Below are 70,701 nucleotides of genomic sequence, written 5' to 3'. Positions count from 1 at the left end.
CAGCTAGAGTCCTTTCTCTGGCTCAGTGCCCGCCCCCTTTTCCTTGGGAGTTCAGAAGAGCACTGCCCTTCCACAGCAGATGTGGCAGGGAGTCATCCTCATAAAAAAATCCCAGACAGATGTGGAACATAGATGTCTAATTTTCCTTGTTGAACTGGCTTCACTCTTAACATGTTACTACTCTGGGCTGCAGAATATATTACATAGGAAAACCCTCAGGTTATGGAGTAAAGTCTCCAGACTGTTGCATGAAGTCATTAAAGGGACTTTAAAAAGATAGGTGTGATGAGGAAAGAAAGAGGCATAGAGAAGCTCATGAATAAAGTCAGGTAACGGGAGTGCTGTAGCCAGAGGACTAGAGGGGACTGGCATGTCCTGCCACATTCTTCTAGAACCTCAGCAGAGTCCAGCCTAGCCAAAAGACATTCATTCATTCAGGGTGGTCCCACACCATGTTACCTGTTGCTGTGGGGATTTTGTTCTCAGCTTAACATGACCCCAAATTAGAGTAAAGTATTTAAAAACATATATGTATTTTTCTTTGAAAATACCATAGCCTGAACACAGCACTAGGAAGCACACAGTCCACTCAATGAAACACAGGTTCCCTAAGAAGACAAAAGCATGTGTAATGTTGATGCATCATGGGTGGATCTTGCAATCCCACAGGTAGGTGGGAGAGCACTCACATTTTGCCAATAATTTAACTGAGTTCATATAGAAACAAATACACAATTTGTAAATTAAATTGTTTATTTGTCCCAAATATAACTTAAATATCATTAAATATTACTCAAGCAAGTCTATGTTTTAAATTATTAAAAACATCTCTCTTTAGGCATCATAATAAATTACCATTGCACTGCCCACAGGGAAGGTTAGGGGAAAGTACAGAAGATTTCCCTGAGCCTCTCAGCGTAGACATGAAAGCTCAAGGATGCCGAGTTTGAGACTTCTGATCCAAGTGCTTTATGTAGTTCTCAACCCACTTCTCCTTGGGGTCAGCACAGATCTCCTTATCCAGTATGGTCCTGAAGCTGTTGGGAGAGGGCGTGGTTAGGCAAAGTGCTCTGAGGATTCTGTTCAGGGCCTGTGCATGGCCTGCCCATTGTTTCTCAGACCTCTTCCATTCATCCATAGATGGAGAGTCAGGAAAGAAGATTGGGAAAGGTGTAAGAAAGTAGACTCAATGGAAAGCCCTGTTTTTGTTCTCCTAGCTGAATGTCTCCAATCTCCTGGCTGAAGGAATTGGGTACAATCTCTCCAAACAGATGGCAATTTGTGGATTCTCTAATGGACTTAGTTTTCCTAGGTGAAAAAGGACCAGGTGGGTAAGATGCTCTATTTGTTTGACTCATGGTCATGAGTCCAGACTTCTCTCTCTCTTCTCTCTCTCTCTCTCTCTCTCTCTCTCTCTCTCTCTCTCTCTCTCTCTCTCTCTCTCTCTCTCTCTCTCTCTCTCTCTCTCTCTCTTACTCCTCAGAAAGGAAACTAGCATGGAGTACTGGACATGGCCTACTTACATCACAGCTTCCCAGGGACACTGGGTGCTGGTGATTCTCCTGTAGCCCTTCAGCCTCCGCATTTGGATCTTCTTAGTAGCCATTTCATAACAGCAGGTGACCGGGATGAACACTGCATCTGAAAATAATTTTGTAAAGAAGGGAGAGTTAGGAGACATTGCAGGGTACTATCACAAGGGAAGGAGAAGGCTGGGTTGTACCTAAGAGTCATGGCTCCTGAGTTCTGTATCTAGAGCCCAATAACATAATGTTAATAGAATATGTTCTAGCCATTGACTGTGTATGGAAAAAAACTCATCAATTTCTAACACAGGAAAGTAAGATCTAAGAACTTGCTATCACTTGCAGCTGTGGGCTTAGCATCAACCTACTTTTAGGATAAGAAAGCTCTCCAGGATCCACACGTGGCTGCTGTTCTGGAAGTCACTCTGGACCATGACCCCAGCTTTAATTCCTGTTACACCTCTATTGCTTGAGATGTCCTTCTCACCTACAGGGCCACTTCTGGGCCACCTCTACCAGTAAGGCTAGGGCAGTATCTGTAGTGGCTGCATGCAGCATCTTGTCCCAGGGTTGGTGTCGTGAGACATCACAGGGCTTGGCCTCAGAGGTCTGAACACTTTTTTTCTGGCTCTGGCTAGCTGTGACACATTGGCTGCTTGTAACTTCTCCGGTAGTCCCAGTCTCTCCATCTTAAATTTGCAGACCCCACAGCAAGTCTGAGGTGTGCTAAGGGATTGGGAAAGGAAAAGTCTCACCTGGCGCAGTCGACACCTGTAGGCTGATGCTGGCAATCATGAACAGCAGGCACAGAAGCGCTGTGGAGATCTTCATGTTGAGTCAATGGCTTCGGAATGAAAGCGGGGAGCTCAGGAGTTGGTGCCACTGTCTCTGCTCCTCTGGAGGCCCTGTCTGTCTTTTATAAGGAGCAGGGAACTCCTTAGGATCCTACCAAAGGAAGGATGAAGTAAGATCCTCCGGGCTGTGCTGAGTAGGCATCAGACCCCAGGGTGATTTCCTCATAGCCGGAAGGAAGCTGTGCAGTTTCTGTCTACTGCCAGCTTAGACTGTGAAACAGAGGTGGAAAGGTATACAGCTGAGCACAGCAACATGGAGGAAGTGCTGTCACCAGATAAGGGGTTCTCATTTCTATGAAATGGAAAAAAAAACATTTGTGTGGAAGAAAGAACAGGAACTACAAGTCACAGAGGCCTAAAGAGTGGCCAGTGTCTGCCTCTTGGAGGAGACTGGAGACTGGAGATAGGCTAAGTTTTTGCCTTTGATCTTTACCACAGCAGGCCACTGCAACCCTAAAGCAGGTGAGTCCCTCAGAACCCAGTTGGGCTCCAAATAATTATGGAGGAATGACAGGATCCAGAGTTTGCCAATCTCTTTCTTTTCCTCATTCTTCTCTTCATTTCTTTTGTTGCCACATGTTATACATGTTAGGCCTGGCCTTGCAACTGCTAATCATGAACTCTACCACTATGCTACAGCTACATGACCTGACCAGAACTTCTTCCCCTCTGTCCCCCCTCCATCCCTCCCTCCCCCTCCCCCTCCCCCTCCCCTCCCCTCCCCTCCCTCCCTCCCTCCCTCCCTCCCTCCCTCCCTCTCTCTCTCTCTCTTTTGAGATAGGGTTTCCCAACACACCTTGAATTAATTTTGTAGAACTGGCTGACCTTGGACTTGTGATCAACTGTCTTAATCTTCCAAATAGCTGAGTTTATAGAATTGCATCATTATGCTTGGCTCAATGTCTGAAAGTTTCAAAGCTCTAGAGATACTGATTCTGTAGTTGGTGTGATTTTGAGTGGTGGGATTCTGTAATTGGGAGGAGACTCCTATAGTGGGTGTGAGCCTGTAAAGGGTGGATCCCACAGTGGGAGAAAGGTTTAGTGTATGGGTACCTGCAGTGAGGGATTCTGCAGGGAAGGAAGACCATGTAATGGGTTGGATCATGCAATGAGGTAGATCATGTTGTGGAAGGATTCTACAGTGGAGTTCATTCTGCACTTTGTGGAATCTTACAGTGACAAGATCCTGTAGTGTGGGAATCTTGCAGTGGGAGACCCTGCAATGGGTGATAGAATTCAGTGGGTGAGCTCCTTTGGCAGGATTGGATGCTTTTACAGGGAAGAGAATCTGTAGTGGGAGTATCCATGCATTGGGGGGATCCTGCAGTGGGAAGATCTTGCAACAGAGGGAAGTCTGCAGTGGTTCTTCCCAAGGGTATCATTTGGAGAAGCCCATTAGTTCATGAAGAATCTGGAACTTTGGGTCTGTTTGTTAATGGCCTCCCAACTCCTTTCACTACACACAGTGGAGGGGAAGTCATAGGGGAAACAAGGTTGCAAATTGCTGACCTCAACTGTCTCTTAGCACTCATACATCATCATCATTGAATCTTATGTTACAGCGCTTTCGGGCTAGCTCCTTTCACTAAGCAATATTGCATGTAAGGTTCCTCTATGCCTTTTATAGTTTAATAGCTCACTCCCTATTTTTTTTTGAAAATTACTGTTTTCTCATAGCCATGAGGTGTGCCATCCACATGGACTTGCAATCAGTCTCCATGACTTTCTATTTTATGAACAACATTCCATGCTCAATGAACCAGTCCCATCCCCACTTGCTTCTTGACCCTGGGGAACCACCCTGATTTTACCCACCGAATGATCACACCCGTTGCAGTGCCCCCTACAGTAACCATTGTTACTTACCCCTACTGTGATTTCAAATTCTCTATCTCATGTAGACAGACACATAACGTATCTAATTTTTCTTCAACTGCCTTATTCCACTTAGCATCATGTTCTTAACGGACCTTTATGTTGTTGCACATATCACAGTTTCTCTCTCTTAGGCCTCTTAAGATTCCACACTAAGCATATGATGATGTGCATATCTATCCATGAACATCTAACTAGTTTTCATGCTTTAGTTGTAAATAATACTTTGATGTGCATGGGTTGGCAAGTGTCTCACCAAAATCCGTTTTAGATTTCTTTGAGTAAATATCATGTATTTGTTTACTTTAGGAACTACTCTTCCCACAGAGCTGTCCCATTTGACATTCTCTCAGCAACCACACGCAAGGCTCCAATTAGCTCCACATCCTTGAGAAATTTGTTACAATCTTCTGTAGTAAACGTATTATAGGGGAGTAGTCAGTCACTCATCACAGCATTTGTTTCTATTTCTCTAATGTTTGCTGGTTATGATGAACATATTTTCATGGACTTATCAGCTTTGTGTATGTTTTCTGTGAGGAAATGCTTTGCTTACGTTTGAATCAAGTCATTAATTGTTGAGTTGCAGATGTTCTCTATTCTGAAGAAAAATTCATTACGGTAATGCAAGTACTTCTTCCCATTGCCTTTTCACTTTGCTGATACTGCCCTTTGATGCTGAAATCTTTCTAGTTACAACAAAGTCTTACTTGTGTAGTTTTGTTAGTTTTTGTCACCTGTGACTCAAGAGCCATACACAGTAAGTCACTCTTAATTTCAGCATCATGATGATGCTCTCTTCTAAGGGTTTTGTTGTTTTAGATCTCAAGTTAGGTCTTTGATACATTTTGAGTTAAGTTTTCATATAGTGCTGGGAAAGGGCCCAAGTTCATTCTTCTGTGTGAGAATATCCAGTTTTCCCAGAATAATTTCTCAGGAAAGCAATCAAATACTCTTGACATTCTTTTTAAAATCTTTGGACCATATACGCTAGGGTATATTTCTGGGATCTCTGTTTCACTGATCTATGTCTATTGTTATGTCAACATAACACTGTTTTGGTTACCGTGAATTAGTAGCAGATTTTGGGATTCAAAATTATAAGGACTATTTAGGGTCCATTGATAATCTAAGTGAATTTTAGGATTTGGCCCTCTGTTTCTGCTAAACCTGTCACAGGATTTGGGCAGGTATTTGGGTCTGTAGGCTGCTTTAGGAAGTATATACATCATAAATGAACCTATGAATTTTTTTCTTCCCTTACATCCTCTTGATTTTATTTCAGCAGTTTTTCCTGACTTCATTGTACAGTCCTTACACCTTCTTGTCTCTTTCTTAATTCTCTTTTTTGAGGCTATTTGTGAATGTGATTGTTATAAAAAAAATCCCCTTTTAACCACTCATTGCTGTTGGAGAGAAGCGCAGCTGATGATGTGTGCTGCCTTTGGGTCTTGCACACTATTGTTTTCATTGTCAGATCCTAACCTTTCTGTAGGTGACTTTAAAGAAGAATTCTCTGCTTGTTTTTCATAGAACTCCTTTTTCAGACATATGCTTTACAAATAATTTCCTCTAATCTGTGAATTGTCATTTGCTCAACAGCATTTTTTATAGAGTGGAAAATTTGCCTTTCATGAAATCTAATCTATCAGTTGCTTTACTTGTGTGTGCTTTTGATGTTGTATATATAAAGTTAACATCAAGTCCAAGTCATTTCTTTTCTCCCATCTCATCTTGTAGAATTCATTTCTTTGCTGATTAAGAATTTCACACATGCATATAATTTCTTTTGGTCAAATCCACCTCCCTTCCCCTCCCTCCCAATTACCCTGCCACATCCCCCCAACTCTGTTTTCCCAGTTTCATGTGTTCTCTGTCTTTTAAAACCCATGGAGTCCTCAGAATGCTGTGTGACTTGAATTTTAAGCTGTAGAAGGACTTACATCTTTGATTCATTTCACATTAATTTCTGTGATAAGCACAAAGTCTGAGTTTAGATCCATCTTCTTTTTGTGTGTTCACTAAGTCGTTACAGATCCATTTGCTGGAAATTCTCCCTTGAATTGCCTGTGGTTTTCAAAGGTAATTTGTGTGGCTCTATTTCTATCCCATTGATTTATTTTCTATTATATCATCAGTCCCATGGCATCTCGATGACTGTAACTGTGATAAGTCTTGAAGTCAGATTAATGTGAGTCCTCTGACTTTATTTTTCAGTGTTATGTTAACTCCTCTGGGTATATTGCCTCTCTGTGTAAATGTTAGAACTAGTTTGTCGATACCCATCAGAGAACTTAGTGGAGTTTTGATTGAAACCGTGTTGAATGAAGAGGTCATCTGGGGAAGGGCTCAGAGGCTGACAGTATTCAGTCTCCCACCTGTGAACACGGAGATCTCTCCATTGAGTTCTTTCTCCTTTCACAAAGGTGTCAGCTTTTCTCATTTTTATCACACATTTTTCCTATGGTTAAGTTCTATGTACATGACTTTTAGTGGTAGTATAACTTTTAGTGGTACTATAAATGATACAGTGTCATTAATTTTCTGTCCATTACTGATATAGTAGAAGGCTAATGAATCTTACACCATAACCTCATATTTTGTAACCTTTCTATGATCACAATTTCATTAACTATAAGAATGTTGTTTTATACCTATTGTTGATTCTTTGTGACTTTCTGTAATGATCAATCATGTTTTTCTTGAATGCAGCTTAACTTCTGTCGTCCCATAAGTAGTGCACTTTTTGGTTTCTTGTCTGTGTTAATGAGTCAATCAAGACTTCCACTGATGTGACACCAGTCTCAATCCTATGAGAACCTTATCAACAGTGAGTGTGGAGTCAGCTGCAGGTCTTTTGGATGTTCTCTAGGTTGAGAAGCTTCCCTCTGTCCCCAGTGTGTTAAGAAATGTTTTTGGTTTCACAACCCTGGATGGATATGTACTTTTGTGTGTGCTTTTGTTAAAAGCTTTTCAGTGTCTTTTGATAGCATCATGTGACCTTTTGTTCTTCAGCTGATTGATGTGATAGATTGCCATAATCATTTTTAATGTTCTCCAGCTTGTGTTTTGAAACAAGGTCTCTTTGCTGAATCTAAAGCTGTTCATTACAGCTGGTCAGCAAGGACCCAGGATCCATCTGTCTCTACGCTCTTCCTCAAGTGCTGCCGTTACAGACCCATAGCATCATGCCTACCTTCTTTTGTGGGTGCTGGAGACACCAACTCTGTTCCTCATGCTTGGACAGCAAGCACGTGTCCACTCAACTGACTCCCCAGCCTTTCCTACATGGAATAGATTAGACTTCATTGTGGCATATAACTTTTAAACATGTTGGGTTCTGCCTTCTTTGCTGAGGCACTCTGTATTTATGCTCATGGATCTCATGTGTGTTCTTCTGCTGGCCATTGCTTTTCTTCTTCTGGGATTTGTCATCCAGCTTATGCTAGGTTGGGAAGAATAGACAGGTGGCAGTATGGACTCTTCCTGACTGCAGGAATAGCTCTCTATTCAGATCTTCCTGGCCTCAGACAGTGAATTTGAAAATGTTCTCTCTGATTTTATATTTTGGAGCAAGGTGAGCAATGATTTGATAGGTCTCAGTTCTTTCTGGTTTGGAGAATTGTTGCTGTAACTGATATAGGGATGTCTGGTTATCTCTTTTTCCTTATGTGAGCATTGGTAGTGTGTGTTTCAAGAAACTGACTTTTCCCTATGCTTCAAAATTTGGATCAAGAGTTCCTCATACCATGTCTTTATTGCCCATAGTGAGCAGAGGAGAGTAGTAACTAGTACCTTTGCTTTCTTGTGCTTGTACTAGCTGTAAATTTATTTAGTTCTTTGTTGTTGTTCTTTTAAAGGATCAGACACTGGCTTCACTGATTTTCCTATTCTCTACTTTTATGTTTCTTCCTTTTTCTCTGCCTCCTTGGAGTTTTGATTTACTCTTCTTTTTCTGCTTTTGTCAGGCAGAAGCTTACGTGGTTCATTTTAGATCCTTCTCATTTTCTACTTTCATTCAATATTACTTATTTCCTTCTAACACTTTCGCTCTGTTTAACACATTTTGCTATGTTGTATTTTAGTTCTACTTTGTACAAGCTATTTTCAATTTTCTCTTGAGACCTATTGCTGGATTAATGAGTAATTTATAAATATGAAGTTTAATCTCCAAGTATTTGGAGAGTTTCCTTCTTTCTTTTATTGCTCTTTAGTCTAATATTATCATGGTTGGGAAGCATATGTTATGTTGTTTCCTTTATTTTACCAAACATGGATCATCTTGTAAATGTTGCACAGTCATTGAAAAGAATGTGTATTTTGCTTTTAATTTTTATTGAATAAACCTTTTATAAACGTCAGATAGAATCCCATTAAATTCAGATGATCAGTGACACTGTGCAGGTCATCTAGTCCTGATATTGTCCTCCCAGATCTGTGAGCTACTGAGGAGGGTGTACTGAGGTCTCCACCTGTCATATGTTTGGCATCTGTCCTTAATTCTGGAAAATTCTCAGCTGCTAATGCTTCACATGTTTTCCTTCTTCTTTCTCCTTCCTTCCCTTTGACATCCTCACTTTGCATATGCACTTTCAGCATTTGTATTTCAGAGTTCTGGAATATCCCATTTTATTTCCTCTCTGCATCTCAGTTCTGGAGACTTCTATGGGCCCATCCCCATGTTTACTGATTCTTTCCTTGGCTCTGCTACTCTGCTGGAGAGCCCCTAGATGACACTGCTTTTTTCTGTCAGGGTGTTTTGATCCTTAGAACATTTTTTGTTCTTTATTAGTGTTTCTCTATCTCTGCTGACATTTTCTTGTGCAACCTAAGTTCTTACAATGTTGCTAAAAATTATTGTAAATTCTCTCAGTATGATGACTTCAGATTTTCTGATACATCTTTACCAAGTTCCCTGGCTTGGCCCCCTCCACAAGTCTTTGCATTTCTTGCCTTTTGGTATTTTGGGGACACTTTGTTAAAACCAGGCACAGTGTATTGGGTGACAGGAACTGAGGTATGTCAATCTTTAGGGGTTTTGTTTATCTAAGAGTGAGACAGAGTTTCTCTAGAAAGTCTTTATTACAGAAATATCTGCATCTCACTGCTCTTTTAGCAGTAATCCTCTGGCATTGTGGGAAGAATCCCTGTAGATGTGGCTGCAAGGTATGACAGGGTCTCAGTCACGGACTGCTCTTGACATTTCTACTGCAGGTTCAGACCTGGTGTTTCCCATTCCCTGTGTAGATTAAGTTCTGGCAAAACAACTTTCCTTTGGGACTAGTAGTAAACACTAAGCTCTGGCATTTTTTTTACAAATATTTTTTATTGACTGAGAATTTCATATATGCATACAACGTGTTTTAATGAAATCTATCCCCATGTCCTTCCTTTCAATTGCTCCTGTCCTGACTATCATGGTTCCCTCCCAGTTTTCTCTTCTCCTTCGTTTGAACCCATGGATTCCATGTAGTACCATCAGTATATAAATGTGTGTAGGGTCAGCTACTGAACATTAGTAGTCTCTCATGGGCTGCATCCCCAAAGATATCTGACTCTCTGGCAGCTAATTGCTCCTCTGCTGGAGGTTGAACTTCCAGGCAGATTTGGTCTTGTGCATGCTGTCACTGGTAATGTTAATTTACATGTAGTCATCAACTGCCTTTGGCTCTTACTAATTTTCCAGTTCCTCTTCTGCAAGGCTGCCTGAACCTTGGGAATAGGGGTTGTGATATAGATGCCACATTTAGGGCTAAGCACTCCACACTCTTATTTTCTGCACACTATTTATGAGTTTTTTGGTCAGCCATCACCTGCCACAAAAAGAAGCTTCTCTGCAGAGGATTCCGGAAGTGTGTTTATCTATGGGTACAATGAAAAATCTTTAGGGTTAGTTTAATTCTATGTCCACTTAGAAGTGAGTTCACTCCTAGGGCCCATGACTTACCTAGCTTTAGGGTTTTATCCCCATTAACAGTGCCAGGCATAAGTTCTGTCTTGTGGAGCAGATCTTAAATCCAGTCAGAAGGAGGTTGGTTACTCCCATAATGTTCATACCACTACTGCACCTGTGGGGATATCTTGTCAGGCAGTCACTATTGTGGCGTGCGGAGTTCAAAGCTGAGTAAGACTGATGATTGCTTTTCTCCCCTAGCAATATGTGCAGAATCTTCTAGTACATTTTTTGAGGATGGAAGCATTTCTTTTGAAAATATTTCAAAATGGCCATTTCATCTGCCCTTACTGGAGTTATGAGAGAACATATTTTTTTATTTTCATCCTGTAAATCTGGTAGTGTTTCTAGAAATAAATTTATGCACCCTGTGGGGTGTACAGTTCCATTTTCAAGACCCAGCAGTTTGCCAGCTGCAGCTTATTCTCCTTAACTGATATTTTTGTTCCTTTGACTCCTGCTGCTGGCAAGTTGTGGTTCTCTGTGTCCATCTTTTGCTATGGTTGCCTTGAAGCACTCTGGCAGGTCTCAGAATTGCCAGTCTTCAGTTGATTCAGCAATGTTCTTCCTTTATACAGGAATGATCCCTCTATGTCCATGTCCAAGTAGGGAAACTAGAAGTCACAGGAAATCATTTCCTATGTTGCTTTTTCCTTTTGTATATGCTCCTTGGTGGCATGTTGCCACTGTTAACATGTGACTTGTAATTTTCCTACTGCTGGGCTTAAGAATTATTTGTAGGTTTTCAATACAATTCTTATTAGAAATTAGACTGAGCACCACAAACACTTTCTTCCAGTCCATGGAGCTTCCTTTTAACAATGCCTTTCACCAAGCAGAAATTTTCAACACCAATGAAGTTCATTTTACCAAAATTTCCTACCACAATTCTTGATTTTAAATAATTTCTTATCTGAGATCTCATATTGCCTTCTCAGTTGACATGTTGAGACCTCTGAGAAGCCATTAAATATGCTCAGTAATCTTGAACTTAAATGTTCCATAGAGGTCTATATACATAGGTACACTATAGTTAATTATTCATTTTTCCATAGTCAGAATTATATGACTTCCATTTTTACAGTTATAAATAGTACATGTGACAAGGCTGATACAACATTATCATTCATGTCTTCATTTAATTCCACAGCTAAGGGATTAATAAATCAAATGTGTGGATATTGTAAAATCTCTTATTCAGATGATTACATTGTTGGAAAGCTTGCCCTGTCACTAAAATATGAGTCAATTAGTCTTAAAAATGTTGGGCAGCTGTGAAGAAGAAGACTTTTATCTTGTTAAAAGATGAAGTTAACCTATGATAATAGAGGTCAGAATGGTGGTTTCTTTTGTGGGTATGATAGAAGGGAGCCTGGAACGTTCTGCCTCTTGATGTATTAATCTCCTAGCTCTCCAATTAAGTAGAGGCAATAATGATGAGGCTACATCAGCTCTATCAGAAGGATTGCTTGCAATTATGTTTTGACCTGAGTGATGGTGAACTAGTTGCTTATGCATGCGAAATGCATGAAATCATGCCTTCAAAATAGCTGTACCTCTCCATATATAAATTATGATTTCACAGAGACAGCAGGAAAAGCAGATCGTTTTGCATAGATTTTATTTGTCTCCTTTAAAATTCTGATTAATTTGTTATTTATTTATTTATTGTAATTACGTTTATGAGGTTGTGTGTAAAATGTGTGCAGGTGCCAGAGGATACCACAAAAGTCTATTTACTGGATACCCTAGAGCTAGAGTGAGTCCTGGGTACTGAATTCAGATCATATATAACAACATATATATCCTATATAACTGTCCTTGCTCTTAACTGCTAATGCATCTCTCCAGCCTTTTCCACAGGAGTATGACTGATAATTTCTCTAGCCAGAGAAGAATTTGGTATGATGTAGGAGACTATCTTCTAGTCTGTGGGATGCTAGGTGTGTCCTGTGTGTCTGATTCTGTGGAGTTGTGTTGACTTATAGGTCAGATTTGTGCATGCTTTTCACTTAGAAATCATGTCACTATCCCTGCTCGGCGCTGCCATAACCAGACAACATTGATGGGTATGGAAATCATAGCTACAGGGAAAGAAAAAGAGCTAGTGAAATGAAAAAGGTTTCATTATTAAGAAACTTGAGATTAGTCATGATTTAGCCAACAGTTTGACCAGTGTGACCATGAGGAAGTCTTCCCTACTTTGATATAAAGGATAGAATTTTGACAAGTTTATTGATTGACAGAGAGTTCTTAACTATGTGTCAACTTTAGAGTTCAGTATTTGGTGGCCAAAAAGTGCTGCAGAAAAATGAGCAAGCAATGATGAAGTCTTAACTTGAGTTAATGATTAGGATGCTGTGATTGACAGCCATATTCATGCCTGTTGTGAACACAGCATCGGACAATGGTACTGTGCGTATGGTTGCCACTCCTGGATTGAGTAGTTTTTGAGCTCTTCTTAACTTGCTTCATCTATTACTGAACACAAAGGTCAATGTAAGACACTAGGTGTTTGCATAGCAGTGCCTTTTGTCATCCCCAAGAGAAAGACCATAGCACAGGACTCAAAGTCTAGATTTGGTTACTAGGAAAATAGATTAAAATTGTTACTGAAATTAGGGTCAGGGCCTGGACCTTGACAGTCCCTTAATAAACCAGGTTCAGGCACACATCCTCAGCAATTCAATTAACAACACAATTAATAATGACAAGCAGAAAAGGAACATTTACTCACTAAGCAATTCAGTTGTTGGAAAGAGCTCTAGCCAAACCCATCTTTTTTGTTTTAATATGAGGTTTAGATATAAATAGAAGGCCAGACACTTGCATAGAGACACAGTACAGTCTAGATCAATGTGTGAACCTACCTGTCATCCTGTGTCAGCCCTAGTCTGCAGAGAATCTCCTCCTCCTCCTCCTCCTCCTCCTCCTCCTCTCTTCCTCCTCCTTCTCCCCACCCTCCTCTTCCCCCCTCCTCCCCCTTCTCTTTCTTCTTTTCAGTAGACAAGCACCCCTTCTGGCTGGCTGGGCCCAGGACACCAGGCTTTTCCTTTTCCTGGCCTGAGATACCTGGAGAATTTTCTGTTTCTAGAGATCTCATATTTGAATAGTCTGATAGCCAAAGGGCAGGGAACTTTAGCATGTCTTCATCCCTAACAGGATAGTTATAATATCTATGTTAGAAGGCACATAATGTCTTTATATTTAATATTTTAATCTTTTTGCATAGAAATTGTACCCAATGTGACTGTTAGATTATCTGATGTCAAAACTTGCTTTGAAGAGTGAATAGTACATGGTTAGTTCACTAGCTGTAACCCCTTATCTGGTAAGATAACTACACATAGATGTGTTGGAAGAGTGAGACCAAGCCCATACTATAGTTGAATAATGACAAAATGTCTTCTAGAAAAAAATAAGTGAGGTCTTGGGATGCTACCATGAACCAGAGTTGGGACAACCTGGAGTCTTATAAGGAATGGGAGTCATATCCCAATGTTGATGGACACCAAGGGGCACCAGGACTCTAGTTCTGTGGAAACTTTGTATATGTCAGTCTTTGAGTCCCTTTGATTATGCAACTTCCCTCTCTTGTTTTATTTTTAAACAGAATTCAAGGAATTCCATGCAAGAAGTTGAAATGAAACTTAAGCCATACAAGCTGAGGTGCTTTTCTGTCCAGGGAACTATTTGTGTGAGTTACTCCCCTTTCCTTTCTTTCTAGTGGATTCCCATTGAGCAATTTTCTAAGGAAAATTCACCAGCTCACCCATAGACCCATGGCTAATGAAAGAGATCATGAACTGAGATCAGAAGCAGTTACCTGGAGAAAGAGTGCAGGGAATGAACATGCATAGGAACCAGCCAGATTCTGGTTCTCCTGGAAATCAAGTTTTCTGCTTTGCCTTTTGACTCCTTTCCCATTCTTAGTGGTCACAGTGCTGCAGAATGAGTTGAAGGAGGCATTTGCTCTTATTTAATCCTTTACCTTCATAACTGAGAGAAAGACTCAGGCACCTGAAATGATTTATGATAGGCTGTACCACTGTACCATGACAAGTGTATGACCATGTTAAAACAAAAGCTATCATGCAGCACCAATTAGAGAGGAAGAAAAAGCAAGTAGGTGATAAGGCGCCCAGTGCACTGGTGTCGAGATCTGCCTGCAACATGAGGATGCCCTGGACACAGAGACAGTCTGGAATTTTCTGGTTCTGAAGTTCTTCGTGTGACTAGGTGACTTTTACACAAGACCATTGAACTCTTTCAAAGTTTCCTTTACTAATATATTGAAGTAAATAATAGGAAAACTATTTCTTCAAAGTTATTGTGGTAATTCAGAAAAAAAACTCAAACTCAGACTCTGGGATGGATCACTATGCCCAGTTGGGCATTGGGCATCCTAATTTGTTCCCTGGCTCCTGGTAAAGTCTTTGTCTTCCTGGAATAGTTTACAGCTATCAGTTCATGTGATAAGAACAAGAAATCCCAGGTTCCACTGGAAAATAAATGATTTCATGGAAGCTTGACAAATCTTAATAAAAGAGACATTAACAGATTCTATTGAACCTAGGGAACATCCAGTTCTTATATCACCAGTTCTAATCAATACTGATTTTTCCCAGCAGTCGGTAGTCTCTGATGACTTGTCATGGCTTGCCCAGCTACACCATGACAATCAAGTGGGCATACTGGAAAGCAGCTACCATGTATTTCCAATTAAAGGGCAAGAACCAGGGAGATACTACAGGAGCTCTGAGACTACATATTACACACATTATATTGTTATATATCATCATTCATTACTCTGTAGAATCATCTGGGTGTATTACTGAATGATATCTGGGATAAGGGTTGAGTGTAAGAGGCACACAGATCTGTTGTATTATAAGAAGTTGTTGTCTTGGTGGCAATGACTGTCCAGTTGCTTCTGAGTCTTTGAATGTGTTGTGGTATGTGCATGGAAGTCCTCTGACCATCTCATGAAGGTTATTAGAAGTTGGGTATTTGCCATGCATTTGGATTCCTGAATAGATTGACAGTGTGGGTTCCAGATATCACATCCCACCCACGTTTGATGACAACAGAGGCAATATAGTCTGAAACATGGACTCAACTAGGGATGGAAAGGAGTTTATCTGTTCAAGTGCCTCACTTCTTAAATGCATGTTATTATCCATACTTCACTGATAGAGTGTGCACTAGTCAGGGTTCTCTAGAGGAGTAGCGAATTTATTAGGATGGCTTAACTAGCTAGTTCAGCAATGGTCATCTATCCATGGAAGGTCCATGAATCCAGTAGTTGTTCAGACCACAAGGCTGAAATCTCAGCTGGTCTTCGGTGTATGCTGGAAGCCTGAAGATGTAGGCTCTAACACCAGTGAAGAAATGCGCTTACTAGTGAGAGTGAGAGCAAGCAGGTAAAGAGATAGCTGGCTTCCTTCTTCCATGTCCTTATATAGGCTGCCAGTAGATGGTGTGGTCCAGGAGTTGATCATGTAATAGAATACTCAGATGTATGGTTGTTCTGTCCAGGTATTACCTGTAGTAGAAGAAATGTGTGGTATTATTGACATGGTACAGCATTCCAGGGCTGCCCCTGATTGAGGTTCCTCACCAGTGAATATGCCCAGAGTCCATAACATATTAAAGACATAGAAATATGTGTCCCAGATCTTAGTGAGCCCTACCCAGAGTGGCATATGTCAGTTTGACTTGCCTTTTTTTGACTGAAGTATGTCATGTGTTCTTGTCTGTTTTTATGATGACTTGGAAATCCAGTCCTGCCAAATGTGCAGAATGAGAACCAGAACAACTAGGAATTATCCCTCATCATGTCCACTTGTTCCATGTTAGCATGTCATCTCAGTGGCATTTGAGCATTGTTTGGAAGTGTTCAGAAGTATACTTTGTGACATACTCAAGCTGAACAGCTGCTAATACTTCACATTCAAATGTCCACTCACTTAAATTTTGTTAAATTTCCATCTAAATAGCTTTATAACATTTAGTGCTCTCTGCAGCATTCTAAATAAAACATATTTTTGTTATTTCTGTAGAGACAGAAAACGAACCAGTAACAATCCCATAATCTTGCAATTGACTTTTATCTAAATGCCAGGCTATTATGCTAATGATTATGATGTCAAGTTATCCACATTCACTTAGTAAAATGGAATTTATGATAAAGCTCTCAGTGGACACAGGTGTTAATTGGTACTTAGAGGGATATTTTATTTAATTATTTATGAAAACCACAAACTTATGAGGGTTGGAAATATAGCATGGTGATTACCTAGCATGCATGAGGCTCTGGATTCCATGTCCATTCCTCTGTAAACCAAGTGTGGTGATCTGAGTATAGTCCCAGCACTCATAAAGTTGTTTTAGGGAGATCAGAAGTTCAAGGTTACCCTCAGTTGCACAGCAAGCTCCAGGAGAGCATAAAACCTTGTCTAAGGAAAACCCAAACAGAAAAAACTTATCCTCTAGGTTAGTGTCTGTAGGACATTGTGAAATATTTATTTGTGGCTCAAGTTTCATGTCATATATAAAGTTGTTTTTTATTATGTATTTGTAAAGCTGTTTCTGAAAAAAATTGAAACCAAATGCAGTAATCTAGTTGATTAGTAGTATGTATTTGTTATGGTTTGAATATGAATGATTCCTCATAGACTCATGTGTTTGAACACCAATTCCCCAGCAGGTGGTGCTGTTTAGAGGGTTTGTAAAAATCTTTGGGACACATGGAGGCAGCAGTGGATCACTGGGGGACAGGTCTTGAAGGTTATACCTGTGTCTGGTTCTGGTCAATGTTTCCTGCTTCCTGGCTCAGCTGCTATGGAAGGAATTTGCCACACAATTTCATTTCCAAGTAGCTGATCTGTGTTGCCTTCCTGGCCATGATGGAATATACCCACTGAAACTGTAAGCCAATATAAACCCCCTTCTGAAGCTGCTTCCCTTGGGTGTTTTGTTACAGTGACAAGAAGAATAACACATTATTCTGAACCAAGCATTTATTATCTTGATGTGAAAACTCATGTTTATTTTATATTTTTAAAGGAAAAAAATCCCATTAGGTCAGCCATAGCATCTTTAGGCCAGTGTAAAATGGGGGTATGTTTTTGTATGAAATGACAAATACATGATATAATCCATCTCTCCCAAAGCACCTGCAAATGCCAGTGTATAACAATGGCAAGTGAAGCTTGATAGCTCCTCTATCCATGGGCAACTTTGGGATCCATGACAGAGATGTTCTGCACAAATGACCATCATTGAGAGAGTGTTACAGGAGTCAGTGAATCCAAAGTAACTCTGTTGTAGCTTTGAGGATTTTAAATGATTTTTTATCCCCTCCCAATCTCTGAGGTTTCTGTAGTCATATGCAACTGAAGGCTAGAACTCTTCCCTTGCTGAGTTCTGGAGGCTGTGGTCCATAGAAACCCTGTGTTTCCTCTAGTCCCCACAGTCAATAGGTTTCTATTTATTTCCATGGTGAAGGGCACTATACTTCCACCACTTGTCTGAAGCCCTCTGAAAATTTGCCAAATGTCTAAGGCCAAAATGAAATACTCATCTTGGTTTGTTTGGGACTCTTATTAGTTCTTGTACCACAAGTGTAGTGTCTTTGAAAGCACCTTCAGCCTGGAAAATAGGGACACTGTGTTTATCCTACTGATAGTGGAGTCCTCAGCCCCAACAAGGACAACCTTAATACCTGTTTATGGAATGTCACAGAAGAGGGGAAGAAAACTGCAGGAGCCAAGGATGGCGAGATGTTCAACAAAAGGACATCTTCTGGATACAATGTGGCTGTTGCCCTCACAAACTTATTACAGTTGTGGTTACCTCCCTTAGACCTGCAAAGACTGGGTCTCTCAACACTGCATCCTGGATGAGGGAGGGGCCCATGAGTAGAGTGACTATTGGCAATTAAGTGTTGGCTTGTTGTGGGAAAGAAGGGACTTTTTTCCAGTAGTATAGTCACTCAGTAACTTCCCACCATACTTAGGCAACTATCTCTAATTAAACTCATTGGGCCACACACACAAAAGGAATACAATGAAGTAGCAGGGGGACTCATTGAGAAGTGCCAGTGGGAAAGGGATGGGTATAGGTGGAGGAACTGGGGGTGAAAATGACTACAACTGATTTTATAAACATATGAAACTGTCAAACGATAAAAGGATGGAAGAATACTGAATTGGATGATGCCTATATGTGTGTGTTCTTCTCTTCTCTATAGAGAATGTATGTCATATGTGTATATATGTTCATACATATATGGATGCATGTAAATACTCACAATATAGTTATTTACTGCTCCCTTTTACTTATCATTGCTCTTGCCCTCTCACAAGTCATTAAACTTTCTGTTACTTCCTGGACTGGGGATTGAACCTAGGGCTTGTCACATAATGGATAAGCTTTCTACCACTGAGTTGGATTCTTTTTTGAAATCATTTTTATTTTGGGTTAGTATGAAAAGTAACGAGGGCCATCATGAGAACTCTTATTTATGTTGTTTTTGTGAACATCCTTGTCACTTTTTAACAATGAAGAAGTGAGTAAACTTGAAACATCTCCCCAACCTCCAGATTTCCTCTGTCAAGAAGGAACTTAGATCTTTTAAAAATAAATCATTTTGGATCTTCCTCCTTCCCAGAACACTTAGTCATCTTATGAGCTGCCTAGCCAGCTCAGATGCTGTCACTCATCAGGAGGAGGGACATGGAAATAGTAAGAGGCAGTTATAAGGGAGCAAGGTATGAGACTTGAGATGTAAGGACTTCTGCCATAAAGCATCCAGGCATCATCTTGGCTCACCTGAAGTAGCCATCTGGTCTAAATAAAGCCTGTTAGACCTACTGGATTCATGTATATCACAAGATAGCATATGCATAGTTATGACAAGGATATCTCAAAGCAACTGTCAACCCAAGTGGATTATTGGAAAAGCAGATGGTGTTTTGTCCTACTTTGATTTCCTATTGCTGTGATAAAACACTAGCAATGGCTAACTTAGGTAATAAAGGCTACAGTCCATGATCTAGGAAAATCAAAGTAGGAACTCAAGACAGGGACCTGGAGGCAGGATCTAAAGAAGAGAGCATAGAGCAGTGGTTCTCAACTTGTGGGTCCTGGCCCCTCTGTGGGTTGAACAGGAGATGCCTAAGACCATCAGTAAAAAATAGATATTTATATTATACATTACATTATAAAAGAAAATTACAGTTATGAAATAGCAACAAAAATATTTTTGTTTTGGGGGATCACCGCAACACAAGGAACTGTGTTAAAGGGTCACAGTATTAGGCCGGTTGAGACCTGCCATAGAGGAGTACTGCTTACTGCCTGGTTCTCCATGCTTGTTCAGCTGCCTTTCTTCAGTAACCTGCTCTTGCCTACCAAGGACAATGCCATCCACATCCCCCTATATTAATCAGAAAATGCCTTGCAGACCTGCTTCCAGTCCAATCAAAGGACGCCAATTCTCAGTTGATGTTTCCTCTTTCCAGTTGTGTCAAGCTGACAACCACCATTAGCCACATGCTTTATGTAGTGATGTGTGACACTATTCCTAGAGAGATGTGAACAAATGTCTACTCATCACAGGTAGGGAGCCAATGACAGACCACTAAAGTTCAACTTGGGGAACCAGTAAGTTTTACTGGGGTTATTTACAACAATATGGATAAGGGTTTCTTACAGGAACAAAAATGTCTTAAGACAGCTGCATCACCAAAGCCCACCCTAGCATGGATGACAGCTCACAAAACCTAGAAACCTTGAGAGCAATGCACAGCCATCAGTCAGTTCACTTAAGCCTCAGCCTTCCAGGCACTGTGGCTAGCTGATCACTACTTTATTAATGTTACTTGGCTGGTCTTGATCTCTTCCAGGAAACTAAATTGTGAATGTTTCTCATCAGTCCTTACATCTTACATGTGCAAAGAAAAAGAGAAACCTAGTTAATCTGGTTAGTTTCAGAGACTTCTTGAAGCCTTTGAGTTGTTTGTTTCTTAAGTTTGATGTGGGATGGAATATTTCACCTCCTTTTGGAATATCCTGTTTCTTTGCCTCCCTTTTAAAGTCTATGCCTTGATGAGCATCCCTTCAAGATGTGAGGTTTTAATATCAGAGGAAAGTTCTATACAACACATAAGACATGAAAAACAGGGATGGGACTATTTATTGATACCCAGTCAGGTACCAGAATCGGGTTGAGTAGAACTCCTGGCATGTGGACCATAACTTTGTTCTCCTTTCTTCTATTCTTCCGTGATTGATGATTATTTTGACAATTAGTTCACTCTGAGACTAGAGCATTTGAGTTCAAGAAGAACAAAAGAGGAAAGAGAGGGGAAGGGATTTTGAAAGCTTAGCATTGTGATGGACAGGACAGGGTTAAGATAATGGATTTTGGATTCAGACCACTAGCGATTAGATGCCCAAATTCAGATGCGTATTTCAGCCCTCTAGGACTCAGTTTCCCTGATGCATGTAAATTAAACAAGTTGACAACAAGAAGCAACAGGCAGTTGCTATCACATAGTTGAGTAACAAGTTAGCTCTTCTGGATATTGAAGCTGGGAGGAATGTGGGGCTGAAAGGGTGCCAAGAAGAGGATTAGCATGTGGAGCATCAGATAGAGGAGGATCTTCAATAACGTTTGTGTTATAGACAAGGGAGTAAAGTGCTAAATAAGTCTTTATAAATAAATAAAAAATGTCTCCCAGAAATACAGGGTCATGAAATCCCAACATGCCTACATGAACCAGAGATACAGAGGGCTCTGTTATCTAGAAGACTGGGGAAAAAGGTATACCAGGTATGTGACACCAAGAGACACCATACCTACTTAATGTGGGGGAGTTAGAGGACCACAGTCAGCAAGTCTCTTTGACTGTGGAATTTCCCTTCCTTTGGCTCTGATTTCAACCCGGAGTTGTTGCTGGCCAGCTGTTGGCCGTGTTCTCCACAGTGGGGCTTATCTGTCTCTTGCTCTTTTTGGTGGTTTCTTACTTCATAGTTTTTCAAGGAGGATCAGACAGCTTACTGGTAATTTAGGTCTGATGACTGGGATGTTTGAGGGGACTTGGCCAGCTTGAGTGTGGCAAGCATGGGTCTGGAAGGCCTTGCCCTTCTCTCCAATTCCCTCTTCCTTGCTAAAAACAACTGGATTAGATCCCTAAAGCTAGACGTCTAAGGTCTATTCCCCTATTTGGCTATTTTCTCTTCCTGAAGCTGATTACCAAGGTCCAGCTATCTATCAAAGGATTAAATTCAACAATCAAAAACTTCCTTTTGCTCAGCTAATTAACATGCTCAGTCAAAATATCCCACTACATCCTAGCCCATTCTAACAGACCTCCATGTTTCTCTTTAAAAGTAAACAAGCAAGGTCATTTGCTGCCATTTTTCTGCCTGAGTCAAAAAGCAGCCACTTTAACTCTTTTTCTCACTTAATTAAGGATCTCTTTGTGACTACAGGTGGTTGGGTGTGGTCTAATCCTGAGTCCAGGAGGGAGCCCCTGCTGTGTGGAACCTCTTTCAGTGACAGCTATGGTCTAGACAAGGAGTTAGTAATGGATGGGTAGGACTATGCATTGAAAGAGAGAAAAGTTTCTTGTAAGAAATCTGTCTTCTGTCTTAGTTGAAACTGAGTCAACAGGGCAAGGGGCAGGTGCAAGATATCCCTAGTGTCACATGTTCTTGGAACACCCTCAGCTTTTTCATAGATGTATTCAAGGTTTACAAAATCACGGGACTGATAGAGAGAGACACACAGCTAATCTGTGGTAAGCCGGGTAATCAGAAGCCAGTGTAGAACTCGGGCAGATAAATGGAAAGATCATATGTAAGTTGAAAGTAGTGGGCTAGAACGCAATGATGAGACCATAAGGAAGTCCAGAGAGTACCAGGGTTCCAGAACCTCTAACATCTCTGAGGAAACCAGCTGAAAACACAGTGAGCACTTTCCCACAACCTAGCACTCTGACTCAGAACCTTGGGACAAGGTCTGGTGCTGTGCAAAGTACGGTTCCTGAAGAGACACAAAATACACATCTACTCATCCCAGAAAGGGGACCCACAACAGACCAACGGATCAATTGCTCTCAAGTGCAACTTAGTAATCAATGAGCTTAACTGGGACTAATAACAGAAATCTGGGTGGGGGGCTACTTTTAAGAGCAAGCACAACTCAGAAGCATCTATGTCACCAAAAAGCCCACGCCACAGACTCAGAAAAGCTCTCTGCAAGCAGGCAGCTCTACAGGTGAGAAATCTCCTTTTCACAGCTAGGCTGGTCAGAGCATCTTCCCCCAGATGTTGTTTATTGTTTCTTGACACTGAGGAGGAGTCTTTTAGAGTCTTGCAAGTTCCAACTTTCCCAGATGTGTTTGTTTGCCCCATGAGTCTCATGACCTTCCTGGTTCCCTCCTGGAGGTAATGTCTTAATTCATAGGAAACCGCTTATGCAACACCTGGATACTTACGGTTTCAAGGGCAGTCTCAGTGGTTTTGATTAGTATACAATTCAGAAACCATCAGTCTAGTACAAAAGTGAGCAAGATGTGTGCAGATTCCCAACAGTTCAGTGCACTTCCACAGCCTGAAGAGATGTCAAGGTTGCAACACTCAATGGTGTGTAATACCTCCACAGTGATGAACAGGGTGAGGACCTCTGCAAAAGAAAGAGATAGAGCATCACAAAAGATGTGTAAGAAAAATATATCTGAAGCTGGGTACATGGTGTCCATGTCACCACTCCCTCCCTGCCACTATTCCCCACCATCTGCCAAGACTTGCCCACTAGCACAGGCTTCCCTGAGTGGCAGAACATGAGGGACATCTCTTTTGTCTTTATTCCAAAGTAGTGTGTGCTCCTATACTAGGCTAGAGCTTTAGTTCTGATTGGTGCTTGAAGGTGGAATCTTGGTGGCAAAAGAGACAGCAAGAGCTACTGGATCTGGCGGGAAGATGAATGGTTGATACTGTCCTCAGGACTTTAAGTAACTATCTTAGTGCCTATGCTGTGAGAAGGCTCTTAGCCCTGTCCCTGGATGGTTCTTGAGGACACATTTGAAATAGTTTTCCTACTATCCCTTCCTCAGCTCATGTACACATGACACTGTGTTTATGGAGTCATGCTGCTCGGGATTGTGGCTGCTAGAGCTGTAGGAATCTGTGAACTCATGTGCCAGATTCATTCATTTCTTGCCTAGAATTCAGGCCCATCCCCATTTAATAGAGTGGAAAACTGAGACCCAGAAGGGGAGCTTGACATACTTCTTTGCATCGGGGTTTAGTGCCACAGTTTACCCTGTGTCCCTCCCTGGTTATTGCTCTGCTGGTGCTCCATATTTCTGACAGTGCTTTCCGCAAAAATCATCCCCCTCTCCCCGAGCCTTGCAGACTTGGTCTCTCCTACTGGGAGAAGGTTGATTTTCACAGTGAAGGCTCTTGAGGAGCCTTCTAGGAGGAGGAGGTCCTATCTCTGAGTTCTTGCACCATGTACCTCTACACTGGGGCTAGTAGGGCAGTAAGGGAGCATTGGGGGGGTATTTGGGGGAGATGACTGTAGAACCTGGCTCCTGGCCCTTCCCACTGTCCTTAGGAATACTTGTCTTCTGTAAGTCATACTACAGCCTGCTGTTATTGCAATCTGCTGCCTCTCCTGCACCTTTCTTTCCCAGGTTACTGTAGAGGCCTGTTCCTTTCCACACACCATTATGCCATGGATACTACTGATTAGGCTGCCTCTCTTTCTGTCTAGTTCAAACACCTCAAGTGACTCCCTGTTGCCTTTGGAATGAACCCAGGTTGTACATCTCAGAACCTTAAGGTCCTTCAAAATACAGTTCCATGCTTGGCATCTTGAAATGTTGGATTATTTTTTCACCTAGAGCAAGATCCAAAGCCTGCCAGTCAGGTTTTCTGTTTCTTGTCTGCCCTTTTCTGTTCACTCTAACTAGATCCTGCTTTCATCTCACCCCATCCTGTCCACTGGAAAGGGAAACATGCCCACTATACCCACTGCTTCCTTTTACCCAGGACTCTCTATCTTCATAGATAATGAATCACTATGTGTCATTCTATAGGTTAATAATAGATTAGAGAGATGGAGATGATGTGGAGGGAGAGAGAATGTTCTCGTCTAGGAAGCTGATACTTGACTTTGGAACCACCATGCCAGAGCTTCCTTGACACTTGTGAACTTGCTTGTTGACCGGTCATGTGAAATAGCCATGCACTAAGATAGTCACCTTTCAAACTGACCACACCTTTACCCCTACTCTCAGCTTTACCTGCTAGATTCATATGACCACAAAAGAAATTTAACTGACAATTTAACACACACACACACACACACACACACACACAGAGAGAGAGAGAGAGAGAGAGAGAGAGAGAGAGAGAGAGAGAGAGAGAGAGAGAGAGAGAGAGAGAGAGAGAGAGAGAGAGAGAGAGAGAGAGAGAGAGAGAGAGAGAGAGAGAGAGAGAACCGATTGTCCTGCAGAGCACATCATGGGAGCTGCTGGGAACATCCCAAGAAGTACTGTGGGTATCTTCAGGTTGGGAGTCCAGCTTTCTCTAGACCTCTTTTCTCTGGGTGCTTTACCTGATTTGTATAGACTAGTATCCTGCTCCTTGATATCAGATGGAAGTCCAGGAGGTGACAGGAATTACTTTCATGGCAGGCCATGGTCTAGGAATGATGAAATGAGATCTCTGATCTGCAAAGTAGGCACTGCGCCTTGGGGAAGTTTCCAAGAAGTGAAAGAGGGAACCTGGGGGCTGGGGCTGCACAGTCTTCCACCCACTGCAGAGGATCACAGGGTGAGGAGAAGGAGCAGCCAGGCTCTGTCTAAGAACATGAAGTGCTTGGAGTTGGACCAGCCTACTGGCTCCACTTCCTTTGCCTTGAAAAGTCTTCTGTTGAAAAGGCAAAGGAAAAGGAAGCTATGGTCATGAGAGAGGTGAGATCAAGGTCATTCCAGAACTGGCCCCATCTAGTCTCTAAGCCTTGCTTAAAAGAGATGTTGACTGAATGAAGGACTATATGAGTCTTACTGGAAGATAGCTCTAGGGTCTGGATATCAGACAATATCAAAACTGAAGGCATTTGGAGACTATGGAGTGCAGTAGTTCTTCAAGCCAATGTTAAGTTGTCAGTGTCTTCCCAGGGTGAATGGTAACAGGGATCCTAGTACTACAAAGGCAAATGGAGAAGGCCGAATGATTTGGGATCTGAAAGTGCTGGCCCTCACTCTCAACTCCAGGGGACAGCACATTATAAAACAAAACACATGGACACAGTAAGGCACCTACATACACCACACACACAGACATGCACACACACACACACACACACACACACACACACACACACATACACTAGAGCTAGGTGTCTGATAGGTGTCAACAAGGCATGAAGAGCTCAGATGTGGCTTCTGCTGAAGACGGGCTCCCTCCAGTGGATAGTGTAAAGTGGCAAATTCTATAGCATGCAGCACAGAGAAAAGCTGCATCAGCTAACAGCACGGAGCATCTTTCTGTCCAGTTTTGCCTGTGCTCCATGCATCCCTGTGCTGCCTGCTCCTCCTGGCCCTCACCATCAACTCCCTGAGTAGTTGCCTCTTTCTCTCCATCACTCCAAACCCCAGAAAGGGTTTTTGACTTGAATTCCATCCTCTTCCTTCTGTGCATCACCCCTTGCAGTGATCAGATTTACATATTAGACAACAGAGTTTTGGTGGCCTGGGTTGCAGGTTCCAGTCAGCTGACAGCATGCATGATGGTCAGGATGACCCGTCTTCCTCATATCCAGAGGAGATTCCTTCCCCAGTCATCCTATAGTCCCAAAGAGAAATTCCAATGAAAAACTACAAAACTTAGCTATCCTACAGGGTACAGGGGTCCCAACGAGAAGGCACAGGATATCTTTTGGGGGTGTTAAATCGATAGGTCAAAGACTATGCCCTTTGTTTGAACTTCAGAATGAAGTCTTAGAGCATTTTCTGTCATGAGACAAGGCAAAAGACTCCTTTGTGTCTACTAGGTAGATGTCCTGTGCTCACCAGCCATGGGTTATGGAAAAGGGGGAAAGAGATGACACTGTAACTCACTTTCAACTTCCAGAACCAGTGGGCAGCACTGCCAGAAAGGTTCAATGAACAGTGAATGGGTTTACCATTGTATGTGTGGGGATGCGGATGGGTATTTGTGTGTGTGTGTGTGTGTGTGTGTGTGTGTGTGTGTGTCCCGTGTAATATATTTGTGATAGCTAAAAGTTGATGTTAGATGTCTTTCTCTATTCCTTCTCCACAATATTTTTATTTCAGAAAGGGTGTCTTCTGGAACTTGCCCTTTGCCATTCAACTAGAGAATTTGGCCAACAAGCCTCAGTTTTTATGTGAGGGCTTAGGATCTGAATTCAGGTTCTTGTGCATTCTCACCAGAACTTTATTGACTGGGCCATATTCCCCAGCCCTGAGTGTTTTCTCAGTGACTAGTACTTCATCAGTTTTCAGTAATTTTAATATACACTGCTGTTAGGGACGTCAAAGGAAACGTGGGATGCTGGAACTTCTGAGTATAATACAGCAATTATCAAATTTTTCTTCCAAAGAGTGATTCATACTTTTAAACTGGCCATGGCATTGGGCTTGTTTTTCCAAGGAATGCCTGTGTTCCAGAAAAGATAGTTAAGGGAAGCCAGACAAACGGAAGAGGCCCAAGATCTTTTGCCAAGGATCAGAGTTCTCTGGACTTGAGGAATGTGGTTAATGTGACTCAGAACCTGATAGCTTAAGTGACCTGAGTCAATGGCTGAGTATTAGTGACATCAGACAGTTGGATTGCGATTGTCATTTTGGAATCTTCACCTAGACTGCAGCTAACTACCACTCACAGGGCTTTGGTGGGCCATGTCAAGCTAACGCTTTAGCTTTGGATCTGGCAACTACTCTGTCCAGCTCAGTTGCCCTCTGGGGAGCGGGTGGCTGCCTGTCTTCTTTGTACATTTCTCTTTTGTAATAGCTCTGTGTTGCAGCTATTGAATGTGGATGTAAGCCACCTTCTCCGTTACTGGAGAATGGGAATAAGGCATATAATCAGAAATAACTCTGATGGGAGCTGGAAACAAGTTGCCCAATGGAGAAGAGATTCCCTGGCTTTCTCTCCATAGAGTACAGGCAATAAGGAGCACAGAGCTGGAGATCTGACTCCCAGCTTTGCTCTGTAGCTGTCTTGGATTCTGCACTGCCTGCCTCCTAGAGGAAGAATTGACTAGGACCCCAGAGCTGACTGTGTTCCATCTTGTCCTTCCCCAGAGAGGAAAATGAGGGTTAGGACAGAAAAATATTCTTAAGGCATCTGTGACCCATTGGAGCCTATTTGTGCCCCCAGTGCCTGGGCTTCAGATTATCTATTCGCTAAAGACAATGCATTGGGATTTACTGCAAGTCTTTCTCAAAGTTGCTTGGCACGCCATAGAGCAGTGGTTCTCAACATTCCTAATGCTGAGACCCTTAAATACAGTTCCTCATGTTGTGGTGACCCCCAACTGTAAAATTCTTTCATTGATGCTCCATAACTGTTATTGTGCTACTGTCATAAATCACGATGTAAATGTCTAATATGCAGGATATCTGATATTTAACCCCCAAAGGGGTTGTGACCCACATGTTGAGGATAGCTGCCACAGAAGAGATGTTTCCACAAACCCAATTTTAATACAGAAGTATATACAGCAGGTACTTAATAAATATTGATGGCTACTCTTGTAAAATGTCTTCTTCATGCCAGGACTTTAGAGTTTGTGTGTTAATGAGTTTAATCCTCCTGGAAAATCTGCTGCAAACACTGCTTCTTTGGTGGTTATTATAAAGCTCTTAGTATCTAGGCTTAGTGAAGCCAGGAGCTTTTCTCACAGGAGACAAGGCCTATGGATGTGCCCTTTGCCCCTGCTGAACACATACCCATGCCCCTAAACATATGGTACTGCTTGTTTGTTATTCATGAAATCCTTTGCTAGCAGGCATATTTATTCCTTCTTTTCCAGTATGATTAAGTTGGGGTGTCAGAGCTGCAGAAAGTCCAGGGAGCTGTGATGTGGCAAAGAAGAGTCTTTGGAGGAAGATCTGTGCTTGGGAGGCAGCTAGGTGGATAGAGGTGCTTGCAGGCAGACATGATAACCTGAGATAACCTGAGTCTGATCCTTGCATCCTACACAGTGGCAGGAGAGAAATGATTTCTGCTTGTTGTCCTCTGACCTCCACACATAAGTCATGTCATATGTACATATATGTGGACATTCATGATACACACACACACACACACACACACACACACACACACACACACACGTGCATGCCCACTCTTTAGAATCTGTGCTTTTGGACACATCCCTGGCTATTTAATAAACACCTGAATAGAAGCTAGAGATATAGTTCTTAAACTTATACAGAACAAAGCAATGATAAGCCAACCTTGTCTCAGGCTATTTCTTGTCTTGGCTGCCCTGTTGCTCTGCCTTGAGTTCCACCAAGATCAGGAAAGACATTCCCCTATCTTTGGTGGTGCTGGCAGCCTGTGGGTGCCTACTGGCTGTCTCCTTATGAATTGGCATTGGCTGTGGGAAATAGAATGACTTTGTGGCAAGTACTGACCAGTCATGGTGTGTTGCAGCCCAGCATCAATGCCGTGGAAGATGAAGCTGTAGGTTCACTGGGATGAACATGAACAAGACACAGCCAGATGAAGTAGCTCAGATCTCCACAGCAGCCACTCTGCCATGACACTTACTCTGTTCCCACCAAGGCTGCCTGCTCAGTCACTCATGAAGAGTGATGGCAGAGCAAGGCTAAGCTTAGTTCCTAAAAGCTATAGATAGCCTCATATGTGTGAATGGAAGGCAAACATGGGTATCAGTCATTCTACTACCCATCTCAGAGTAGCCTTCAAAGACAGAAGGAGTAGGAGCATCTTTCCAGTAGATACAGTTTGGGGACACTTTCTGCTCACTTTTTTGTTTAGAAAGAGAGGAGGCCTGGGGTTAGAATGCCATCACTCAAGGGTACTGTAAGGACAGAGGCAGTGTTCTGAGAGATTTGGTCAGTGTGTGGCCACCACAAAGTCCTCAAAATAAACCTATTGACACTGCCTATGTACACCCAGGATGTGTGGTAATAGGCTACAGTTCTGTGAGATTTACTCTGGCAAGCTGTTTCCCTCCATGATCGACTTTTTCAGTCATCTTCATAAAAGCGCAGAGATGTTCACTGCTCAATTTTGTACATTATTATGAAAGCCAATACTTGAAGCATGTAAGATTCCTCTGGAGCTAGCCCTAAAGACAATATGATAATCAGGTCCAGCCTTCTCAACAATGACAACTGTCATGCTTTAGCCAAGATCACCAGGGAACTGAGTGGGCCTGCTTCTGTGTGCCTCCAACTCAGTCATCAGAACTTGCTCTGATGCAAGCCATTCTTGAACTTGGCATTAGTCTCATGACCTTTAATAAGCAGAAACTTTAATGGCCTCTTTTACTTTGTTTTTGTTCTTCAAGATGACAGCTATGATAAAACAGGACCTGGTTGGAGAGTGATAGCCTCCATTTTTCCACCTTTGTAGTCCTTAATCACTTTTAATTTCATTTTCAAGTCAACTGTTTGATGGGGCCACTTACTGAGACCATCTGATATGCTAATAGGCCATAACAAACAGGATGGTATGAGATTGAATCAGCATCAGGGAAAATGATGCAATCAAGAGACACAGTAAGTATGAGTTGCTTGAGGCTGCTGGTGGTGGAACACAGCACATCGTTTTAGAACTCACTTAAAAAAAGTATAACTCGAAGCAGCACACTCTTAAAAATAGTGAAAGGTATAGCATAGTAAATAAACATATGAGCTAGCAAATTTAATTCATTGTCATCGTGCAGTATTATATACTGTGCATACCTCGCACACTGAGGATCCATTTTCACACCCTTGCAACAAAATGATATCCCAGAGAAGAGAGGGACATGAATTTTGTTGTTGTTTCTCAATGCATATAAATTTAGCTTTTTAGATTCTGCTGTAGTCCATTAAACATGCACTGGAATCATGTCTGAAGTCAGTGCATATGCATTAAAATCAATTTATTGCTGGGAAGCGCTAATGATTATCAGAGCCTTCAATGAGTCATAACATTTTGTTGCTGGTGGAAGGTGTTGGCAGTGGAAGCTGACTGATTTGATGACTGGCCACTAAATGTTGGAGTGGCTGGAGTAAGCATTTTCCCCATAGGTTTATTTATTTTTATTTATGCATATGGGTATTGCCTGCATGTGTGTCTGTGCAGCAGGTACATGTAGTGCCCTCAGAAACCAGAAGAGAACATCAGATCCCTTGGCACAGGAGTTACAGGCAATTGTGAATCATCATGTGAGTGTTGAAAACTGAACCTGGGTCCTCTGGAAGAACAGTCAGTGTTTTTAGCTACTGAGGCATCTCTGAAGCCTTCCTAAGACAACAATAGTATTTGCTATGTTAACCATTTCTTTCATTGAGAATTTCTCTGCAATGGGTGACACCACTCAACAGTCTGTTATATGCAGCAGATCTTTAAAAATTGTTCAAAATCAAACCCTTGTAAACCTCATGCCATGTTACCTGCTAAGTTTATGTGAGATCCTAAAGCCCCCTCTATTATCACTTCAACAATATTCATAGCATCTGCACTGGAAGCTGATTCATGTCAAGGAACTATGATATGGTCACATCTAGATGTGTCTCACTGCACGTGATATCTTGGGCCCTCTCCTCCTGCATGTTCTCTGCAATTGACTAGTGCATTGTTGTGTGGCATGTGGCTATTTGTGTGGCCATAGATAATGATGACTGGTCTGGATGGTTTGTAAGGGGCCTGATCAAAGAGAAACAAAACCTCAACTGAAGGCATAGTGCATGTTATATCAATACTGCACATAGCACATGAAGACATGCCGACCCCAAAGGAACACAATGGGCCAATCATTGACACTGACAAGGCCCTGGTATTTGTTAACACAGTGCTGGGGCAGTGAGAACATGATTAAATTAGTCATAGTAACGTTTATATAATGCATGGGCCCCATGGCAAGGGCTTCTGCCCACCAAGATTGATGTGATTGACAGCCTGGGAGGCAAGTAACAGAGGCTAATGCTGAGCCTTGCTGTGGGGCCATCCATCCAGGAACCTAACCATCTACAGCAGAAACTGTGATCTGATTAATGCGTACAGGTTCTACCCTGAAAGTGGCAATGATTCATCTTAACTGGAACAAACAATTTCCAGGTGTGAGTTTGCCATTTTTGGCTCCAGTCCCTCAGCTAGCTCCATTCCCTGAGATCCCTTGCTGTAATGTTCTACGTCCCATCACTGTAGAATAGCAGGCATACTGTAGCAAATGAGGTGTGTCACTAGGTTGTGCTACTTCAGAGAACAAGATGACTGGAGGTCCTCGTGCAGGGAGGTCCCACTCAACAGTGCAGTCAAGCTGCCTGGCCTAACTTAGGTGCTGGCTGAGTCCGAGGCAACTGTAGAATGTGGATTCGAGGAAGGCAAGTGCCATTTACAGACTCAAGAGCACCCAGCGGTTGATCTTTCCCTTGTGAGTTTTCTGGGGGTAGGGGCTGGGGCTTGGAAGACTTCTGGGATATTCTATATCTCATGTGAGCAAACGGATTTGACCAGAGGTAAGGGAGGACCCTAATGGAGTCTGCTGTGAGGCCCAGGTTTTCCCTACTGATGACTGACGCTCTCCTTCAGTGTGTGAACTGCCAACAGCTCTGCCTAGATATCTACCCTAGGACCTGCCCCTGAAGCTTTGAGCCATGATAAGAAAAGGGATATATAAGAGCCATGCCCCACACTTTGGGTTAGCCTCATTCTGGTGCTCTCTGTAGGATTAGCTGGTTATGACTACATCATGACGAAAATTCTTCCATTTTCCAGTACTCTGAATACTATCGTCTAGGAGTTTGCTTCCCAGAGAGACCAGTGACAGCCCTGGTGTTTGTTGGAGTCTGCATCGCAGCAGAAGGCTTCAACTGCAGTGCTGTTCCAGAGACAAGTCATGCTATGATCTGCAGAGGTGGGATGGATTCAAGATTCTTCAAAGGATAGGAGAGAAAGCTTGGTATGAGGAATGTAACCAAATTCCATTAAGTCCTTCACATAAAAAGGGGATCTCTCCCATTTGCTCCTCTTTTCTGATGTCTCCTTGGTATTTGACTGGCACAGGAGGGTCTGCGAACCTGCTTTTCTCAGTGGGCTGCCCTAAGGCCACTTCAAGGTTAGTATGTGCCTCTAGAATATGCATCTCATCCCTGGTTGGTGTTGAGAGCTGGCCTACTAGGCTATAGAAGAGATAAGGGGTTTTTGTGTGAAGATGCCAGTTTCTCAGCATGTAGCATCCCCTGCCAGCCTTTCTTGCCTCTGGGGGTGGAGTTCATGATATAGTGAACAGAATTTTCTCAGTATGGATGATTTTTATAGGGTCATTGGCCAGAGTTCTTAGTCTCCTACCCAAAAGATAGTATCAGACTAACACTAAAAAAGACCCCAAATAACAATAAGAGAGGTCACTAACAGTTATAAAATGAGATCACCCACCTCCCAGAACAACAGTTTCCTGAGTGATGCTGACCTCTTTATTGCCTTGTTCATTGGTCCTAGGAGAGCTTGGTGTAGTGGTATCACTTGGGGCTATGCAATGGAGTGACCCTACTGTACGCAGCCTAACCCAGTGAGCTTTAGGTCAGGATTGGCAGTTTCAGATGATACTGTTCTACAAGCAAGCAGCCACAACCTCTTCAACCCTTGGGGACAGAGCTGGTCTCAATGCCTAGGCACCAGAAATATGTGAAGATACAGATGCTGGTCCATCTGAGATACTGAAGGGCAGTGAAGACTGGAGCTTCTCACCCAGGAAGAGGAGCCCCGTCTCTGCTCTCAACCGTGTGAAGTCTAATGTTGCTCTCTGTAGGCTGCTGTGTTAGAATAGCTTTGATTGCAGTTTGGTGGAACTTGGGAAGTTGCTGTCACCAGTTTCTCAATATGCAGTACTTCATCTGGCATTGGACTACTCTTGCGGTTACCTGCTCCCTGTCTATCTACCATCAGTCACCACCCCTACAGAGATACGCAGCTTCTTGCCTACCTAATGTAATAGTATTTCGAGACTGCTTTTCCCTTTTCCTCTCAACATTCCTGCCCACGGCCACCTGTTTTTCCTGAAGCTTCTCTAGCCATGGACCTTCGCTTCTCACTAGCTGGAAACAATGAGTGTTCTGACCAGAAAAATGGTTTACTGACCAGATTATGTTTTCTAAGAGAAATTAGTCATAGCTCCCATTCACTCTGAAAACTACCCCAATTTGGGTGATAAAAGATTATGTTCACTCTACTTTACCACTATTTGAATTCCCCACCTTGATATCCTGGCCTCCATGCTCTTTCCAGGTTTTCCCACCATCTCAGATATAGGTACCTAGAGGAGATACCCAGTGAATTTTACAGACATCACTCACTCCTGGGCATTGACTTAAGCAATGACTCTTCTCTGTCTGGACTGTGATGCCTCCTGGAGCACCCCACTATCTATGTGCCTACACATAGCTTAGTCTTGTGATAGCTCATATTTTAATATAGACAGAATCTAGAATCGCATAGGAGGGATGCCTCTGGTCTTGTCTGTGAAGGGGTTTCCAGAAAGGTTAAAATGAGGAAGGAGTATCTACCCTGGGGGAGATGCAACGCTATCCCTAAGCCAGGGTGCAGAAACAGGAGGCAGTGAGTGGAATGCCAGTTTGCATCATTCTTGCATCCTGACTGCAGATCCAGTGAGATCAGATGCCCCGTGCTCAGATATATGTGCTCTTGTCATATTGACCACCACAATGGATTTTTACCTTCAAATTCTTCCCTCCTGATGATGGCTTTTGTCAGATAATATACCCATGAAGTCTTTATCCAAGCCTGTTGTTCAGGGTCACCTGGCTTCCCATGCTTTTCCATGTTTGCAGACAGAGAAATATGATCAGTGTAAGAACCTACCACAGACGGTTGCAATGGGTCATAGGGGATACTTGAAACAAGCATGACATTCTGTCATAGTAGAGGATTCTAGCAGAGTGACTGACTGACAGCCATGGAGTTGGGACCTTAGTGATAGGAGCAGAATTCCCAGCCTGAGCACAGATATAGTGGGGAATGCCTACAGAGCAACTGGCTCTGTGTGTGTGTGTGTGTGTGTGTGTGTGTGTGTGTGTGTGTGTGTAGTTTGGACCTTGCTGATAGAAGCAAAAATCCTAGGGCCAAAATGGCACATCTGGGTTTCAATAAACACCAGCCAAATCAAGAGTCATTTTGTAGGGAACACAGCCCCACCTCGCATACAGTTCTCTAACAACTGCAATCTTTGCCCCACCCAAGTGGATTGGGATTTTCAACAAAAAACACAACTCAGTGGTAATGAGATATGCATGGATTTTATGAATGCCCAAACCAGTTCACTTCCATTTAACACCACACACCTTACATCCACAATAACAACATCCTCCCGACAATACAAAAACATTTCCACAATGGTGGCCTTTGCCAGATATATGGGGAGACCACAAGAGGACTTAATCAGGACTCACACAAAGGAATCTCCTCAAAGCTTTAGATATTAAAAACGACATGTAAGAAAAAGTTGTAGTGAAATATTTTGTTACATGTAATTAGTTTATACTAATATAATACCCTTTGACTTAGCATGGTGGCATGCACCTTTAAAATCCCAGCACTCAGAAAGCAGAGACAGAGAGATCTCTGTGAGTTTGTCAGCCTGGCCTATAACTTGAGTTCTAGGTCAGCCAGAGTGATACAGTGAGACACTATCTCAAACAAACAAGTAAACAACAAAAAGAACTGCTATCCATGAAAAATATGCTTTAAAACCCCAATTATTTACATGTAAAGTGTTTTAAGATATTAATAGTTTAGTGTATATTAATTGTGCAAAATAATGGATTGTATTATGGTATCTTCACACATGTCCATAAGCTGCTTTAATCATATTCACCCCTCTATTGTCCTCAGTTGTCCCCATCCTATTCCATCACATTCCTCAATAGTCTGCCATCTACTTTCATGTCCCCCTTTAAGATTTTGCGGATTTAAGAAATTACACAATGTTTTTGGGTCTGGCTTACTTCACCAAACAGAATGACTTCCAGTTCCACCCATAAGTAAATGACGCCAAGTCCTTGGGGAGCGGTGCTGCGATGACCTGAGAGCACATGGAGATTGAATCAAGTGTTTCTTAGACTCTGGTTCAGTCTCAAAAGGTGGGATTGTTTATGGTTTCAGGGTTGGGAGGATTTGGTCCAGGTGCTTTATGGCATCCTGAACCCACTTCTGCTTGGGGTCAGCACAGATATCCTTGCCCAACTTGGTCTTGAAGCTGTAGAAGAGAGCAAACAGTCAGGAGGATACTCTGAAAATTCTCCCCTTTCCTCCTCAGACCTTCCCAGATCATTTATATGGGGTGCAGAGGTCACTGTGGTACAAAACGATGGTCAGAGGAAGGATGGGGCCCCAGGCTTGACTTCCGCTCTTGATGGCCCAGTAACGATAGATTCTCTCTGCTTGAAAGAACTACCACAGCCAGGAACCTGTTCCCATGCAGAGAGCTAGGACTAAACTCTTTGTGCTGTGAAAGCTCACAGATTGGGTTACAGCTTTTAAACTGTCTGATTCTGTAATCAGGACACAGCTCTTGACTGTGTGCCTAGGAAATGAGTTTGAGGCCAGTGTTTATGTGTTTTGGGGGGGGTGTCTACTCACACTATGGCTCTCAGGGTGCATCTGCTGTTGGTGATTTTTTTGTAGCTTTTCAGCAGTGGCTTGGGGATCTTCTTACTGGTCATAGCAAAGCAGCAGGAAACTGGGATAGAGCCTACATTGGGGAGAAGGAAGTGAATAGGAAGAATGAGCCATCTGTGATCCATGGGTGTTTTTAAACATGACTTTGTAGGAAGAAAGTTAGGAGGAGGTAAAGGCTAAACCCAGGTGGAGATAAAATCACGAAGCCCTGTATCTTTGATGTGGGATACTCCCCTCCCTCATGGTCCTCTGCACAGAGGGGCCCATCATCTCTGGCTAGATGTAGTGGACACTATATTATATTGGTAAACTGCGATGTATTGTTGAGCTCGCTGAAGGCCCCAGAAGCAGGTTTGCCCTCCATTCCATTTCAGAGCTAAGCATGTTTAAGTCAAGTTTTCTCCCCGACTTGTGCGGCAGAAGGATGAGTGTCTAACTCTGTGACAGAGAGGAGAGAGTAGCAGAACAGACCACGAGGGACAGTAGTGTGGCCCAGAGAACAGCTAGAATGGAGACTGTCCCTAACAGGACATGAAGAAGTTTCAGCCATGGAGAGGTGCTCAGTGGGGGACTCCAGCTGACTGCCCCAGGGGCTTCCACAGCCAGTTCTGCTGGTTTTCAGCCCCAAGTTTGATGCTGTTACCTTTCTCTTATATTTTCTTTCCAGGGACAGGCACTCTACTCTGTCCCTGGGAACACCAATTGACAGCTTCAACAAGGCTCCCCCAGTCAATTGCTGCTGGGTGTTTTGAGCACTGAATCTGAGGGTATTCTCCCCTTCCCCATACCCCCTTCCCCGTGTGTGTGTGTGTGTGTGTGTGTGTGTGTGTGTGTGTGTGTGTGTGTGTGTGTGCCTTTTATTCTTACTTGGTATGTGTTTAAGAAATACTCTCTCAATCAAAACTTCAAGTGTTGCTGCACAGACCACTCCTCAGGCCCATACGGAATATAATTGTTGTCAGGATCTGTGAACTATCACTCTGTTTTAAAGGAGTGACTCATAAAAAGTGAAAGGAGTGTGCACAATGCGGAAGGGAGTAAAGGTGCACCCACAGACACCTGGCTTCCTATGTGACCACCACTAGAACAAGGGATTAACCATCTTCTGTGCCTAAAACTACAATTTCAGGGTTAACATGTAAAGATTTTGTCTCTCTGTGAACATTTCCTTCAGCCCTTTATTGTTTACAGAGTGTTCACTGATCAACGGCATTGGTTTCCCTGCAGGCTCTGGCCACAGTTCTAGAACATTCTCAGGATGGTAAGACTAGAAAGGAGAAAGGTAAGAAATTCAGATGATAAGACAGCTTGCCTGAAAACAATAGAAACAAATAAACACAGACAAACAAAAGCCCAAACCCAAAAACCTTGATAGCTTAGTAATATGTATGGTCAAGCAATGTTAATTTGCTACACAGTAGCATGCACACAATTCTCATTCAACTCTTACAGAAATGAATTTTTAAAGTAACGAGATAAAATGGAGGGTTAAAATGTAAATATGTGATTAAATTTTTATTAAATGAGAATAATTTTAAAAATAAATATGGATTTTGTGTGATAAGACAAAATACAAAAGCTTAAATTCAAGTCACACAAGGTATGAGTGAATTATACAAAGCACTCGGAGGATAGGACTTAATAATCCTGTAGGCTTGATGACAGGAAGTTATTAAATTTTCTACAGGTATTGATTGCTCCTGGCAACATTTACAAAAACTGATTCAAAAATCAAATATGCAAGACTCATGTCTTTGCTAACTTTGATAGACTGGTTCATACTTGGGAAAACTATATTTTAGCAAAATTAGGATTAATTTAAAATTTTTCTTTGCCCAACCTTTATTTAAATGTCACACAAGAGTTAACAATGTAGGAATGGTAAGACTGCACTCCTGGGTGTTCAGCAAACACAACTTGGAGGCCTATAGCAGTGGGGAGAAGAGGACTAGAAACTAGAGCCAGTATTTCAGCCTTTGGCCTCCAAAGTAAGCCAGGACCTGCATGTTGGAATCCCTCCAAATCAGTAGTCCTCTCGATTGGAGAGGCCAGGGAGTCTTCAGAGACTGGACTCTAAGCAGTGCACATCCTGCAGGAGTGGACAGTCTCCAGATCAGGACATGTTTTCTCCACTTCCAAAGGAAGCCATATGGTCATCAGGCCATGAACCGTCCCTTCAGAGAGCACAAGTATCAGGAAATAAACAAACTAAACTAATGGCGCCAAGGCGCTTCTCCCAGCACCCAAGAGCAATCCCCTAAGGAGTATCCTGTGACATAAGGAGGAGTTTTTCTGTGGTTAACCACACGGTCTTAAACACCCAACATAAAAGTTAGTATAACCACAGTAAATACAGTCATGCAAATGACTGGCTTTGGTCAGTTTAAAAGGGGCAAGCTGTCAAATTTCGTAACAGTACTGATTGGTTTCACCTGGCCAGTGTTAAGCCCTATGTTCCATAAGACAGTCAAAACTATAAAAGAGGAAAGGCCCACTATAAAACAATAAGCAGCTGAAGGTTTATGCTTTTCCCTTAAAAGATACCCCTCCACTCCAGATAAACACCCATGCATACCCATTTATTTATCTGTCAGCAAAAAGTTCCTGACACTCCCTGCCTCCTTAAATGGCTAATCAGGTATGTTTCTTCCATAAATCATTCATAAGACAGTAGATCCTTCAGCATTTTACTATTTTAATTCTACTTAGTTTCTTTGGTCCTTCATTTATGATTGATGCCATCTGGATTCTAAGCCCTAAAACTTCAAATGATGCAGGAAAAGGCTGCTAACTCTTGACCACCGTGCTGCCAGGTCACGCAGAATAGTTCCGTACATTCATCCCACAGTGTATTAAATCAATCCACCTTATTTGTCCCCAAATAGCAGAGATGGCAGCACCATATAACAACATGTGGGCAATTTAAGAGCTGAACACACTGTACATTATATTGTTAAATCGTTATGTGTTGTTTGAGATCACTGGAAACTGGCTCTGGAAGTGGACTTGCCACCCCCTACACCTCAGTTTCTGACAAAAATCATGTCTAATCTCACAGAGTTCTTCAAGCTCTCTTTGCTTGGGAATGGACTAGTCCCCTAACCTCTGAACTCTTTGACAGGGAAGGGGGAACAGCCAGACACCCAGGAATGAAATATTATGCCCTTAAGAACAGTTAAAAAGTGACATATTGCCAAGAGAGGTTATTATCATTTATCCCGGATGTAAAAGTACTTGTTGTTGGGAAGAGAAGCCAGATGTTCAGCTGTGGGAAGCTCATCCACAGAAGTACAAAAAGGGAACTCCCTTTTCCTACTTCCCAGTCAGTTTCAGATGGGTGCTATGAGCTCCCCGTTTAGCAGTGTTCTGTGGGTTATTATTTGCTTTTTGGTTTGGAAGCCTCACTCGAGAGACCCTATCTGTTGGGAGCCCCAGATGACTGCCTTAAAGGGGCTCACCTAGTCATTTTCTGCTGAAGGTTTTGAACACTAGAATTGATATTTTGTGCTCTCTTTCTCCATCTATTCTTTTACTTTGGCTTGCTATCATTCTTTCCTTGCCAGAACACAAGGGCACAGAAAAGGCCCCATCACTCTGATACACTTTTATTGTCATTAAGAGGAGTACACAGTGATATGATAGTCTCAGAACCAGCCATCAAATACTATCCATTGTCTGTTCTCTGCGCACAAGTGGGCTTTCACTCTTGGCCATTTTTGTTGGCTGGCAGCTTTAGTCAGTTTTGTTCATAGGGAGAGGATGAAATGGCATGTAAAACTTCTGAGCTGGCGGCTTTAGTCAGTTTTGTCCATAGGGAGAGAGAGGATGAAATGGCATGTGAAACTTCTGAGCTTGCAAGTGTTGCCTATGGAGCCCTTGAGCACTCTTCCCCTTTGCTCCCCAACCCAGCCCGGGAACCTAAGTATATTGTACAAAAGCCGAGCACATGAGTTGATATTACTCGCTATGAGCCATTGTTGATTTGCATTAGTTCACACCCAGTAAAAGGAAGTCATCCAAAGATAGGAAAAGGAGGTAAGACACAAACACCTACAACAGGTTCTTAAATAGAGTCAAGATGAATCCATTTGAGAGGGTGTCTCAGGGTCCCTTCCTGGTTTTCCCATTGTTTTTCTCTTAGAATCCTGTAGAAACTCTTCTCCCTAAATGGGTCCTTCTATATCACGCTATACAAATTCTCACTGTGCCATACCCAGACAGTGTGAGGGGAGACTGTGTATGTACTTGGCATTTGCCTCAATAATCCTGAGAGAGAGAGACAGAGAGACAGAGAGACAGAGAGACAGAGAGACAGAGAGACAGAGAGAGACAGAGAGACAGAGACAGAGAGACAGAGACAAAGACAGAGAGACAGAGAGAGACATAGAGAGGGAGACAGAGACCATGCCAATTCTGGCTGTTTGACTGATTAGGGTCCCTTGTCCCATTTTTGAATTGCAGAGTTAGCAGTGAGTCTCTGAAAAACGTCCTGGCATTTGGATTAGGAAATGGCTGGCCTCAATAGGGAGGAAGGAACTTACCTGGGTGAGCCAGCACCTGGGAGGTGAAGGCAGTGGCCACAAGCAGCAGGCACAGAAGCCCTGTGGAGATCTGCATGGTGGAGGGAGACAGCTGCAAGTTTCTGTGTTGGTCTCAGGCTCTCTGCTCTGCTGGCTATTCTGCCTACCTTTATAGGGAGCAGAGTGGGTGGAAGCTTCCAGAGAAGACTTTGCCTGCACAAGGTCATGAAGGAGGGGTCTTGAGCAGTGGAGCACAGGCCAGTTCTTGGTAAGACAGCAAACTGAAGAAATACAAATCCATGGGTGGGACTTGGCATCTGCCTGGGGATGGGAGTGAAAAAGGAAGAGATTACTTGATTATGAAATGTAACTTATCATTACACAGCATGAAAAAGAAGCCAGAGAATGAAGTGACATGGGGAAACCAGTGGATTTTCAGAGTCCTCCTTGGTCTCTGTGTTTACTGGTGGCCTGGAGGGTTTTGGAAGCCAATAAAGTCCCCGGAATGTGCCCACTTAGAAGCAGAAAGAGTTTAGTGCCCTAGGTGTGAACATTGCTGCATGTCTGTAACTCAGAAAACAGGCAGGATAGTCTTGCTTGTCCTTGTTACATAATCCAGTGGGCATATAATCTTAGTGCCCAGGAACTTAACATCATGTGAGACAGCGAGTGTAGGAATATCTTAGAAAACTAGGATCACACTTGGTTTGAGATACACACACACACACACACACACACACACACACACACACACACACACCATCTTAGTATGTACACATCCTTCTCCAAAGAAAGTAACTGCTTCCTTTGCCCTGGTAATCCCTACCAATTCCTTAGCATCCCCCTTTTCCTGGTTAGCAACTATTCAAATACATTCTAGTATGCCTCCTGGAACCAGGAGCAGTGTGTATCTGTCTTGGATGGGCAAGCTATGTTCCCAGAATGAACTTTTAGAGAAAAATCTCTACCATCCTGTGCCTGAGTGGGTATGTATATGATGAAAATTAGATGCATCACGGGGAAGGACTATGTGCAGCAAGAAAAGTCTTACACAACCTAAGCCTGCCAATCAAAATGAAACTATCCAATGCCCCTGCCCTGTCAGTCAGCTGGACCCTCAGAAGGAAAGCCAGGGAGTATGCTGACTTGAGCCTCCGGAGCCGTCTCACTGAGTGCCCACTGCTTACTTACAGGACATCTGCACTGGATCTACTCTGTGCCTTGTCCATTTTGTGCTTTTGGACAAAACCTCTGGCTGCTTTGCTCTGGCTCACCCTGAGCACAGCACTTCAAGAACCCCAAAACATCTGATCCGTACAGATCCCACCACTTCTGACAAGGAACTTTCAGAAAAAAAATAAGTTAATGCCTTCTGACCTTGACTTTCCCCCACAAAAGCAAGACCCCTAAAATCTTCATTTCAATAAAAACATCTTAAGTGAATTTGATAGCCATACCTAATTGAAAATTGCTGATCTAGAAGATGGTAGATTAAAATGAAGGAAAAAGACATGACTGGGTAAATATCTTAAATATTAAAAACCAAAATAGCAACGGATAACAATCTGCTATAATTGCCTAGAGTCCTAGGGCAAAGCGCCTCCAATAATCAGGTAAAAAAACAACAACAGGAAAACAAAGACAACAAAATACCTCTAGGCACCTCACATGAAAGTACAATTTCAGAAAACCTTATACAAATTTAATATGGGCAATGATGGTTACCTGTTCCTTTTGCCACTTCCTGTGCCATCATCAATAAGAATAACAATTGAATATAATCATTCTAAGAAGCTCTTCTGATAAATAAAATAGTAAGTTTTTGATTGCTATCCAAAGGCCTCTGAAAATGTAAAAAATAGTCATTAGTTGCAAAAACATCTTTCCATTTATTCCATTTCACATTTAGGGTTCACTGTTAGCAACAAAAATGTTGACAGGTGACTCAAACACCTAAACTAGGATTAATTGAGGATAAGAAACAAGAGTTAGGCACTTGCTAGGAAGTAACAGAAAAAAACATTTAAAATAAAACTCCTGCATAGCAAATATATTGTTCTGGAGCTGGTTTTCGTGTAACAGAACATGTGACTGGTGTCTTCACATCATAAGGACTCAAGGGACACATAGAAAGACAGCCTTCTAGTTTATCCCCATCCTCTGAACACACAGCAGACAAGGTGTCTAATGGCTTCAACACATCACAGACAAGGAACACAAGAACTAACTGCTTATATTCCTCTATGCAAAACCCTAGGCCCTATGTAGAAGCAGCTGTAGGAGACGCAATGCCTTAAATATTGCAGCTGCAGTAAATTACTGTGTTTAAAGCTAGCACAGGGGCACCATGTGATTGGTTCCTGGCTTTTTCTGGGGAAGTCCCACATCAAATTGACTGATCTGTAAAGGTTACATGGGAAGATGTGTTAAGGAGTTGGGTTAGAAAAAGGCAGTACTCTGGTCCACTAGTGACGTCTGCCCTAAGCACTGGACTACAGTGATCTTTCTGGCTTACAAGCACCATCTGCAGTTAGTCAGCAATTACTTTAAAAGGAGCCAAATAGAAGCCAACACACTCGATCTATCTTTCCTGTTTCTTGCTGCTCAGTTCCAGGTGGCCTAGTATCAGGGGAATAGTGGATCTAGGATGCCTGAAATGCCATGGCTATGTTACTGATAAGCTTCATGCTATAGGTAGCTTATCTACCCTCCTAGTAGGCTAAGATGGGAAGGATAACCAAGCCTAACTCAAAGGGTTACTATGACGATTAAACCCAGTAATATAGAAAGTACTTTAATGTAAAACAAGGGATAACTAGGCTACAATCCACAGCCCCAGAGAAGCTAGGTAACAAAGAGGACCCTAAGAAGGATGCATGGGTTTCCCTGGGAAGGGGAAATAGATGAGATCTCCTGGGTAAACTGGGGGTAGGGGTTGGAGGGGAGGTGATGGGGGATGGGAACATTGGGGATAGGGTTGGTCAAGTTGGGAGCAGGAAGGTGGAGGAGAATAATAAAAGAGATATCTTATAAGAGGGGCCCAAGAAACCAGGTGCCAGGAAAACTCCCAGGGATCCACAAGGATGACCCCAGATAAGAACTCCTAGCAATAGTGGAGAGGGTGCCAGAACTGGCCTTCTCCTGTAATCAGATTGGTGACCACCCTAATTGTCAACAGAGAGCCTTCATCCAGTAACTGATGGAAGTAGATGTGGAGATTCACAGCCAAGCCCTGGGTTGTGCTGCTGGAGCTCCCAACTGACTCAGGGAGTCCAGTTGACAGAGGAGGGATTGTATGAGCCAGTGGGGTCAAGATCATGATGGGGACATTCACAGAGAGAGTTGGCCTCTGAGCTAATGGGAGCTCACAGACTCTAGACCAGGGAGCCAGCATGGGACTGACATAGATCCTCTGCACGTGGGTGACAGTTGTGTAACTTGGTCTGTTTGTGGGGCCCCTAGCAGTGGGATCAGAACCTGGTGCATGATGTGGGTTTTTGGAACCTATTCCCAATGCAGGGATGCCTTGCCCAGCCTTGATGCAGGGGGAAGAGCTTAGTTCTGACTCAATATGATATAATATGATATGATACGCTTTGCTGACTCCCATGGGAGGCCTGACCCTTTCTGAACGGAGGAGGAAGAGCAGATGGGGTCAGGGATAGATGGAAGGAGGGGAAGGGAATGGGAAGAGAGGAGGGATGGGAAAACTGTGCTTGGTATTAAAATAAATCTAAAAACTTTTTAAAAAGTGAAAGAAAGTACATGAAAGAATCGACATCTCTATTTTAGGTTCTCAGTGCCTGGCTGCTAAGCATTTGTCATTAGAAAGTGGATTTTATGGGCCAAGGGGTGCTAGAAAGAGACTGTGTCTAGGTAGATGATCTCCTCCTCCACTTGGCTCTTAGATTTCCCCCTACTTCCAAGGAAGACAGCATACCCTTGAGACAGCTTTAGGAATTCCTGTGTTGCACATGAGGGAGGCCTGGCATTCCAGAAATTATGTCAATGTAAGATATTTATAACATTCCTGACCTCAGAGGTGTCTGGATGATGTCATTAAATGATTGTACACACTTAGCAGGAATAATTTTATAGTCCAGTTGGGGGTATAGAGTAACTTTTTTTTTCTACTTTTCTCATTGAGCTCTGGATTTTGATAGCAATCCAGAAACCTCAATGAGAATCAGTAAAAATAATGTTGAGACATCCAAGTTCAGCAGCTGCTCCATCCAACTGCCTGGCTGTTCCTGGAAAATGGGAGGGGTCAGAAGTGGGGCTCCCCTGGCCCTTCTCTGCTTCCCAGCAGTCACCAGGAAAGGACACCTTACTCACCTGTAATGTGCTCCTGTGTCTGGTGAACTGAGAAGGAGGGGTTTGGTCAGAGAAGGACAGGCTCTATGTCCCCCAGGGGAAACACAATCTTGCATTCTTCAGTGTTTCTTTAAGGAATGCAGAGAAGGAAGGGAAAGGTCCCTGGAATCTGGGCTCTTGGCTTTGACTTTCTCAGCTCCAGATTGTATCTACTGTGTCCAAGAAGACACGGGGTGGATTTCAGCTCAGCAGTAGAAAGCCTGCTTAGCACACACAGGGTCTGGATTTAATCCCCAACAAACAAAAGACAGCAAGAGCATAGTCAGTCCCATAGAGTCTTGAAAGAAATGTAGACAAGTATTTTTATTTCGTCCCTTTATTTAAAAGAAGAGAGAGGTGGGAGATGAGAGAGTGGGAGGGAGGGAAGAAGGGGGAGAATTGAAAACTGAGGTCTGGGACCAAAGGTAAAGACTCAAAGTCTCTTCTATGCACTTTAGGGGTAGTGGCTCTAACACCTTTCTTGATTCCTTTCTTATACTGTGACGATTCTACTGCACTATAATGCTTGCCTGCGTGTGCTGCTTGTTTTGTTGTCAACTTGGTAGAATCTAGAGCCACCTGGGAAGAGGGAATGCCAACTGAAAAACTGTCTCTGTAGGACTGGCCTGTGGTCATGTTTTTCAGGATTTGTCTTGAGTGGTGATTGGTGAAGGAGACTCAGCCCACTGTGAGTGGTGCCTCCCTGTATAAGGGGTCTTGGGCTGTATAAGAAAAGTAGCAGAATGAGCAAGAGAGGGGATTAGTAACCAATATTCCTCCATGGTTTCTGCTTCAGGTTCTGTCCTGAATTCCCTCAATGATAGGTTGTGGCCCAGTAGTATAAGCCTATGCAAACGTTCCCTTCCTTAAGTTGTTTTTGGTCATGTTGTTTATCACAGCAACAAAACATTTGGTTTAATCTTGTGCAAAACAGGAACAAAGAAAGACCTCTGTTCTCAAGAGTTTCTGAGGCCATGAATAAAGTTTTCTGCTGTTTTTTTTTAAGGAAAATGAACCCAACGTTTAGGGAATAGAAGGCTTTTACAACATTAACCTGTAAAGTCTAAACCAACCAAGGCATCGGGTTTTCTAATTGAGAACACTTTTAAAAGAGGAAAATAGGGACTTCGAGAAATCAAATTTTCTTCCTCTTCTGTGAAACCATTTATGAAAGGGAGGCCCTTTCCCAGGGTTGGCTTGACTAAAACATAGACTTCTTTCTTTAAAGAAAGATTATTTGTTTGTTCGTTGTTGTTGTTATTGCTGTTTGTGTGTGTGTGCACACGCACATGTGTTTGTATGAGTGTTCTGTGTGCACTTGTGGGAACATGGAGTTCAGAAGATGGTATCAGGTGTCCTCCTCTGTCATTCTTCACCTAGTCCTTTGAGGCAGAGGCTGTCCTTGAACATGAGGTTCATGTTTTCTCTGCAGTGATGTCCCAACAATTCTCCTGTCTCTGCAACCCCCCATCTTGAAGCTGGGGCTACACGTATTGAGGGGGATGCATGACTTGGTATTCTGGTGTTCGATTCCCAAACCCTGTCTTCATGATCACACAACATATGATCTCAATCACTTAGACATCTCCCCAGCCCCAAATTTTTTATTTGAAATCCTCTCATTATTTCATGATTACACATATCTCTTTGGGGCTATCGACTCTTCTCTTATGTAAAGGTGGGACACTGAGGTGCACAGCAGCTAGATCCCTGAACCTGCTGGCCACAGTAATACCAGCCAGTACTCCAGTAACAATAGTACCAATCTCTGTCCAATCTCAGCAACACCTGCTTGTAGTTGCATTGCAGCTGGATAATGCTTAATCAACTTACTTTCTGCAAAATAGTGCTTCAGAGATTAAGGATGAGTGAAAACCACAGCAGTGACTTGGGACTGATGTCTCTACATTTACTGAGACATAGTTTACAGAACCAGGCATGGAAACAGCTTACATCACTTCTGCCTGAATGCCGTTGGCCTTGACTCCTCACTGTATGACTCTGGTGTGACTCTAAACTAAGGAATTAAGAGGAGCATGTATGCCTGCCTGTTGCAGAGTATGTTTCCATCAGTCTGTCCTTCCCACACATCCCATAGACAGAACATAGCTATAGTAGCTATGATCTTTCTCATTGCTGAGACAAAGCACCTAATAAAAACAACTGAAGAAAGACAGGTTTGTTTTAGATCCCAGTGTGAGGGTTCAGTCCATCGGGGTGGAAGGGATGTGGGGCAATTGATCACACTGCATCAGTAGAGAGAGATGGACACTGGTGCTCAGTTCATGTTCTGTCTTTCATTCAGGCTAGATCCCACCCTTTGGAGTGGCACTACCCTCACTTACAGAGGGTCTTCCCATCTCAGTTAACCTAATGTAGCAATTCCTTCACACACACACACACACACACACACACACACACACACACACACACACACACACACATCTGTCTCCTAAGTGCTTCTAGACCCCGTTGAGCTGACAATGAATGTCAACCATCCCTAAGAGTGATGGCTCAGTTCCTATGGTGACACAGCAATCATCATCTAAAGTGTGTGGGGTCCCTTGGGGATGGCTGATCCTCTCTGTCAGATGTGGATTTGGATCCATCTTGTCCAGTGCCCTGTGTGCTGAAACAAATCATCTCTACACAGCATGTAAGGTTTTAGAAGGAAAGCATAGCGCATCCAGCTCCGTGATTGACAGGGCTCTGCAGCAATGCCACAGCCATTCTAGGCTTGCCTCTTACCTCTAAGAACACTCTTCTGTCTTTTGCATCTTGGCTTCTGGTTGCCCTGGTGAGATCCTTCATTTTCTTTCTTTTGCCTTGGCAACTGCTGAATGGGGCATTGAAGGTAGATCTCAAAATTTGTACTCAAGCCCTCAAAGAATCAGCCCACACTACTTTTGTCAAGTCCCAGTGCTTCTGGTATTTTTAAAGAAAGTCTAAATTCATATATCTTCATTCAGGCAAGGGTCAACTTCTCTGCCCAACACTCCCTGTTGGAATCTTTGTTGTTGCTATCCTCTGTGTTTTGTTTATAAGTATCTAAGTGATACTGATGTTAGTGTGAGAGCTATTCATAGTCTATATATCTTGATTTGTGGGGGCCTAGGGAGATGAGGCACAGTCTAATCTTTGAGTCCCATTACCCTAAGGTCACCACGATAGGGGAGATACTTCAATTATGGTGTGTTTGTAGGGACCAGGTCTGAAAGTGGCTTACACCATTTGGTTCCTTACTCCACTGGTTAGTATTCCTTCACAAGGCCCTCATGTAACTGCTATTTATCTTGGGGGTGCTCTGCAGTCTTGGGGACTATGCTCATTTTGAATTGACAGTAACTTTTAGTCTGGGCTCACTCATGGTTTCATTGATAATTTAGTATGATTTTTTTCAATACCTTTGGAGGTTTCTCTTCTTGGTACTCAACCAGTTCCTAAATGTATGCCTTATTTCTCACTTCTTTTATTCCATTTTTATTTAAATTAAAAAGCAATCTTATTTTACATACCAATCGCAGTTCCCTGTCTCTCCTGTCCTCCCATTTCCCCCACCATCTCCCCACCCCACCCCCCCATCCATTCCTCCAAGAAGGTGTCATTTCTCACTTCTCAGTGAGACATTAGGCTTGCATAAACAAAGTTATATTTTGTATCTGAATTTTACCCTGTCATTTCGTCCAGTGAAGAGGATTTTACACAAGAGGAGGGGAAAGACAGACAGACAGACAGACACACACACACACACACACACACAAAGAGAGAGAGAGAGAGAGACAGAGACAGAGATTTGCACCCACACAGACTGCATTTTCTGAAGTGTAAATCTTTGAATTTGTGGGCTTCATTCTCTTGTCTGTAGCTCAAGGACAGTCAGTTCTTTCCTAAACTGTTTTCCTTACAGCAATACTTGACAAATGCAGACAGAAGCAATCAGCATACTATCAACACACGTTTTACAAAATTTCTGTTTGGAGCTAAGATTTCTGTGGACAGACTCTAACAGCTTTCGTGCTTTGGAACATGGGCCTTCATCATTTCTTTTTTCTTTTTAATTTGTGGCTATAAGCAATGACCAATAATTTAGAAATATGGACTTCTTCACTAGAAATTGACCCCGTGGGATACCTTGATCTCAGGGTCCCAAGGCTGGAAGCGTAGGCGTTTTGCAGGCACTAAAGTACCTTACATCATTTCAATCCAAGTTAGTTGACATTTAGATGTATGACCACCAAATAAATGCAATTTGTGCTAGAGAATAAGGAAGGGTCCGTGAATGTAGGGTGGGTGCTCATGGTCTCTGCCACTTTAGGACGAAAAGGGAGAAATTTCAGGCAAATGACTCCCTTCATTTCTAAAGCAGAGATGACAGGAGAAGTCCTGTAATATAGAAAGAAAGAATATGAGGGACCCTCAAATGTGTCCTACCAATAATCCCCAGACCCATAGGAGAACTCCTTAGAAGGCAAAAGGGACATCTTCCCCACCGACAACTGATTAGTGTCTTTGGTGGTGGCACTTGGACATCTGGGATGGATTATGTTTGTTATGTTTTGGAGTGATGTTGGTGCCAGTATGAGGGCTGTGGAGCTACTGTACACTCCCACTTATAGAGACCTGTCAGGTTAGTAACTACCCAAGACTACTAGGCACATTAGTGGTTATAACCCATCTAATCTTTGAATTCCATTGACCTCGATGCCCAACTTTGGCTCACCCTCTTTCTGGTCGTATTCTGGGATTTCTCTCCAGTTATTCATGCCTAAAGGAGAAAAGGGACTATTGGCATAGATGAAGACAAACAAGATTATTTTTAAATCCTTAAAATGAAGATGTAGGCTAGTGGTGTATCTCACTAGATGGGTAGAATGCTTTCCTGGCATGTGGGAAGCCTTGGATCTGATCCCCAGTACTGCAGAAACTGTCTGCAGGGGCACACAACTGTAATCCCACAGCTGGAGGAGAGGTTGGAAGATCAGAATTCAAGATCATTCTTTGCTACATATTGAATTTTAGGCCAATCTAGGATACATGACACTTGGCTGAAAAAAAAAACAGAAAGAAAAAAACAAGGAAACAAAAACAATCAAGTCAGGAAAAAAAAAACCAAGAGAAGAGAAAGAAGAAAAATAGAAGAGGCAGTGCTAAATTTGGCATAGGTCATGTGAGCTGATTCTTTTGGCCTTGACACTGGGAGACCCTCCGCTCTTAACTGTGCATTCACTGTGATCTGCTTAACATTGACCTGAACCATAGGGCTTGTTGAATATCATTGTGGTGTGACATGTATGACTTTGTTTCAACTCCACTTTCAAGGCTATGAAATGACAGGAAGATAATAATTTAGGTGAAGCTAGTCTGCCTCCTGGTGGCTGTTTTAGGATTTGAAGCACGGCTTGGTGCTGTGTTGAGATGAGAACCAACTGACTGGAGGCTACAGGAGAGGGAGAAAGCTCTATTAGATCTGGCTGGAGCCTTGGAGCATGGTCACCGGTGCATTGGCTACTTGCCGTGAAGGTGCGGGCTCTCTCCTGACACCTTCTGTTTCTCCCCATGGCTTTAGTGGAGGCTCAGCTGGAAGGTGCAGGGGTCTGTCAGAATCTTATGTGAAGTGCCCTGTCTTCATTTCCCCTACCACCTTCTGACTGGCTGGGACAGAACTGTTTGAAGACTTATGGTTCCCAGGTGTGGAAGGGAATTTTCAAGGTCATATTGGTCCAACATATCTATTCTGAAAGCTAGAATGTCTGTAATATTCTGGACTGGAGGGACTGGGGGACTGTGAGGAGACCAAGCAGGTAGGAATCTGGTGCAATATGTTGTGTGAGAAGCCACAGCTCTGGGAAGTGAAAAGGTGTTTGGTACCATGATTAGGCTGATGTCAGCTGTCAGAGTCAAAACTGGACCTGGTTTTGAATGATCCCAGCCTGTCTGGCTTTCCCAACTAAGTTCAGTCATCTACAGCTCCTCCCTCTGCACCCATGCCCTGCTCATCTACAGCCCCTCCCTCTGCTCCCATGCTCTGCTCATCTACAGCCCCCTCCCTCTGCACCCATGCCCTGCTGGTCTACAGCCCCTCCCTCTGCACCCATTCCCTGATCCTTGCCACCCTGTTTATCCCTCCAACTTTGTTTTGTTCCTTAAAAAATAGCATCAAAGATAGGATTTTATGTAAAAAATATATTTATATGAAAATTCAATAGTCATACATATAACAATTCCACAGTATCATAACATTATTATTTTATCCTAAACATTTTGGAATAATATCTTTGTGCTGATTCTTGCAAAGTTCCTTCACAATACTGGAGCAAAGTAAATGGGGAAAAGTATTCTGCAGATAAAATGTTAAAGTGACGGAAAGTGTTCAGGGCTTTACATTCAAATCACACTAAAGTGCATAGCAAATTAAATAAAAAATTAATAACTTAGAGATAATTCCTTAAGTATGGTTGCTTCACATTCCTTCAGACAGCTTCTATCCCTTAGAAACAGAATCAGCCCATCTCACCACAGTTCTCAGAAAAGACAAGGGTTCAGATTTTTTGTTTCTTGTCTCCTAGGTTGGTTCCTGTTCGGGCATGAGCCTTCAAGGTTTTGGAGTTTGGGTTTTCATGTCCAAGTACTTCATGGCATCCTGGACCCACTGCTGATGGGCTTCAGTACAGATTTCCACACCCCTCTTGGTCTTAAAGCTGTGGAGAGAATGCTCTGTTAGAGAATATGTGACTTATTCTGTGAGTACCTGCCTGGTGCATTGCCCCAAACTGATGACACTACCCCAGGGGTGGAGGAAGGAAAACATAAGTCAGAGGAAGGACCTAATGGAAAGATGCATTCTTCACTTGCCAAAGGTAAGCCCCACCTACCTCCCGTGGCTCCTGAATGGAGAGGGAAGTCCTGAACTGATGACTCTGAAGAGTTGAGTTTTAGTTTTCCCATTGGAGGTTATCTGAGTTTGCGTTAGAGTCTCCATGCCTTGAGTGTATGGTCCTATCCACTGCCTCTGGGGGTGACTTAGCACTGATGGACAAAGGCAGGTGGTGTGTACTCACATCACAGCTTCCCAGGGGCAGTGACTACTGGTGATCCTTTTGTAACTCTCGAGATACTTCTTGGGGATCTTTGGTTTCTTGACATAGCAGCATGTGGGTGAGCTGATCCCACCTACAATGAAAGAACAAGAAAGGATTCTTTGTGGTGGATTTTGGGTCTCACATTTATGATTCATGGGATGGTAGAAGGCAATCAAGGAGGTAAGAAAAGACAAAAGGAGAAGTTTCCCAACCCTTGCGTATCATGTCTCTCCTCTTTAGGATGTCCCTCAAGTCTTTCTTATCCATATGGGTTATATGCCAGTCAATAGGGTCAAGAAGAGCTGATAACAATTCTGGATGACACTGGAAAGCATTAGCATAGTGACCCAGTTCCTTTGAGTAAGAAGACCATAGTTCCGAGTCCCCCTTTTCGATCAGAAAACTTTGTGTCTAGTTGTGAGCATCTCGTAGACACAGCCTCTATAGAACTGCTGTCACTGGGAGCTTGAGTGGCTGAAGCACATACTAGACCCTGGGACTCTTCCATTCTATCTTCTACCTGAGAACACACCCAACCCCAGACCCCTCTTTGATGACCCAGAACCCCATCACTGAAGAAGCAGCTGATGCAGGAACTATCTTGTTTGCACAAATGAGTCCTGCAGGGATTAGATTCAAGTCCTGCCTCTGGCCCCAGGCTGGCCTCATGCCCTTTCTATTGCCCTCCATTGAGACTATGGGTAGCCCTCATTCTGCAATGACCCATGAAAAGTCAGAAAAGAAGCAGGATGCTCCAGGGGAAAAGAAGGCAATGCCATTCTTACCTGGATGGGCCTGTGTGTGGATGCTGAAAGCAGCAGCTGTGAGAAGCAGGCACAAAAGCATGGCAGAGACCTTCATGGTGGAGAAAGGGAGAGCTGGCTTCAGCGAGAGCTGGCAGATTCTGAGCTGGCCTGGCCTCTGCTCTCCGACAGCTCTACCTCCTCATTTATGGGCAGCAAATAGGGAGGGAACTTCATTTGGAATGAATCAGAGGGGTGTGAGATTTGAGGCTGTCATATTTCCATTTAACACCAGGAATGGGAAATGAGGTAGTGGCTCTGTCCAGATAGAATGCTGTATTGTGAATTCTGGATATTCTTATCAGCTCAGATCCTCGGAAAGTAAACACTTTCTGTAGAATGAGGAAGGAAACAGAGATGACAAAGTCAAAAGTCAAGGGATTCTCATTTCTTTCTTTAAGCAAATTCTTAGGATTCCTAAGTGCAGAAACAGGCACTAAAAATTTGGCTGGATTTAAAAATGCACTCAAAGAATGACAGTTTGGGTAGCTTTTCAAATCTCGGAAGGTAGAGTAATAAAATGTTAGCCATAAAAACAAAAAAGAAAGGAAAGGATTTTCCAATTGCTTGTGTTTCATTTAGTTTTCAATTATATTCGGATTTCAGATAGGAAGGTTGGCAGGTCTCAGCTAGGCAGTACTTGCTTAGGATCTTACTAGGTAGATGATAGTTGAGGTTGGGGGTCATTCCAAAGCCTTCATTCCAAGTCTGGTATCTGAAAGAACTTAAATAGCTGTATGTTGGACCAGATGTTGTTCATTGGTTGCTTCCTATCCCTCGTTTTCCGCATCTCACTGTGAAGACCATATATTTTACATGGTGCCTGAAAATCTCCAAGAGCATAAATGACATCTCTTAGAAAGAGAGTGTAAAGGAACCTACAGACAAGTTTCAAAAATCATGCTATAGAACCAAGTCTGTAAGTCAAAAGCAGAGAGAGCATTTAGAATGAGGAAGGGCCCAGGTTCCATCCTCGGGAATCCTATTCGAAGGAGTTATAGAATGACACAGCACATGGGGCTCTTAGAATCTTGTGGTTTTCAAAATATCTGATTAGCTATGAAAATATATTTTCTAAGTAAAAGAACATAGGGAAGTGAAGCATATATTTTTAGTCTCAGCCCTCAGCATGTGAGAGGCTGAAGCAGGAGGATTGTGAGTTCAGGGCCAATCTACATTACAGATTGATTCATCATGTCAAAAAGTCCAGAGCCTGGGGATGTAGAGCATGCTAGGCATGAGTGGGTGCCCTGGCTTCATAGCAAAGACACAAACCTAAACAGTAACCAAGCAGCAATGTGAAAATCCAACCTTTGGCTTGAGAGAATACATTCACTAATCATATCACAGACAACTGGGAATTATCATCCAGCTAATATAAAGAATTCCCACAACTCAGCATCTAACCAAAACAAAGTAAAAAAATAGCTGAATTGAAAAGGGGCAAAGAGTATCAATGGATGTTCCTTAGGGGTGATAGACAACAAGCATGGAAAAGGATATTCCCCATTGCTAGTCATTGGAAGCTTGTGTAAGACCCCGAGGTTAGTGTTAAGTCCCTATATGTAAACAAATAAGAACGAAAAGGAAAATCCAAATCAAAACCATCATGAGCTATCACTTCACCCCATTATAGTACTTACATCAAAATAAAGATTGGTGTTAGAAGCTCAGTGGTAGAGTATTAGTTTAGCATATACAAGACTCTGGGCTCCAATATCAGTACTGTAAAAAAATAGTGGGCAAAGAATGAAGTGGGGAGTTGTATAGTGAGTATATAGTTTGGGTTTTACAAGGTAAAAGGCCTAGAGGTCTGTTGTCCAGTGATGTTAACATTAATTTCATAAACTAAACTTAAAGATGGAAAATATAGTGAATTTTGTGGTTTGTCTTTTTGCCACTGCTTTAAAAGTTAAGTGGGAGAATGAAGTCTTTAAAAAGTGAATTTTGTAGTTTACATTACAAACTGATGATTGTTCTTTAAGCAATGACTCATTGCTCTATTCCCGACACACTTGTATGCCCCGGGGATTAGGAATAAGAAATATTAGTGCTTACTGGGAAAGCAAAACTGAAAGAAACCCAAGCAGTGAGGCTGGAGAGAGGACTCAGTTGGTAAAGAGCACGCCATGCAAGCATGGGAACCTGAGTTTGAGCCGCAGAACCCACCTAAAATTTGAGCACAGGAGCACACACATGAAATCCCAGTTTGGGGGCAGAGTTAGGGATAGGAAGACCTCAAGGGCCCTCTGGCAAGTCAGTATGACATGATAAGTGAGTTTTGGGTTCAGTGAGAGACCTTGTTATTAAAACAAATACAATGTAGACAGTACTTGAAGAACACTGACAGGACTTTTGGCCTTGAAATCCAGCAAGAGAGACAATACCCAGAAGTTCTTGTACTTCTAGATAGGTACCAGGAAAGATGCTCCTTTGATCTTGTACTCAGGTCCAGCATCTCTGATCATGGCTTTAAGACCCATCATTTATGAGCTTCTGACTTGTCCCTTTGCGTCTATTGGCCATACTGGGGGTGAAGCCACACATGTCTTTCTTTAGTAGCTGTTGCTGCTGTTTGCTGGCTCGCAGAAGGCTGAAGCTAATTTACAGCTGGTACAAACCCTGGGCTTCCAATTATCTTAGCCATACAATTCCTTCAGAAACAAACAAACAACTTGCTATTCTGATCTACCGGTATAGACGTGTCGCATCTTTTCCTCTGCCCTCCCTCCGTGCCTTCCTGCCTGCTGTCCTTACTTCACCCACACCTGATCCAAGCTTGAATGAGAATTCCACATTTCTAACCATCTCCTTTCTTTAAACCACTTTATGTAAGCCTTTATTGTTCAAAACTTAAAAAAAAATCCATTCCCATGCCTTCATACCCAAATGCTTTTCAATAAAACTGAGAAGGCCATGCTCTCAAGAAAAGGTAGTCTTCCACAAATTGTGATGGGAAAACCAGAAATTCATATTTAGAAGAATAAAAGGAAGCCCCAGCTCTCGTGGTACATGAGAATCAACTCAAATGGGTTAAAGATGTAAAATGTGAGACCCGAAGCATGAAGGGACGGAAGGAATCATACAGGAGATGTTTCATGACGTGGGACTAGGGAGAGTTTATGGATAAGACCTCAAGGCATAGGAAATAGAGTCAATAACTAGCCAACCATGTTTGTATCAAGTGTAAGGGTTAGGAAAAGAAGCAATCATCTGCCAAATTCACAAATTAAGTCAGAATGGGAGCAGATATAGGAGATACCATCTCGTCTCCTTACTACCACCACATGCATAAATAGTACATTGCAAAAGCCACTTCCCAAATAAAGACACAGATAAATGAAAGAATCCTCAACTTTACTGATCATGAAGTGTGACAGTTCCAGAGCTACCTGGGAGGAGGGCCTCTGGGTGTGCCTGTGGGAATTATCTTAACTGTGGTAGGCTAATTGAAACAGGAAGTCTTGCCCACTCTGAGCGGCACCATCCCCCGGCTAGGGCCTTGGATTGCATAGTTGAGACACAGAGCTGAGCAGCAAGCAACCTTTTATCACTCTCTGCTCTGCTGTTTGGGACAGCTGCTTCAAGCTGCCTTGGCTTCCCTGCCATGATGGAACCAAGAAGCCCTTTCTGCCTCAAGTTGCTTTGTCAGAATATTTCTTTTTCTTTTTTCACAGAAACACGAAAAAAAATGAAGACATCAGGGAAATGCAAATAAAAACCACAGTGAGACACCACTTCCCTCCAAAAAGTAAAAAATAAATAATGCTAGCAAGGATGTGGAGAAAAGGGGCCCCTTGAAACTGTTCATAGCAATGTAAATTAGTGCAACCATTGTCAGGAATGGTGTGCTAGTTTCACAAAATATTAAAAGCTAGAATTAGTATATGATCTGGAAAACCCACTCCTGGGTATGTAGCTAAAGTAATAGGAATCAGTATGTCAAGATATATCAGCACCCCATGCTTATCACAGCACTGTCCACAACAGCTAAGAAATGGAAACAGCTAGCTTAGCATTAGTTGGTAAATAGATGAACATGATTTGGCATAGAGTGGAATAATTGCCACCAAAGGAAGGGGCCCTGTCACTTTTGTGAACCCGGATGCCATCATGTTACATGAAATAAGCCAGACACAGGAAAATCAGTCCCATGTGATCTTCCTCATGTTAGAGCCATGAAAGTTCACCTAGTGAAAGCTGAGAGTCGAATAGAAGTTACTAAAGACTGGGTGGGGCATGGGGATGGAGAGAAGAATAAAGTCAAATAGCAGACACCAAGTTAGATTGGAGAAAGGAGTTCTGATGGTTATATTATATAATTTGTAATTAATTAATTATGTGCATATTTAAAAGGCAAGAAGAAAGGATTCTGAGTGTTTTCAATCTAAAGATGATAGTTGTTTCAGTGTGTGTGTATATATTTACTCTTATTTGAACATTATGCAATTTATACATGTACCCAAATATTGCATAAGAGGCTGCAGTGAGGGTTTAGTGGGTAAAAATATTTGTTTTATATAGTGGAAAGCCTGAGGGTCTATCCTCAGAACCATAAAAAAGTGAGATATGCTGGCATTCACTTATAGGCTGGGCACTCCAACGGTGAGATGGAAAGTGGAGACAGGAGAATCATGCAGAAGCTCGTAAGTAAGCTATCCTAGAGTACACCCTACAGTGGCAGGAGCAAGAGAGATGTTTCCTCAACAAGGTAAAAGGACAGAACTAACACTCAAAAATATATTCCTCTGGGCTCCACACATGATCTGTGGCTCACATATACCATACACTTGTATACACACACACACACACACACACACACACACACACACACAGGATGATGGTGATGATGATATTTTTAAAAATCACAAAACTTTATATATATATGTGTGTGTGTGTGTGTGTGTGTGTGTGTCACCAGATTCTACAACATTCTGAGTTTTTTTTCCTGAATTCTTATTCCTTTTCACTGCTAACTGTAAGTCAGCCAAGTTCAGAACAAAGGCCACCATGGAAACCCACACCAGAGGCTACAACACTTGCTGAGAATCCAGTAACCTGCCTAAGAGGACCAAGAAGCAGATGTCCCAATCCCAGTGTGCCACCAAGGTCTTTATTTTTTCCTTTTTGAAAGGCCACAAGGATGCCCAGGATCTGAACTGCCACTTATGGCCATGTTGGGGTCCAAGAAACGAGCTGCTGCTGGTCCATGCCAATATAAGTGGCCTGCACTGCCACCGGAGGGCACGGTGTCATCTGGCCTCATCTGCTGCAGAGGACCATGTCTGAGTCCATGGCACTACTGCAGCTAGGGTCTGCATAGATGTCTGTGACTCCTGTTACCATCCACGGCTGTGCAGCTGCCCTGGGTCTGGGCTGGTGCCTGAGCATTATGCTGCTGTCAGGGCCATACAGATCAGGATTGGTCTGCTCTGCTCTGCTATCCAGGGCCAAGATGATGCCTACTGTAGGCAGGCTCTATGTTGATGTCCTTCGTTCCTATTACCATCAAAGGCCATGTGACTACCCCAGGGTCTCAGCTGCCAGCTGAGGCCATATTGGAGTCTGAGAACCGTGCTACTGCTAGGCCCATATCAACCTGAGAGGCCTATGCTGCCACCAGCTGCCATGGTGGGATCCAGGATCACTGCTGCTGCTGGTATGTCTCAATCGGTGATCCTGCTGCAGCTAGGGCCTGTGTTGATGGCTGGTGCCTACATTACCACAGGGCTCCATTTGAACCATATGTTGAATCATGTGTTGAAGTATGAGGGCTGGCCTGAGCTTGCCCCTCCTCTCACTTGGGAAGTTTTACACTTAAGGTTTTTTTTCTAATTTATATTTTGTGGCTGGAAAGGTAGCTCAGTGGCTAAGAGCAATTACTGCTCTTGCAGGGAACCCAAGTTTGGTTCTCAGCACCTATGTCAGGTGGCCCATAACTGCTTGTTACTCGCTCCAGCGGGATCCAGTGCCTGGGGGCACCACAGTCATCTGCGCTTCTGTGCACAACCCACATGCAGACACACACTTAAAAATAAAGTACAGTTATTAAAACTGTCTTCTCACTTGTTTACTTACACACACATGTGCCATGGCTTATAGTCGAAGGTCAAAGGACAACTTGCAGGAATCGGTGCTCTCCTTCCACTACATAGGTCCCAGGAATTGAAATCAGGTTGTGAGTCCTGGTGGCAAGTGCCTTTTCCTGCTGAGTCACCTGGCTGGCCATGTGATTTCGTTTTAGAAGAAACTCATGTGTATTAGCTAGGGCTCTCTTCATGTGTATATTATATGTAATTATACATCCACGCATGTATACACATGTATGTACACATGCACACATATTAATGTGTGTAATTATAAAAGACAGTTGATTAGATTGAGTTTCATAATTGTTGACTGAGTAATTCCTCCAGTGAGCATCTGCATGCTGGAGAGTCAGCAATCCAGTAGCAATTTCCTCCATGAAGCTGAACACCTCAGGAAAATGGGCCAGTCTCTGCACCTTCATGGGCACATCCAGAAGTGTGCTTCACTGATCTCCTAAGTGTCTCTCAACCACACCACATGAATGGTCTAGATAAAGCATCATGTGCAGGGTCTCTTAGAAAGCACCTGCTGTATGTTATCTATAAGTGCCAGACAAAAGGTGATACCCACAAGGTTATCTGACCATCTTCTTAGCAAATCAAACCAAACTTTCAAGTACCGTGCCCAACTACTGAGTATAAACCTTTGCCTGGTCCCTAGGCATGCAGTCTGCAGGGCAGCTCTGTCTGCTGAGTGCCAGCATACTAACCTGGAGCCTACACGTGTCCTTCCTGACCCCGCAAAGAGGTTTGTGGATGCAACCAAAATGTAGCCCTTGACATGGAAGGTCATCTTGGCTGTGAAGATGTGCCCACAATCATGAAGGTCAGAAGGTTAGAGAGATGTGACTATAGCTGGGTGTGGTGGTGCATGCCTATAACCCTAGAGCTGGATAGTTTGAGGCAGGAGGATTGTTGTGAGTTCAAGGCTAACCTGTGCTACATAATAGGTTTAAAGTCACAGTGTGAGAACCTTTTTCAAAAAGTCGAAACAACAATAAAACCTGCGGCTAGAGAAGCAGAGACTATGCTCGCAGAAGGAGGGATGGGAAAAGGACAGAGACAGAGGAACAGAGAGACAGAGAAAAAAACCTGAAAGTGGTTTCTAGAAGTTGCAAACAGTAAATCCTTTAAGGGACTGCAACTAAACTGGCCCAGCGAAGACTTAACAACCCAACTGTTTGCTAATGTATTGGTTGTTTTAAGCCATTGGGTTTACGGTGATTTGTTAGTGGCAATCAGAGATGAACACAAAGTGTGATACCTGAAGCAGAGTGCTGCTGTAATAAAGCATAGAAATGGCTCTAGGATTGAGCAATAAACAGAGACTGGAAGCCTGAGAATGATGGGAAAGGATAAAGACATTCTGGAATAAAGTGTTGGCAGCAACGGGAAATGAATGCATCCTGCTTGGCTTCCTTGAGTGCCTAAACACTGCCAATGTTTTGTGTTCAGTTTCATTGTGCAAGGACCAAGGGACCTCTGCTTGCTTCGAGAAAAAGAAACCAAGTCAATATTTCACAACAATGAACAAATAGGACTTGCAAATGCAGTGGTGGCAGGCTTTGGGGGGGTAAGTACATGTGCTCCCTCCCCTTTCCCTTTCTTCCTCTCAGGTCCCTTGCAGTCAGTCATCCCGGCATCAGAGACCCCTTGTTCTATAAGCTGCAGAGCAGAGACCTACTCATTTCTACTTTATTCTCTCTTTGCCTCTTTGCATCCACTCTGATTTGAAATTTCTTTTCTGACTGGTAATCAACACAGAGGACCATTGAATATGGAACCTAGGGTCTGTGAATTCCACACAACAACCCTACAAATTGTTTGCTGTCTGATGTATCAGCATCCTTGGAGCTTTGAAGAAACCCCTCAGCTTCAGCCAGGAAGTCTGGTCAGGCTCAGGAATGCTCCAACTATGAGATATATCAATGGAAACTTCCCAGGAGTCATGCTTTTAAATCAGAAAGGAACCTTGGCCCCTATTTATCTCTGCACCACCCCCACCCTGGAATTGACAGACTTTTTGTCCCAAGTGACTGAGTCAGTGTCAGCTCAAGTGTCCTTCCTGCCAGCCAGAGTTCTTCCCAGCACTATATGCTGCCAAAGGCACTGCTGGGTCTTGCTTGACAGTAGCTTTCTCCCCACCAGATGGAGAAGGTGAGCACCACAGAGAGTTTATTTCTAGATAAAGATGCTCAGTCTCCCTTGTGGAGAGGCTGTCTGTGTCTAAATGTCCCATGCCACAGACCTCAACTGGACATTCAGAGAGAGAACAAGCTATCCATTTGAATGGACAGCCTAGGCTCCTGGGTGTGGAGTCAGGGTGGTGATGAATGGAAACACATTCGGGTTTCAGAGAAGCTGCCCCATTAACAAGATCAGGAAAGGTCTGTACCTTATGCCATCCCCCACAGTCCAGCACATTGTTCTCTAGAGTTGTCCCTTGCACCCCATGTTCAGCTCTCGTATATGGATGGGCCAGTCTATCATTTTATCACTTTCTCTACTTCTTCCTGTCTGCATGAAGTCATCAAGATGCATTTTTCGAAGCTCTCCCCGAGCTTCTGAATGGGGCACATCCCTCTTCATTGGACCAAAGAGTTTCAACTTTTCCTTTAAAGGACAAGGTCAGAGGCAGGACGTGCCTTCACCTTCCCATTCAAAACCTTATTCAGGCTTCCTTATGAGACCCTATCTGATTGATTCTCCCTTCTCCCCCTGATGCAACTTGACATACACATGGCCTCATCTGATTGTCTCTCTCTTCACCTTTCAGTGTGCATACACCACCCTCATTTTTACCTTCAGCTATTCTCCTCCTTCTACCTTTCTTTTTCTTACTGTTTCTGTGTTTTTCTGAAGAAAACCTCTAACTATTATCCAAGGATAACTTTGTGTCTTCCTCTCTCTACGAAGCCTTAACATAACCTTTTTATAGAAGGTGATTAAGTCTCCCCTCCATTCTCCCATGCCTGAATTGCCCAGGCAGTTAGGGAATCAGCTGCAGAGTTACAATTAGAAGTGATGTATCCCAGTTGAAGGGTGATTGGAGCACATGACAGGAAGGACTGGGGTGTTTGTCAAGCAGGTGACTGAGACGCAATACTGGGTACTGGAACAATGGTACTAGTGAGCCCTGTTTTAAAGTCTGTGGCACTGAAATGAGACCTTCAGGTACAAAAGACTGGGCCGCTCATTCTCCCATTCCTCCACAGCATGTATCCCACCTGTGTTGTCCTCTGAGCCTATCTCAGCTTTGTTACTTCCCTAAAGAAAACACCCAAAGCCAGACTATGTACAAAAATAATTTATTTCTCTTAATAATTAGAAATATCAATTTCTATAATAATATTTCAAACAATGACTTGGAATTTCAAGCACAAAGTTTTTCCATTCACCTTTACAAAAGTCATCTCTCATAACAAAGTGGAGAACCAGGTTTCACTGAGGGAAAACAATGGAACCACGTCACGCATCTAAGAAATCCTAGTATTCTGGGAAGGGGATATTGAAACATCAATAAGTTAAATAAGTTTAACATTACTTAAGGTATCACATTCCAGGTCACACTAGTTCATTGTCATTCTGGTCAGTCTTACAGAAGTTCTTGAGTCTGCGGTGGGAAAGGCAGTAGTAGACACATTAACTGCAGGAGCTTGCGTCAAGTTAGCATTCAAAGGTGCTGTTTTATACACAGTTGTAGTTTCTGATTTAGCTTGACTCTGGTCCAGTTTTTTTGTGTATGCCTGGACCCAGTCCTGCTTGGGGTCAGCACAGATCTCTCTCTTGAGCTTGGTGATGAAACTGTGGAAAGAGAGAAGACACAGTCAGATGAAGTTCAATGGCTATGCATGAAGGGGCTGTTTAGGGCTAAAAGAGGAAGGCAGGTAGAAAGGGGAACTCAGAGCAGCCTGCTTCTCCTGCAGGTTTTCCAAGGTACGTTTATGAAATTGGAACGCTCCGAACAGCACCTATAGAGAGTGCTGCTGGGAATGGCTCGTTCCTTCTTGGCCTCAGTTTTCCCATTGGGAATGAGTTGCTGTTGGATCTGAGTGTGTGACTAAGGACCGTCCCTTGCTCTTGAGAAAGAACTTTGGACCAGAGAGGGTTGGTATGTGTAACTCACATCACAGCTTCTTTGGGACACTTGCTGCTGGTGATTCTCTTGTAGCTCTCCAGCCTCTTCTCTGGGATCTTTCTGGCATTGAATGAGTAGCAGCAGGTGAGTGGGGAGTTAACGGAGTCTGGAGAATAAACCAGAAAGGGGGGCACGTTAGACCAAGATAGATTCTTCTGACCTTAGAGAAGAGAAGGGCCATGAGGAGAAGGAGTAGATGTAAACCCCGACACATCAGATCTGGGACTTGACCCCTGACATACTGACTTAGATATTTGTGTTTTAAAGTAAGTTCACAATCTTGGGTAAAGGAGTGCCATTAAAACTAGGTGACTCTGGAGACTGTTATGAGAAAGAACTAATAAGCCAAATTACAAGAGTACAAGAAAATGACCTGGGGACCTTATTCCAAGCTCCTGAAATCTGTGTCTGGTCCTGAGTATCTTTAGCACCAACCCCCTCTGCTAACCTGCTGCCTCTGGAAGCTGGACTGTGTGAAACAGAGGTCTCAGGTCTCTTCCATTTCCCTCCCCTATCTGGAGAAGCAACCCAGGCCTGTCTTTGGTCACCCAGGTTCTCAAATACGGAGGAAAGCAGCTGGAACAGGAACTGCACGAAGATGTGATTCCAACTTTAGATCTCAGAAGGAATAAAACTCTAGTTCAGGCTCTTCCCAGAAGCACCTGGGTTGACTCTTTGCCCTTCTTTCAGTAGCCTCACCTCAAGGGTGATGGCCCATAACAATCCAAACTGGGGTAACATGCTGTGAGGAGAAGGAAGCTGGGGTCTCACCTGGCTGGGCCAGCACGTGGATGCTACAGGCAGCAACCGTGAGCAGTAGGCACAGAAGCGTTCTTGCAGAGACCGGCATGGTGGAGGAAGAGAGAGCTGGCTTCAGAGAGAACTGGCAGGTTCTGGGTTGGCCTGAGTCTCTCTGCTCTTCTGGCAGCTCTGCCTCAGCCTTTTATAGTAAGCCAGTGGGAGGAGTCAGGCTGGGAGCCTGGTCCCTAAGGGCAGCATCATCAATGAGTGAGGAAAAGTGGAAGGCTGCATCTGCTGAGTAAGTGCAGACTCCAGGAGGTTTCCAGGAAGTAGAAGAGAGAAGCTGTGGTTGGAATTTGGCACTTTTTCCAGCCACTGCTGTGAGCAAATAAAGTTGAATGTGGGGGGGGCGTAGGGGAGAAAGGGGAGCAGTCATACTAGACTGGCCACAAGTGTGAATGGAGTGGACCTGCTTTCACTGAAATAAAGGGAAGTGGGCAAGGAACCTAAGGTCCTCAGGGAGATGGAGGCATATCCCAGCTTGCCCCTGGCCCAAGCGACCTCAGACCTGGGAAAGGACTCTAATTAGTCCACCAAGCCCTTGCTTAACATTCCTTGTTGAATGGGGCATTCATTCCATTTGGTGGTTTCCAGATACATGGCAGAACTGGAGAGCTTCATAACATTGAATCCAACTGTCTGAGTTGTAAGGTTCCAGACCTGGGAAGCCATAAAATCAGCTCATGTTGCAGAAGAGATTTCCGTGTAAAACCCATACAGTGCTTAGTCCATGGCAGGAACGTTTGGGCAAAGTCTCTAAATTTCCCCGCTCTAGTTAAGTGGGTATTGTTAATCCCCATTATATAGATCAGGCAGCTGAGGCCCAGAAGGGTTGTAGGTAACTGCCCTGAAATCCAGTGGAATGGGACCCTGGTAGCTCTGGTCTGTATTATCATCATGTTACTCAGCTCCAGCAAACTAACAGACAGCTAACTGGATATGGAGAAACATTCCCCGTGGTTTAGTCACTATGAGCTATGAGCCTGTGGTCAGCATTTACTACTGGTGGTTGCTTGCCTCTTTGATTTCTTCTAGATTTCCAGGTACCATGAGTGAGCCAAGGATCCATATTTGGGAAAATGCAATGTCTTGTTTTACTCAGATTTTCAGGCCTAGATTTCTCCAGAAACAGTAGGATCAGAGCAATAACATCTGCGAGTCCTTAGAATTAATTTCAGCCAATTCATTTACAAGAATAGTAGAGCTCTCTCCTTGGCATGCCTGAGCAGAGTCTAACACTTGAGCGCCTTGATTCCCTCATTCCACACAGTATCCTGATGGGCAGGGAAGGACCTACGACTCATCTTCCACGGAGAGTTATGGAGATAATCTCCATAAAGAAACGGGAGTTCTTGGAAGAAAGCAGTTCTTTGTATGAGAAATAAGCGACATCAAACAAATGACTATATTTAATTCATGTTAAGTGGTCATTAGCAGCGTTATGATGGCTTACTGGGAGCCAGGCACAATTAGCTGTCAAAATACCTAATTACTCTTAGGTAACACAGGTGACACAGGGAGCTGATGCTCCTATTCAGGGTACACGGATTCCGGACATGAGGTTTAATGTTTCATGATGGATATTAGTTCCTAGAGAATCTAGGGCAGAGATTTTATAGGAGAGGACATTCTAGACTCTTGAGCAGAATTAGAAAAAGACAGGACAAAGAGAGGATGGGACACTCATGTGACGCTTTGCTGTACTTCTGGGGACATTCTTTTTGCTCTGCCTGCATCACTGTGTCATTTATTATCTCACCAGTCATTCTCCTACTCCCCAACTAGTGTCCAAACCCCTCTGAGTTTGGCTGAGTCCTTTCCCTGTGGGCTCACTCAATTCTCCTCAAATATGTGAATTATTTTAGGACTAGAGACAGTAGTTTTGCATAGTCATTTCTTCCCAGACCCTCTCACTATGACTTCCGAGGAGTTTTCCTCATGCTCACAGACGCTCATCTCCCATCTGAGTGTGTCTTCTAGGGAATCTAGTCATTCCTCAGACTTTCTCCTGCATCAACAAGATGAGAGATGCCACTGTTAGTCCTAGGAATCAGAGACCCAAAAACTCCCCCGAAAGAATGTGTGTAATGTCACCTTCTCTTTCTATGAGAGGAAACCTATTCCTGACTGATATACACAGACTGATATAGCCCATGGTTACAGGGGAAAGCCCTTGGCTTTGTGGAGCCCTGGGACCAAGCCTGGGAGGTCACTATTGGAAAGTGAATTGGCCACTACAAGCCACAGTTAACACAGGGGAGGAAACCGGGTGTGAATCACAAACAAATCACAGACCAAAGAAAAGAAAGTTATTGCTTATCTCCCTCTCACTTCACTATGTCAACAAAGGATGCTCTTTCCAGCTGGTAGGTCAGAGGCAGAATGGGAGAAGAGAGTGGAAATTCCCCTTCTGAGGTAGGATTGGAAGTTCCCAGTTCCTGTGGGAGAGATATCTCACTGGAGTGTGTGTTCCAGATGCTGGGCCTGCCGCCAAGCAGTCCTCACGTGGGGCTAGGAATCTGGAGTGGCTCAACCCAGGCCTGGGCTAAGCCATGACTTGGGAGCAGCCAAGGGAAAGGCCAGAGGATGAGCTGTAAGGGGAGTACGTACCAATAGTCCAGTGGTCCCCAGCATCCCTTCTCCTTTTCACCACCCCAGATGAGCAATTGAAAGTTTTTCTGGGTAAATAATCTTCTCCTTCTTCCACACAGACCCTGGTCAATGCTACACACTCCCACTCGGTGTCAGAGGTGGAGAAAGAAGAAGTGACAGTGAACTTTCTAGAAAGATCAGAAGCATTTGTTAGACCCTCAGCTGGCCCCTTCCACAGTTTTCTTGCTTGCTTACTCTTCTTGTCCCTGAAGTTCATAGTCTTCTGACCTGCACTTCCAGATGATCTCCCCTGACCCCAAGCCTTTGGGTGAGGTGCATAGCTGGTGCCTGTCTACAGACATCCTCCAGCATCTACCCTCTACTCTCCCCAAGTTAGCTCTCAGGTCTAGGTGGACCAGGCCTGTGTACCTAGTTGAATCTGACATCCTTTCAAGGACCATGGTTTCGCCTTATATCATCACAGAATGTCTAGTGGGAACGGGACCTCCAAGATGAAGGGCTTATTTCCCAAAAAGAGGGACTGAGGTCAAGAATAAGGTCACATGGCATGCCCAAGGTGACACAGAAGGCTAAAGGAAGTATTTATGTTGTCTTGGCTCCGAGCTTTCTCTGTGTTCTCTACCATCTGGTCACAATGATTGTACAGTCAGCATCCACCTTGGGTAAGCCTCAGGGAAAGGGCCATTGGAGGGAGAAGGCCAGACTCAAAGAGCAGCTACCATGAGTACTACAAAGTAGGATCGAGCTTCATTACAAACAAGACCAATGCTTTCCCCAAGCCTCTGACATCCAAGCATGTCCTGGGCTCTGATGTGGCTGTGTTCCAGCTCCATTCTCATGAAGGATCTGAGGGTGTTTGTAGAACGAAAGTGGTTCTGGTGGGTAGGGCATATTGGAAAAGAAAAAGCAGAGTCACTTATAGCAGTCTGAGTTGGGTGGGAAGGGGCTCGTTACTTATATTGTCTCCTGGGCCAGTGGTAGTGGCCTGGCAACTGAGTCATAAGGTGAGAGCTACCCTGGTGTCAGGAAGAACAGAGGTAAACTGATGGGATAGCAGGCATCTAAGTAGCCCTGCAGCACCTTTGAGTCGCCCAGTATGGAGAAGCTGCTATCCTTGTTTGGGGCCTGGATGGCACAGGTGGCCTGAGCAGTGTGGCGATGGGTATGAGGGTCAAGCTAGCACATTTGAAGTAACCCTGTGAAGGCGCTGAGCTCTGAGCAGCCTTAGGTGTGGTGAGAGTCTTAGGTGGGTGGTCTGTGGATCATCCAAATGGAGACAGAGACACTGTTTTAGTGGCATTTAGTGGAGTCCTTGAACATGTATGTTTTGTTCACCCAAATGAAAATCAAGTGACATTCTAGAACAATTGCATTAACCAGATGTATAGCATCATGAAAATTCTTGTGTGGATACAGAGAAGGCTGAGGTGGGGCGTTTGTGGTGGGTTCACTGGGTTGGGCAGATTTTGAACTTGAATCATCACTGGGTGGAGGAAGGACACATACTGGAGAAATCTCTGAACATTGCATATTTTAGAATTCTTATGTAGCCCTTGGCATTGTGCTGAAGAGCAGATGCTGATTCTGTGGGCCTGTGGGCTGAGATGTGTATTGCTAACCATGTAGGTGGTTCTGATGCTGCAAGTGTCTAGCTCCCTTAGAACCACCCGGAAAGAGCAACGGATAGAACAAGATGCTTATGGATGGGACACCAGGAGCTACTCATCTCTCCCAGACTAGCTTCCTGCCTGTGGTCCCCACATAAACTTCAAGGCCTAGAGTGTGGTGCTGTCCATAGCAATTTCAACTGTTTTCTTGAGAAATGGTCCATGATTCTCTTGGGTCTTCAGCCTTCAAAGAAAGGAGGTATAGAAGAAGAGGAAGAAATGAGAGAAAGGGGCAAGAGTAATAGATAAATAAAGGGAGTAGAACAGGGAGCCTGGAAGAATGCAAAGAACCCTCAGTTATGCTACAGTATCATAGCCCCTCTCTCCCTATGTGGACTTGAGCAAGACCCTTGACGTCTCTGGACCTCTTGTGCAGAAGGTGATGTGGAAACAGCTGTTTCTAACATCATCATGCGACTTGTATGAAGAAACAAACCAGGGTGCTTTGTAAGCATTCTGCAAAGAGCTGTGTCAGCCTAAGGGTTGATGAGCATGGACCTGGAGACATCTAGAGGTATATGATCATTTCAGTAGATTTTTATGCTCCTGGCCTTGTGCTTACTATGTAGCCCAGGATGGCCTGAAACTAATAACTAATCTCCTGCCTCAGCTTTTGGTATGCTGGAATTACAGTCATGTACTCCATGCCTGATTCTTACATTTTTCTGGGAGAGTGACAGTAAGGTTCCATTTCACCAAGTGTCCCCTCACCTCTTCTGTCCTATCTGCCAGGAAGGGGAAAGCCTTTGAGGGTTAACAGAACAGCTGAGGGTCAGAGAGAACAATTGTAGAGCCAAGTCAGGGCCCCAACAAAGCAGGCAGATCACAAAGCTCTCTAGCAAAGCCTGGCCTTGACTGCTTTGTACCAAGTCACACACACGCGCGCACACACACACACACACACACACACACACACACACACACACACACACACACACACACACACACACACACACACACCTTCCAGCCTCACTTCTGGAACATTCTCTGCTCATTCCCACCTCAAAGCTTTTGTCCACACTAGATCTCAGCCAGTGTGACAGTATCATTGTTCAAATCAGTCACAAACAATCCAAGCCACTCAACTCGTTTTAACATGGTAGAACTAAACTAAACTCTCCTACTTTAAAATGAGTTGAGTAGGCGAGAGGATTAAGAGGAAAGTGGGGACTTCTAGTTTTTCCTTTCATTTGTCTGACAATGCTGAAAAGTAAGAAGCTGTGGTAGAGAAAGGGGCTTTCAGAATCCCTGTGGATCCCTTGGGTGGGGTGGTCTGGTTCCACCATTTCCTGGCTGTAATTAGTTGCATACTGAAGAGCGAAGTTTTATCTGCCCATAGAAAGAGGCTGATAGATTCATACCTTTAGCCATATGGGAAGGGGACTGTCTTGCAAAGCACTGGCTCCATTCTGATGCCCATCCTGCCTTTCCTGTAAGTTCACAGAGAGGATCTGAAGGGAGATGCAAATGCCATTTGTCCAGTCCAGGAGGGTAGTCATTGGAAGTGGTTGTGAAAACACACCCTCTCTTCAGGTTTCAAAGCCCTAAAAAGACCAACCCTTTGAAATATTCAGTACTCAGAACTACAGCTATAGCCATGAGACTTCACAACACAACCTAGTGAGTGCTTGCATGGGCTGAAAATAGCAGGCCTTAGGGGTGATTGGCATGTGAATGGGCGGGATCTTCGGTCTAGCTCACTCTTGCGACCTAGCATTAGCACCTTGCATTGGGATCTCAACAAGAAAGCGAAGGACGAGCCAGGTGTGATGGTGCACGTCTAAAATTTCAGGACTAGGGAGGCTGAGGCAGGAAAATGTTTGAGTTTGAGGCCAGCCTGGGCTGTACATAGCCAGACTCTGACTCCAAAAGGAAAGAAGGAAGGAAGGAAGGAAGGAAAGAAGGAAGGAAGGAAGGAAGGAAGGAAAGAAGGAAGGAAGGAAAGAAGGAAGGAAGGAAGGAAGGAAGGAAGGAAGGAAGGAAGGAAGGAAGGAAGGAAAAGAAAGTGAAGAATGAAATAATTAGAGCAAGTACAACTGAACAATGTCATGGAGATCCTGCAGGTTGAGTCCTGCACTGCTTGATTGGAATGTCTATGTGTGGGGTGAAATAGAGTGCCAGAGATGGTAGTCAGTGTCACTGCTAGTTTTAGGGTGCAGACAAGCTGTGTGCACCTATGTGTGACTGTGTGCAGTGTGTGCTGGGGAAAATGGTAATTTGATGTGGAAGTCCTGTGTATATATCTATAAATCACTGTTGGCCAATAGGGAAGCAAGATAGGTGGGACTAGGAGTCCAGGAGGACTCTGGGTAGGAGAAACATAGAGAGTCAATATGTAGCTGCCACAGGGATAAGAAGCCCAGAAACTTTGCTCCGGTAAGAGAAATACTTAGATTAACAATTATGGGGTAAATACTTAAGTCAGAGCTAGCCAGTAAGAAAAAGCAACAGCTTCATAATTGATACAGCATCTTGTGTGTTATTTGGGGACTACAACGTGGCAGAGC

General features: G+C 43.3%; 4 protein-coding genes across 4 annotated transcripts; all 4 read right to left on the bottom strand.

The window, feature by feature from the left end:
• Positions 1-735: 735 nt before the first annotated feature.
• LOC101838866 (C-C motif chemokine 12) lies at positions 736-2,446 on the bottom strand. Its single transcript, XM_005076965.4, has 3 exons — positions 2,282-2,446; positions 1,524-1,641; positions 736-1,037 (listed from the first exon to the last, which is right to left on the bottom strand). Exons 1-3 carry the CDS (start codon positions 2,355-2,357, stop codon positions 932-934), a joined length of 300 nt encoding a protein of 99 aa, XP_005077022.1. The 5' UTR covers positions 2,358-2,446; the 3' UTR covers positions 736-931.
• A 32,288-nt stretch (positions 2,447-34,734) lies between these two features.
• Positions 34,735-40,936, bottom strand: LOC101839133 (eotaxin). Its single transcript, XM_005076966.4, has 3 exons — positions 40,673-40,936; positions 36,093-36,204; positions 34,735-35,709 (listed from the first exon to the last, which is right to left on the bottom strand). Exons 1-3 carry the CDS (start codon positions 40,746-40,748, stop codon positions 35,604-35,606), a joined length of 294 nt encoding a protein of 97 aa, XP_005077023.1. The 5' UTR covers positions 40,749-40,936; the 3' UTR covers positions 34,735-35,603.
• Positions 40,937-51,172: 10,236 nt separating this feature from the next.
• Positions 51,173-53,057, bottom strand: LOC101839663 (C-C motif chemokine 7). The gene is made up of 3 exons (XM_005076968.4): positions 52,869-53,057; positions 52,063-52,174; positions 51,173-51,702 (listed from the first exon to the last, which is right to left on the bottom strand). The coding sequence occupies exons 1-3, from the start codon at positions 52,942-52,944 to the stop codon at positions 51,597-51,599; spliced, it is 294 nt and encodes a 97-aa protein (XP_005077025.1). The 5' UTR covers positions 52,945-53,057; the 3' UTR covers positions 51,173-51,596.
• Positions 53,058-62,267: 9,210 nt separating this feature from the next.
• Positions 62,268-64,041, bottom strand: LOC101839392 (C-C motif chemokine 2). The gene is made up of 3 exons (XM_005076967.4): positions 63,885-64,041; positions 63,102-63,219; positions 62,268-62,779 (listed from the first exon to the last, which is right to left on the bottom strand). The coding sequence occupies exons 1-3, from the start codon at positions 63,961-63,963 to the stop codon at positions 62,545-62,547; spliced, it is 432 nt and encodes a 143-aa protein (XP_005077024.1). The 5' UTR covers positions 63,964-64,041; the 3' UTR covers positions 62,268-62,544.
• Between the last annotated feature and the right edge of the window lie 6,660 nt (positions 64,042-70,701).

The sequence above is a fragment of the Mesocricetus auratus genome, unplaced genomic scaffold, assembly GCF_017639785.1.
Source record: "Mesocricetus auratus isolate SY011 unplaced genomic scaffold, BCM_Maur_2.0 Super-Scaffold_100007, whole genome shotgun sequence".
Classification (NCBI taxonomy): Eukaryota; Metazoa; Chordata; class Mammalia; order Rodentia; family Cricetidae; genus Mesocricetus; species Mesocricetus auratus.
Note: the sequence above shows the minus strand (reverse complement) of the source record. Positions and strands in the feature narration are given on the sequence as shown.

Bases quoted from the DNA above. Each gene is read 5' to 3' on its own strand.
- LOC101838866 (XM_005076965.4), bottom strand. From the start codon at position 2,357: ATGAAGATCTCCACAGCGCTTCTGTGCCTGCTGTTCATGATTGCCAGC. The intron at 1,642-2,281 runs GTGAGACTTTTC...AATTATTTTCAG, and splicing joins ACAGGTGTCGACTGCGCCAG to ATGCAGTGTTCATCCCGGTC. The intron at 1,038-1,523 runs GTAAGTAGGCCA...CTCTCCCAACAG, and splicing joins TGTCCCTGGGAAGCTGTGAT to CTTCAGGACCATACTGGATA.
- LOC101839133 (XM_005076966.4), bottom strand. From the start codon at position 40,748: ATGCAGATCTCCACAGGGCTTCTGTGCCTGCTGCTTGTGGCCACTGCC. The intron at 36,205-40,672 runs GTAAGTTCCTTC...TCCCCAATGTAG, and splicing joins CCAGGTGCTGGCTCACCCAG to GCTCTATCCCAGTTTCCTGC. The intron at 35,710-36,092 runs GTGAGTAGACAC...TCTCTTCTACAG, and splicing joins TGCACCCTGAGAGCCATAGT to CTTCAAGACCAAGTTGGGCA.
- LOC101839663 (XM_005076968.4), bottom strand. From the start codon at position 52,944: ATGAAGGTCTCTGCCATGCTTTTGTGCCTGCTTCTCACAGCTGCTGCT. The intron at 52,175-52,868 runs GTAAGAATGGCA...CTTTCATTGTAG, and splicing joins CCACACACAGGCCCATCCAG to GTGGGATCAGCTCACCCACA. The intron at 51,703-52,062 runs GTGAGTACACAC...TTCTCTCCACAG, and splicing joins TGCCCCTGGGAAGCTGTGAT to CTTTAAGACCAAGAGGGGTG.
- LOC101839392 (XM_005076967.4), bottom strand. From the start codon at position 63,963: ATGCCGGTCTCTGCAAGAACGCTTCTGTGCCTACTGCTCACGGTTGCT. The intron at 63,220-63,884 runs GTGAGACCCCAG...TTTATTCTCCAG, and splicing joins CCACGTGCTGGCCCAGCCAG to ACTCCGTTAACTCCCCACTC. The intron at 62,780-63,101 runs GTGAGTTACACA...CTCTTTCCACAG, and splicing joins TGTCCCAAAGAAGCTGTGAT to TTTCATCACCAAGCTCAAGA.